General features: G+C 34.9%; 4 protein-coding genes across 4 annotated transcripts in view; 2 read left to right on the top strand and 2 right to left on the bottom strand.

Annotated features, from left to right (window-relative positions):
* LOC134245288 (vesicle transport protein SFT2B-like) overlaps positions 1 to 11,568 on the top strand; it is a 13,305-nt gene extending 1,737 nt beyond the window's left edge. Inside the window, exons 2-7 of the mRNA XM_062727596.1 lie at positions 4,933 to 5,019; positions 8,726 to 8,808; positions 8,977 to 9,058; positions 9,290 to 9,325; positions 9,467 to 9,555; positions 10,439 to 11,568. Coding sequence (XP_062583580.1) covers positions 4,933 to 5,019; positions 8,726 to 8,808; positions 8,977 to 9,058; positions 9,290 to 9,325; positions 9,467 to 9,555; positions 10,439 to 10,478 — 417 coding nt within the window. The 3' untranslated portion in view covers positions 10,479 to 11,568. The remainder of the gene's footprint in view (positions 1 to 4,932; positions 5,020 to 8,725; positions 8,809 to 8,976; positions 9,059 to 9,289; positions 9,326 to 9,466; positions 9,556 to 10,438) is intronic.
* Positions 11,569 to 15,729: 4,161 nt separating this feature from the next.
* On the bottom strand, positions 15,730 to 25,540 carry LOC134245286 (eukaryotic translation initiation factor 2 subunit 3-like). Its single transcript, XM_062727593.1, has 13 exons — positions 25,437 to 25,540; positions 22,653 to 22,716; positions 22,503 to 22,564; positions 22,349 to 22,414; positions 21,127 to 21,248; positions 19,897 to 19,991; positions 19,449 to 19,607; positions 18,613 to 18,747; positions 18,283 to 18,377; positions 17,940 to 18,084; positions 17,463 to 17,632; positions 16,901 to 17,073; positions 15,730 to 15,809 (listed from the first exon to the last, which is right to left on the bottom strand). Exons 1-13 carry the CDS (start codon positions 25,506 to 25,508, stop codon positions 15,746 to 15,748), a joined length of 1,422 nt encoding a protein of 473 aa, XP_062583577.1. The 5' UTR covers positions 25,509 to 25,540; the 3' UTR covers positions 15,730 to 15,745.
* Positions 25,541 to 33,217: 7,677 nt separating this feature from the next.
* Positions 33,218 to 42,379, top strand: LOC134245285 (membrane-bound transcription factor site-2 protease-like). The gene is made up of 9 exons (XM_062727592.1): positions 33,218 to 33,550; positions 35,682 to 35,951; positions 36,237 to 36,340; positions 36,492 to 36,738; positions 37,056 to 37,236; positions 37,562 to 37,656; positions 38,322 to 38,517; positions 39,442 to 39,517; positions 39,729 to 42,379. The coding sequence occupies exons 1-9, from the start codon at positions 33,476 to 33,478 to the stop codon at positions 39,946 to 39,948; spliced, it is 1,464 nt and encodes a 487-aa protein (XP_062583576.1). The 5' UTR covers positions 33,218 to 33,475; the 3' UTR covers positions 39,949 to 42,379.
* A 4,286-nt stretch (positions 42,380 to 46,665) lies between these two features.
* On the bottom strand, positions 46,666 to 71,558 carry LOC134245284 (uncharacterized). Its single transcript, XM_062727591.1, has 5 exons — positions 70,920 to 71,558; positions 56,528 to 56,793; positions 54,026 to 55,076; positions 52,519 to 52,660; positions 46,666 to 51,095 (listed from the first exon to the last, which is right to left on the bottom strand). Exons 1-5 carry the CDS (start codon positions 71,197 to 71,199, stop codon positions 47,963 to 47,965), a joined length of 4,872 nt encoding a protein of 1,623 aa, XP_062583575.1. The 5' UTR covers positions 71,200 to 71,558; the 3' UTR covers positions 46,666 to 47,962.
* Positions 71,559 to 72,089: the final 531 nt, after the last annotated feature.

Below are 72,089 nucleotides of genomic sequence, written 5' to 3'. Positions count from 1 at the left end.
ATTTTAATAAAAAAAGAACATTTTCCCTAACTACATAACAAGGTATAGGGAATGTAATTTCATAAAAAGAAAAAAAAAGAATAAGAATTACAAGTGCCTGTATGCTTTGAGCTACAGTAAGTTATTAAAACTTCTATTTAGGCAGTGGGTTCAAGATCAAACAGTTTAATCATAATGGCAGTAGAACTTGTATATATATAAAATAATTATTTACCAGTGTTTGTTCTTTAAAGATGCTGATAAGATTGAACATGATGCTCAGCGATTAATATTTTGTACTTTGCAGTTGTGATTGATTACACTGAAAATAATTATTTTAAAAAGACATTAAATATGCCATACATGTACATCTAAAGCAGTGCTCACCAATATAAACTCACTATAGAAAAGGATGACTTTTTAAACTGTAAATCATCTTAAAAAATTTAAAGAAGTAACTATCATATACAATTTTAAACCATGCACAATTAATGTTAATTAGCAGTGCTTTAAGTTGAAAAAATTTTTTAATAAATAAAAAAGTGGAAACGTCTAAAATATAACAATGATTTTAATAATATTTCATTACAGTCATACTAAATAATTTAATATTTATATTGATGCAGTTTGTCTTTGAGTTATAATATACAAAAGTTAATAATAATCACATTCTGGATATACACAGTATAAATGTAGTTGAAAAAAATGGAGTTCTAAACATGATAATTAAATCATTGAAATCCAGTCATATGCAACTCATCCGTGCATACATGGGACACACCACTTGGCACTTTTGCTGATTTAATCCTGTGCAGGTTTGTAACCAAGCATTGTTCTGTCACATTTGACTTATCATACCAGATGGTACATGGCATAGTACATGTTCTCAAACATTTTCCATAGAGTTTGGTATGCAAGGCAGACCCCTATTCTCATTTGAGAAGTGGACAGGCTATCTACAAAACCTGTGGGAAAAAAATATAAAAAATCTCTTAGAAAATGTTTTGATCACTGACAATGCTGTAATCCTAAATTAACACGATTAAATAAATATTTTAAGAGTTATAACCAACTTTTTAAAAAATACATGTTTATGTAGATCATTACCGGGAACATCTCAATTTATTAATAAGTTGTTGATCTAAACCTGTAAACGGCACTTCACGATGCATTTATTATTTATTCTTTATACAGCATAGATCTGAAATTCGTTGTTGTTTTAATATTAGTAGATAAATTGTGTCCTTATTTTGTAAAATAAATAAGATTATAATCATGTACTACCGTAAAATATAATCGACAGCATTCAGGAGATGTCATGTCATAGTCAGCTGATGTCTGCAGTTAAAACGTTTCCATCGACTCCATAGGGTAAAGTTATAACTTTCGAAGTAGTCAGCCGAGATCATTTCGTCGAAGAAAACTTGGATACGTGATTAATTTTTCTAATTTGTTGTTATTTCCTTAAAGAATGCAAAAAATCACGATGCGACAACATTGATTTCATATCAGGAAGTCTGTTTCTATACATCCCGGTGAGGGCGCTGCAAGCGCAAGAAGATAGTGATTGTGACGTCATCAGTCGGCAGTCCCTTCGATTTAGGTCTATGATCAGAGTATACATTCTCAGGTTGATTTTTTAGAACTTGCAAACCAAATTAAATGTCAAACTCACAACATATCATTGCATGTACAATACTTTTAGTACTCACCATTGAACATCTTTTTTTTTGGTTCCTTTTTAGCTCACCTGAGCCGAAGGCTCAAGTGAGCTTTTTGATTTTTGTCCTTTTTAAACTTTTCACAACATCTCTGGGCCAATTTTGACCAAACTTGGTACAAAGCATCCTTGGGTGAAGGGGAATTTAAATTGTTAAAATGAAGGGACATATCCCCTCGTAATCAAGAAAAGACAAAAATAGGGTTGGGTCATTAAAAAATCTTCTTCTCAAGAACCACTGTGCCAGTAAAGCTGAAACTTATGTGGAAGCATCCTGGGGTAGTGTAGATTCTTTGTTCAAATCATGACCCCCGGGGGAAGGGCAATTCAAAGTTTTATATAGAAATATATAGGAAAAATCTTTGAAAATCTTCTTCTCAAGAACCACTGAACCAGAAAAGCTGAAACTTATGTGGAAGCATCTTGGTATAATGTAGATTCTAAATTGTTCACATCATGACCCCCGGGGGAAGGGCGGGGGGCCACAATGGGGAATGTTTTACATAGAAATATATAGGAAAAATCTTTGAAAATCTTCTTCTCAAAATGGGCCAGAAAAGCTGATTATGTGGATGTAGATTCTAAATTGTTTTCATGACCCCTGGGAGAAGGGCGGGGCCACAATGGGGTATCAAAGTTTTATATAGAAATATATAGGAAAAATCTTTGAAAATCTTCTCTCAAGAACCACTAAAAGCTGAAACTTATGATTTGGTATAATGTAATTCCATTGTTCACATCATGACCCCCGGGTGAATGGCGGGGCCACAATGGGGAATAAAATTTTTTAATAGAAATATATATTGGAAAAATCGTTGAAAATCTTCCTCTCAAAACCACTGGGCCAGAAAAGCTGAAACTTTTCATCCTGGTATAATGTAGCTTCTAAATTGTTAAAATAATGACCCCTGGGGGAAGGGTGGGGCTACAATGGGGAATCAAAGTTTTTTATAGAAATATATAGGAAAAATCTTTGAAAATCTTCTTCTCAAGAACCACTGGGCCAGTAAAGCTGAAACTTATGTGGAAGCACCCTGGGGTAGTGTAGATTCGAAATTGTTCAAATCATGACCCCCGGGGGAAGGGCGGGGCCACAATGGGGTATCAAAGTTTTACATAGAAATATATAGGAAAAATCTTTGAAAATCTTCTTCTTAAGAACCACTGGGCCAGAAAAGCTGAAACTTATGTGGAAGCATCTTGGTATAATGTAGATTCTAAATTGTTCAAATAATGACCCCCGGGCGAAGGGCACAATTTGGAATCAAAGTTTTATATAGAAATATATAGGAAAAATCTTTGAAAATCTTCTTCTCAAGAACCACTGGGCGTGAAGCTTATATATATAGAAGCATTCTAGGGTAGTGTAAATTCTAAATTTTAGGAATCATGACCCCCGGGGGAAGGGCGTTGCATTATAGGGAATCAAAGTTTTACATAGAAATATATAGGAAAAATCTTTGAAAATCTTCTTCTCAGGAACCACTGGGCCAAAAAAGCTGAAACATATGTGCCCATGGAAGGATCATGTGTTAGTGTAGATTTCAAAATGTCTAAATTATGATCAGTGGGGTAGGGTGGGGATGCATTATGTATAACAAGGGGGAAATCTGGTAAAGAACAGAATGGTCAAAGCTTCTCAGGTGAGCGATGTGGCCCATGGGCCTCTTGTTAAATTATACAAGTCTATGAAAACATTTTGTCAGACTGTCAAGATTTTTTTTCTTTTGGGCATTTTAAATTCCTTTATCAAAATGTAGAGTGATGTTTTCATACCCGAAAATGAAAACATTATCATTGATATTGGTGAGAATATGAAGAAGCGTTGTACATGTACTAAAATTGATTAATTGTGATTTTGGCATTTAATTCCATTCACAAGTATTGAAAATCAATTCCAGTTAGAGACGATGAAATTTCCAGTTTTCCTAACCATGATCTGGACAGGAAGACCATTAATTCTGGGTTTCCGAGTATTACAAAAATTGGGGAGTTGATGCAATCCACAGGCACCTTATAATGGCAACGGTTCTGATGTTGTCTTAGCACAAGAAATATCAAAATCATTAAAAAAGCCTGGAAAACATCAGATATTTTGGACTTATTTGATAGTGAGATTCATTGTTTTGCAAATAAAATGTTCATTTTGGTGACAGAGTTATGAGATGACTGCTGAAAACAAACTGCTGTTGAAGGTTTAGAGTATATTTTTCGCAGTATAGTAAAAGCGTTTCACATCCTGTAGATGCTATCTTTGCCGTACAAATCACTTCCTCCAGTATGAGTGCCTTCTTAATCTATATTTTATCCAGAAAAAACCCTAAATATATCATGTTTTACTTTTATAAAATTTCTAATGGTAAATTTGGTTCTAATTTTTAAAAATTTTCATTGACAACTAATTTAGAAAAAATTATACTTTTATCATATAGGTATTGTATGTTCTTGTATTTCTTAGCTAGTGTATTACTTTACTAAAAAGTTGCCTCTATTCCCCATGTTTTTGTTGGTTCAGTTGTTGAAAATGAAAACACTCAGACTGGAAAATATCAGGGCAAAAATGGTATTACAGGAACAAACAATACACATTTACACATAGTCTAATACACACATTGCATGTAATAAGTATCAATTAATAGTACATGATATGTATTTTCAATAGGATTGAATGTTTTTAAAGACAGAAATATCTTTCTTTTTAATGATTCTAGCCTGTATTCCTTTTTTTTAACTGTGATATTTAATATGTAAAAACAATGTGACAGGGCAAACGTTGAATGTAACATAGTCCTAAGGGAGATAACTGGAGTTTGTAAACTTCATCAAATTTCCAAGGCGTACCCTCTTTTCCTGCCAAGTCATTCTTGATTGTACCAAATAGTGAATGTTCTTCAATTTACTAAATTTATGTAAAGTATAGATTACTTGCAGTATTCATGTTATTATTCATGGTAAGGATGTGAAACTAAAAACTGTAATTTAAAAAGTAGATTTCTGAAAGTACGTGTATTTCATCTTTGCTGTAAATTGTATTTTATATTTCAAATAATTCTGTTAACCAATATATTTCCAATGGCAATTAAATATATACATGTAACTGCATTTATTAAAAAAAAGATTGAAATATTTGTTCTGAAGACAGCTACAGCAAAAAGCAACTGATATTTCATTATTTTCAGCATTTTATCTTTTTTTCCTTACTTTATGAAATTTCCTATTTTTCATTTAAACAGGTATCAAACTCCACCACATTAAGCTGGTCCACAAGACTGAAAGCATTCGCCGTTTGTTTTGTGTTGGGGATAACCCTCTCCATTTTGGCAAGTATTAATTACATGTATTACATTAGTTTTGTATAAAAAAAATTTTAATTTGTTTTTTAGCTCACCTGAGCCGAAGGCTCAAGTGAGCTTTTCTGATCACATTTTGTCCGTCGTCCGTCCGTCTGTCTGTCCGTCTGTAAACTTTTCACATTTTCGACTTCTTCTCAAGAACCACTCGGCCAATTTTGACCAAACTTGGTACAAAGCATTCTTGGGTGAAGGGGAATCTAAATTGTTAAAATGAAGGGACATATCCCCTCGCAAGGGGAGATAATCAAGAAAAGACAAAAATAGGGTTGGGTCATTAAAAAATCTTCTTCTCAAGAACCACTGGGCCAGTAAAGCTGAAATTTATGTGGAAGCATCCTGGGGTAGTGTAGATTTTAAATTGTTCAAATCATGACCCCCGGGGGAAGGGCGGGGCCACAATGGGGAATCAAAGTTTTACATAGAAATATATAGGAAAAATCTTTGAAAATCTTCTTCTCAAGAACCACTGAACCAGAAAAGCTGAAACTTATGTGGAAGCATCCTGGTATAATGTAGATTCTAAATTGTTCAAATCATGACCCCCCGGGGAAGGGCGGGGCCACAATGGGGAATCAAAGTTTTACATAAAAATATATAGGAAAAATCTTTGAAAATCTTCTTCTCAAGAACTACTGGGCCAGAAAAGCTGAAACTTATGTGGAAGCATCCTGGTATAGTGTAGATTCTAAATTGTTCAAATCATGACCCCCGGGGGAAGGGCGGGGCCACAATGGGGTATCAAAGTTTTACATAGAAAGATATAGGAAAAATCTTTGAAAATCTTCTTCTCAAGAACCACTGGGCCAGAAAAGCTGAAACTTATGTGGAAGCATCCTGGTATAGTGTAGATTCTAAATTGTTCAAATCAAGACCCCCAGGGGAAGGGCGGGGCCACAATGGGGTATCAAAGTTTTACATAGAAAGATATAGGAAAAATCTTTGAAAATCTTCTTCTCAAGAACCACTGGGCCAGAAAAGCTGAAACTTATGTGGAAGCATCCTGGTATAGTGTGGATTCTAAATTGTTCAAATAATGACCCCCGGGGGAAGGGCGGGGCCACAATGGGGAATCAAAGTTTTATATAGAAATATATAGGAAAAATCTTTGTAAATCTTCTTCTCAAGAACCACTGGGCCAGAAAAAGTGAAGCTTATGTGGAAGCAGTCTTGGATAGTGTAAATTCTAAATTGTAGGAATCATGATCCCCGGAGGAAGGGTGGGGCCATTATAGGGAATCAAAGATTTACATAGAAATATATAGGAAAAATCTTTGAAAATCTTCTTCTCAGGAACCACTGGGCCAGAAAAGCTGAAACATTTGTGCCCATGGAAAGTTCATGGGGTAGTGTAGTTTTCAAAATGTCTAAATTATGATCAGTGGGGTAGGGTGGGGATAACAAGGGGGAAATCTGGTAAAGAACAGAATGGTCAAAGCCCATGGGCCTCTTGTTTGATATTTTACAAGTATTGACTAGGGTTGAGGGCAGCATTAATTAAGTTAAAGCCCCAAGGGACAGAAATATTGCACAACATGGAGTGGAGGAAAATATTTTCATTCTGAGGGGGCTTACATAATCAATGTTGCACCATAACACAAGCAATAATATTGTGTTGTTATATGAAATACAAAACAAATCAATATCAAAATATTATTTTGATTTCATTCACTTAGATTTAACCACTTATTTCAACGCGGGTATGTTAAGGAAGCATATAAATCATTTCTTGGGAAATTTAGACTTTTTAAAGAAAATTAAGTTTGATAATTTACCAAAACCACTGGCAAACGTAAACTTTTATTAACTATTGCATAAAGATAAAAGAGCGTCTAATGCAATGAGGTGCGCCACCACCACTGCATCACGTGACTTCTATTAATAGCGAAATGTTCCTTCATAAAAAAGCTAACAGAACAACAATATCTATTTTGCTTAAAAAGTGCTGCTAGAATCCCATTGTCCTGTCAGTAAAATAATTATAACACACATTAGAACGAAACCTTGCCCTACGTTTTGTATTTTACACATATGCGCTGAGAATTTTCGTAAAACCATGCTTAACTCGGGATTCTAGCAGCACTTTCCAAGTATTTTAGAAGGCGAGCTTTCCATCTGTACAAATCTTATGTTTTGAAATATTCAGCTTATTGTTGTTCTATGGCATTATTTTTGTCACGAATGACTGAGGAAAGGCCGACTGGGATACGGATATAGCTGACTATCTTCGAAAGAGAATATAATTGATAAAAATAAATTACCATACCTGTTTATTTAACTGAACTCCATATGAATTTCACATAATATTCCCGACATTTGCTTTTAAACTCCATTTTACGTATCTTTGTACATGCCGTCTTAGCCAAATTCTCTTTACACGACATGATCCATTCCCAAATTACTCGATGTACACATATGACGTCATCATTGTTAGATTTTAATCAAATTGACAGATACAGCATAACGAAATAAAAACATCTTATTTTTGTTAATCTTTACACGTTTTACTTTATTTCCTAGAGTTAAATTACATCTCTAAATACCAATATTACGAAAAACTTTTGTTCTAAGATTGACGTCATCTCGCCTACTATGACGTCATAATGTTTCACTGACTTAGTCAAGGTAGAATGTTCTGTATGCTTCCTTATCACCCCTGCGAAGTACTTTGTATAACTTGCATTATTTGCACGTTGATAGTAGTGTTAGCGTTCAATGATGAATATGAATCTTTAAGTTGCCATGATTGCCTTACTTGGTGTTTCTGTTGTTATGTAGGTAAATAAATTTTATGAGATCATTAAAACGAGAGTCAGTAAACTGAGTTTTTAGCTCACCTGAGCTGAAGGCTCAAGTGAGCTTTTCTGATCACATTTTGTGCGGTGTCCGTCTGTCCGTCCGTCTGTCAGTAAACTTTTCACATTTTTGACTTCTTCTCAAGAACCAATGGACCAAATTTAACCAAACTTGGTACAAAGCATTCTTAGGTGAGGGGGAGTTTAAATTATTAAAATGAAGGGCCAGATCCCCTTCCAAAGGGAGATAATCAAGAAAAGACAAAAATAGGGTGGGGTCATTAAAAAATCTTCTTCTCAAGAACCACTGGGCCAGGAAAGTTGAAACTTATGTGGAAGCATCTTTGGGTAGTGTACATATTAAATTGTCAAAATCATGACCCCCCGGGGTAGGGCGGGGCCACAATAGGGAATGCAAGTTTTACATAGAAATATATAGAACAAATCTTCTCAAGAACCACTGGGCCAGGAAAGCTGAAACTTATGTGGAAGCATCCTTGGGTAGTGTAGATATTAAATTGATAATATCATGACCCCCGGGGTTGGGCATCGCTGCAATAGGGAATGCAAGTTTTACATAGAAATGTATAGAACAAATCTTTAAAAATCTTCTTCTCAAGAACCACTGGGCCAGGAAAGCTGAACCTTGTGTGGAAGCATCCTTGGGTACTGTAGATTCTAAAATCATTTGGGGGGGGGGGGGGGGGGGGTAGGGTGGGCACGATAGGTATAGCAAAAGGGGAAATCTGCTAAAGAACTGCATCACCCAAGTTACTCAGGTGAGCGATGTGGCCCATGGGCCTCTTGTACTAGATTAACTTTGATAAGTTTAAAATGCTGTATGTATAAATTAGTTCCAAGTATGTTCTTTATATACACAGGGAAGCGTCCTTCTATGGTTTAAGAACGGACTTGTTCTGTTTGCTGTTTTCTACACATTTGGAAATATTTTGTCACTAGCAAGGTAAATATTTCGTGGAGTACACTATTTTTCATCCCCTTTGGCCCTACTTCCAGGTGGGTGAATTAAAAATGGGGATATTCTCTATCATAACATGTTGTTTATGTTTTATTTTCTGATTCAATGTTAAGAATTATCAAAGTTTTATTATTTGCTGTCTGTATATTTCAGTACATGTTTCTTAATGGGACCATTTAAACAACTGAAGAAAATGTTTGCAAAGACAAGAGTAATAGCAACAATTTTAGTCCTGGTAGGTTTTTGACTTTAACCATTCTGATAGTTACTTGACTTCATATTTATTTCTTTCAAAAATAAAAGTATGTCTCGTATTAATGTTCTTGTATATTAGAAGAATAAATCAGACAAAGCTTTTAATATTCACCTTAGACTTCTTGACATCATTTGATAAAACTATAAATCAAGTTAATTAATTTAAGTTAATTGTCATACTGACAATATCATTTTTTTTTTTGCCATTTAGGTGATGTTTGTCCTGACTTTAGTCTGTGCTTTTGCAGTAAGTGTATTCTCAGTCTTGAATATAAAAGAGGAAAAAAACAGTTTGGTTTGCAAATAACAAAAACAGTTAGTTCACTTTTGGTAACTAGTTATTTTAATGTAGAAAGAAAGGGGTAACAATTTGTCCTTGACCTTTCAGCTGAAGAACCCTGCCCTTACGTTGGTGTGTTGTGTTCTACAATTCCTAGCCCTAACCTGGTATTCTCTGTCATATATTCCATTTGCAAGGTGAGTTATCTTTCCTGTTATATACATGTACCGGTAATCTCTTCCCAGGTGAGTCAATGAGAAAAGATCAGATTATTTACTATTTTACTCTGGCAATCAGTCTGGTTCGACTGAGATAGCTCAGTCGATAGAGCACCTGACCGGGTCCGAATCCCAGTCTGGTCCACTGCATTTTTCCCCTCTCCAGTTACATGACTATGACAATGTTCTGATTTAAAACTATTGCACTACACCTGATGTACTACTATTGTTCTATACTGATTATTATTATTATCCTTCAGAATTATACAGTCAATCTGATTGGTTTAGAGCATGTCACGTGAGGTGAGACAATTCGTGATGTCTCCCTCACACGCAGGGTGACAACAGTTGTCACCTTTCAGATGACAATGAAATAACGCAAGTGAGCATGCAGGGTTACAACTGTGTTGTTGCCCCTTGAATAAAAATGCAGTGGATTAAGCGAGATAACTCTTATTTTTTATAATACAGTCATGTACAATTGCTAAATATGCAGGATCGGGAAGCAGTAAATTCTAACGATGACGTCAAAGTTGTCTGTTTGACAAGTATAGAATCAGAGCAGAGTAGGAAAATACAAGAAATTTGATTACTATTTTTTACTAATACTGATGATTTAGATTCTTCAGGATAATAATACTATTATGGACTATTTAGAAGGGAGACATCACCAGTTATCAGGCCTGAGTAGGGTTGTCACCCTCGGGTGCCTGTGTCCTCGGGTGACAACCCTACACAGACCTGATAATTGTTGATGTCTCCCTTCTAAACAGTCCGTAATTGTATACTATACTATAGTTAGGAAGGAAAATCATGAGCAATGCTTTATATATTTAATGAACATTTTATTTTCTATTTTTAGGGATGCAGCCAAAAAATGTTTTGCATCTTGTTTAGAATGATATCCTATCAACATTCATGAGGCTTGAACTCCTTGTTTGACTATCTACATACTGATGATATTTATTGTTTATTTCTCATCCTATCCATTTGACCAAGTGCTATAAAGAGAAAGTACTTGTATTTTCATGTATATTTTTGTGAATTGTTTACAGTTATGCTATTTTTAGAGGAATCGATGTAATTTTTGGAGACATATTTGTAGGTGTTAGTTTTAGTAAGGGATGAGTACAGAAAGTGAAGTTTCATAATAAAGCCATTAAGATCATTTTAACGCTCTCAGACTCGAAAAGTATGGCAGCCATTGACGTTATGAAGAATGGACTGTAAAGATGAGGTATTTGTATTTTTTAGTTATTGATCAATGTCATATGTTCATCCATTCATAAAGAATTTTGAAGTAAACAAGTGCTAAAGTGTGTGTGATTTTACAGCAGTTTTCATTCACATTTCGAGGCCTTCCTGTGCCCCCACTTGTTTAGGTGCTAATGTTCATTTATTTTACAATCAAAATGATGTTGTTTGAATTTTTAGTATAAATATAACATCCAACATACCGGGTACATATTTTAAAATGTATTTTTGTGTACAAAGAATTTAGCACTAGGAAGACAGGCTATTTTTTGCAGTAGGTGTACGTACATTTGTAGTAAAAACATTTAATTTTATTGACAATATTGATGCAATGCTGTAAAAAGAGACAGCTTTAATACATCCAGTGTATATGATCAATGAACAAACTCGCTGTTTAGATAACACTGAGATTACTTTCAAGCAAATTGTTGTTTTCCCCCAACCATCCATTACATGTGACTCAATGTAATTGTGAAGCTGTCCATAAATTTGTTGTCTGTAAAATAATTTACCACACAGTGCCTGCTCAGTTTTGAGGGTATAACAGATTGAAATTCATTTGTATGTATTTTTATCCAATTCTTGAAGAAAGTATGGTAATGGAAATTAAAAATGGTCCATTTTACTTTGCAGTTTCATTTGTGGTGTATTTATTTTTGTTAAGATTCTGCCATAAACTGTCCATGATTTATGTTTGATTCACTGCTCATCATAATAAAGAATCAATCATTTTACAAATTGTTCTTGAATGTATTTTTGGGGTCATGATTGAAAATGACAAGAAGTCTGTAAGCCAATCCTTACTCTCAATACCCCTGCTCTGATGTGAATATGACTTCTGATGTGAATATACAACAAGAGGCCCATTGATCACATCGCTCACCTGAGAAGCTTTGACCATTCCGTACTTTACCAGATTTCCCCCTTGTAATACATATTGTGACCCCACCCTACCCCACTGATCATAATTTAGACAATTTGAAATCTACACTACCATAGGATGCTTTGATTCCCCATTGTAAAACTTTGATTCCCCATTGTGGTCCCGCCCAACCTCCGGGTCATGATTTGAACAATTTAGAATCTACACTACCCCAGGATGCTTCCACATAAGTTTCAGCTTTTCTGGCCCAGTGGTTCTTGAGAAGATTTTTAAAGATTTTTCCTATACATTTCAATGTAAAACATTGATTCCCCATTGTGGCCCCACCCAACCCCTGGGGGTCATGATTTGAACAATTTAGAATCTACACTACCCCAGGATGCTTCCACATAAGTTTCAGCTTTTCTGGCCCAGTGGTTCTTGAGAAGAAGATTTTTCCTATATATTTCTATGTAAAACATTGATTCCCCATTGTGTCCCCGCCCAACCCCCGGGGTCATGATTTGAACAATTTAGAATCTACACTACCCCAGGATGCTTCCACATAAGTTTCAGCTTTTCTGGCCCAGTGGTTCTTGAGAAGATTTTTAAAGATTTTTCCTATACATTTCAATGTAAAACATTGATTCCCCATTGTGGCCCCACCCAACCCCTGGGGGTCATGATTTGAACAATTTAGAATCTACACTACCCCAGGATGCTTCCACATAAGTTTCAGCTTTTCTGGCCCAGTGGTTCTTGAGAAGAAGATTTTTCCTATATATTTCTATGTAAAACATTGATTCCCCATTGTGTCCCCGCCCAACCCCCGGGGTCATGATTTGAACAATTTAGAATCTACACTACCCCAGGATGCTTCCACATAAGTTTCAGCTTTTCTGGCCCAGTGGTTCTTGAGAAGAAGATTTTTTAATGACCCCAACCTATTTTTGTCTTTTCTTGATTATCTTCCCTTGCGAGGAGACTTGGCCCTTCATTTTAACAATTTTAATTCCCCTTTACCCAAGGATGCTTTGTAACAAGTTTGGTCAAAATTGGCCCAGTGGTTCTTGAGAAGAAGTCGAAAATGTGAAAAGTTTACAGACGGACAGCTAGACAGACGGACGGACGACGGACAAAATGTGATTAGAAAATCTCACTTGAGCCTTCGGCTCAGGTGAGCTAAAAATTCATTTACAGATAGCAACATGATTAATAGGAAGTTAACATCAGATTCTCAGAGCAGATGCTGAGAAAACCGCGACAAAAATTGTTATATATGGTACAGATAGATGCACAGATAAACAGGAAGTTGACATCCAATTCAACAAAAAAGAAACCCCACCAAATGGATGTCTCAACAAAAATTGTGCTAAAAATTTATGCATCTGCAATGAGCAGCTGCTGAGAATATTGCTGCACAAATTTGGTATGGAGACACAAACAGACAAGGGTAAAACAGTATAGCCCCCTCTCCTTTGGAGCAAGGATATATTGATATAAAGCAATGTATATACTAGTACCATGTACATTTAAAGGGGCCTGGACACAGTTTCAGCTGATTTTTTAAAACCAATTTTAATGTTTACAATTCCTACCTAAGGCATCATCTATTGATTAGCAAAAATTTGAAACCATTCGTTGATTAACAAATAAGACACAGTACTTAAAGTTCTTCATAATGTAAACAAGGCTCGTGCCTTGTCTTTGTTTACATATAGAAAATATTATATTTATAACAAAATGAAGTTCAGCAAATCAATAGTAACTGTCGAATCATATCTAAAATTAACTTTTATCTGAAATTATCTACTTTGAACGAACATATATTAGTATATTAACCTGTGTAAACAAAAACATGACACTAGCCTTGTTTACATAACAAAGGTTTGGAGCTCTAAATATGTCTTGTATCTGGACAACTGGCGTTCAATTTTTTGATGATCATTAGAAAGACCCTAGTTAAATATTTGTAAAAATGGAAAAATAATTTTTGAAATTTTAGCTGAAACTGTGTCCATGCCCCTTTAACAAGATAGAAAATGAAATTTTGAAGAGAAATGAAAATCATGTCACAGATATAGTATTTCCCTTTTTATTTTGTGATATTTTACAACAGCTATATTGTACGTCCATGTGAATAATTTAACAATGCACCATGCAGAAGGCTTCCAGTCTGTCTGTTTGAGTCGAGTCATTGCAGAGACACAGTTCTCACAAATCATTCTTAAGATGTTAGAATAAGTTGAAACAAGAGGCCCACGGGCCTTATAGGTCACCTGAGCATTACGCAACAATTTTCCAGTTATTGAATTTGATTCATGTTTTAAGCCAGATGCTATATGACATTCACAATTTTAAAAGAGGCACCATTGATCATCATAACAATACACTTAGCAGTTGCTTAGCTTGGTTACTGAATACCCATATGCAGGGTAGGGGAACAAAAATGCATTCCAACTAACCAGTAGTGCCCCTAACACTGTGACATAAACCTTTGACCCTAGGTCCACACATTGCACAAATTTCAAAAAGGCACCCTTAATATCAAAAAATAAATAAATGTTTTATAAATACAAAAGAGCAGATTTCAAACAATAAATCCATTTTCAGTATATAAGTAGAGCCCCCACCCCACCCCTGACCCTGGGGCTTTGAAATTCACAATTCTGCAAGATTAGGGCCCTTTCTCATCATAACTATAAAGGTAGTTCATCTGCTTTATACCCAGAGACAAAGAAAAATTTTTTCAAAGATTTAATGTATTTTCATTATATAATCAATTGAGCCCCACCCCCCTAACACCAGAACCCCTGACCCTGGGGCCATAAAATTCATAATTTTAAAAGAGGCATTCTTGCTCATCATAACTCATATGTACTTAGTTTATTTAATTCCTAGGAGCAGAGAAGAAGATTTTCAAAGAATTCATGTATTTTCAATGTATAATCAATAGAGCCCTGCCCTAACACCAGAACCCCTGACCCTGGGGCCATAAAATTCACAATTTTGGTAAAAACACTCTTGCTCATCATAACTATGCACTTAGTTAGTTTATTTAATACCTAGGAGCAGAGAAGAAGATTTTCAAAGAATTCATGTATTTTTACTATATGTAATCTATAGAGCCCCGCCCTAACACCAGAACCCTTGACCCTGGGGCCATAAAATTCATAATTTTTAGAGGCACTCATGCTCATCATAACTATGCACTTAAGTTAGTATATTTAATACCCAGGGGCAGAGAAGAAGATTTTCAAAGAAATCATGTATTTTCACTATATATAATCAATAGAGCCCCGCCCTAACACCAGAACCCTTGACCCTGGGGCCATAAAATTCACAATTTTGGTAGAGGCACTCATGCTCATCATAACTATGCACTTAGTTAGTATATTTAATACCCAGGGGCAGAGAAGAAGATTTTCAAAGAAATCATGTATTTTCACTATATATAATCAATAGAGCCCCGCCCTAACACCAGAACCCCTGAACCTGGGGCCATAAAATTCACAATTTTGGTAGAGGCACTCTTGCTCATCATAACTATGTACTTAGTTGGTTTATTTAATACGCAAGAGTAGAGAAGAAGATTTCCAAAGAAATAATGCATTTTCACTATATACTTATTTAGCCCCGCCCTAGCACTAGAACCCCTGACCCCAGGGCCATGAATTTCACAATTTTGGTAAAGGACTCAATGCTGATTACAATCATGCAAACAGTTTGACTGCTTGATGTCCAGGAGTAAAGAAGAAGATTTTTAAAGATTGCATTAATTTTAGTGGTTTTGGCCCCACCCCTCGGGCCCCAGGGGGGCAGGGATCATGAAATTCACAATTTTTGTTCCCCTTCACCCATAGATGCTTTGTGCCAAATTTGGTTGAAATTGGTTCAGTGGTTGCAGAGAAGAAGCTGAAAATGTTCAAATGTTAACACACGACGGACGACGAACGACGGACGACGGACGACGAACGACGGACGACGACGGACGAAAACGGATAGCAATAGGTCACCTGAGTTTACTCAGGTGACCTAAAAAAGAGTTCCATTTCAATCGTCCTGTCCAATAGGATTAACTTTAATTCCTTGACGAATCTGCCCCCAGCCAATCAATCTGTAAGAATTGATATAATATATCAGGTATACTGTAAAGTCACAACGACGGCAAATTAATGTGCTGTTTATTGGCAACTGAAATATATGAATAGAGAAAATAGGTTCCTTTCTTTGTTACTTTATTAGAAAATTATGTGGGGGCGAATAGGGCTCAACTGGCCTTTGACCCTTTCTGGTACAGAGCCCTGCATACTCACAATTAAGAATCTAAAATTGAGAAAAGGGCAATATTGACAGTAAATCAAAAGTTGTCATCAATACTGCCCCATCTAAGCAGGCTTGGGGTCAATTACTTTGAAATGTAATTAATTACTTTCAAATACATTGATTATTTTGTCGATTACTTGCAATTACAATTACATTGATTTTTTCAAATGTAATTAATTACTTTCAATTACTTTGACAAATGTAATCAAATACATTTCAATTACTTCGTTTTATTTTTTAAAAAAAAAAAAAATAAAGATTTTTTTTTAAAGTAAGATTTTTTCTATAGCAATCAAATTCGAACTTTCATTCAGTGTTTTTGTTCTTGGGTATGATAGGGGTTCACACCTGGTCAAAATTAGACCTTTACCTTATAATGAGTGTGACACACTGTATCAACAAATTAAACATGAGACAATTAATTATTGTACAAACACAAGCCTAATTGCTGTAAAACAAATTGACTATCAAACAACCATTGTTATTTGCAAGTGGGAATAGGGAGATCTGAGATTTATAAAATGTGGGAATAAGAAGTAGAAACCCACCAGTATAAAACTATGTATCAGTATAAGACACCTTTTTAAATATAAACTTTCATTTTGAAAAAAAGTAATGAAAATGTAATTGAAAAGTAATTGAAAATACATGACCATTTTTGAAATGTATTTAAATACATCCAATTACTTGTAATTGAAGGCTCGCTCAAATACAAATTACTTCCAATTACTTTGAAAAATGTAATTAATTACACTCAATTACAATTACTTTATTCAATTACCCCATCCCTGACTGAAAGGGTATAAGACTTTGTCTAAAACTGCTTTAACTGAATCAGTCATCTTCCACACAAATAACCATAGACATCGTATCATTACAAACCTCCAATGCTTCTCCACACGTCTGCTGAGTGCGATTTTCTCTCCGATCTCCGTACACACAGGGTTAGTTAATCCAACCTTGGCCAAATCAGCCTTCACTGCGATGACACGCCCCCCAGTAGACAGGGAACCAATGTTCACCATCAACACCTCATTCTTTGACAGCTTTTGTACCTGAAAAATAAAACAACATATTTTTGAAAAGAAAGCTCTGTAAATGCACAATATCAGCAAAGCACAAAATTAGACATGTTAGATATTTCTGTTAACTTCTTAGATGACCTAGCATTCTCAAGATGTAACTTATTTTTTCATATATGATATCAGCTGTCAACAATCATTTGGCAATGAAAAATTTCTTACAATTTAGTTTTAAATTTGATCTTTTTTGTACATCTTTATATGGAGCTCTTCTTCTAAATCAATATAGTCTGAAAATGGCCATAACCACCCATCTTAACACACTGTCTTTTGTGTAAATTTCATGGCCATAATTGACCATGACATCAAAGTAAAATTTAATGCTCAGAGCTGACAGAAGATCAATATAGAGTCATACTGACCTTTGCTCCCTTCTTGTCCCCCTCAGTTTTGACCCCCAGGAGTCGCCTCAGTAAGAAGAAGGAGATGGTTATTTCTGTGTAGATGTCAGGGAGGGCATTCACGGCTCCCAGGACCTGACCCACCATTCTGTCCGCCCTACATAACATCGGGTCAATCTTAGTACCAACACCTGTAAAAAGAAGATTAGTATTTAAGATATGTCATTGTATTGAAATATGTAAAACGTTCAGTGTTTTGCCACTGATTTCAATATAAAAAGTGTTGAGATCATTCTCTTTTTTCAAAAGTTCAAATCTTATTCATTGATGATACTGTCCTACTGCACATTAAACAAGGTATCTATGAGAGCACTAGGACAATATACTTTTGGATATTTTTTTACTTTTCTTGCAAAAGGACAAAACTCTGTGACTGGTTCCAACAATAAAGATCTCCTAAAATGAGTTTTTAAGAACAGTATAAGAATCTGGACTGACCAATAAGACCCCCTGGCACTGCGTATTGTAGATCATTCTGTTCTGCTAGTAGGGAGAGGATCCGAGATCTGATGGGCTTACACGCCCACTTCCCGTCCTGATCCTTAGCCACGATGCCCGGCCTCACTTCTATCTCTTGTCCAACCTGTAATTCAACAGCAGCTTTATATACCATTTCTGCATGTTTTTTTTCCTTTTCTTCTCTCTTCTTTGGTGTCAAACTGAATTTGTCAGTTTTTGTCAGCAAAAATAAACTTACTTTCCAGAATGAAAAAATTCATTGAATATTTGTTGTAGCCATTTTTTTTTTATGATGTTTTAAAGATACTTTGTGGAGACTTACTTTTAGAACACCCTTTAGAATACTTCCTCCTGCCACGCCCCCTTTTAGGTCATCAACCTCACTTCCTGGTTTGTTGACATCAAAAGATCTAATTACTGAAAAAAAAACCAAAATCTGTGTTAGTAATTGACAAACAGTGCTTCCCAAGAAATACACAAAGTTATAAAGATGGTCATGTGACAAAAGTTACAATGAAAGCAATAAGTACTCATGCATAACTTTTAATGGAAAACTGGCAGAAAATTCCCAAATTAACATCGAGTAAAAGTGCTTTTGGAAAAAATCTGTGTCTACTCCTCATTACATTGTATATATTGTAGCTAAACTCACCAATAAGTCTGGGTTCTGATGTGAAATCCCTGAGAGGCACTGGGATCTTTTTAATGATGTATTCACAAATGACATCTATGTTGTACTTAAGCTGGGCTGAGATTGGGATGATAGGGGCACCTTCAGCAATCGTTCCTAAACAGACAAATTAAGTGTCTTAATCTCCTTAAAAATAGAAAATTTATCAAAATGAAAAATTTACAAAGCTCATTCAGAATTGGTCACAAACTACCCACACCTGAAATCACAAAACATTTCCTGTATAATGAAAGATAATTCTGTCTTCATAATGACAATTAGCAACATTGGAATTTGGACAGGACATAGCAAAACATGTTCTTCATAACTCTTAATTTGCTTTTTTTCCAGACAGAATTGATTTTAGGACATCTTCCATTAGGCAGTCTTGAGTATTGACATTAAACCGACCTTTGACAAAAGCGAGGATCTGTTTGTAGTATCAACATTAAACCGACCTTTGACAAATGCGAGGATCTGTTCATATTATCAACATTGACATTAAACCGACCTTTGACAAAAGCAGGATCTGTTCATATTATCAACATTGACATTAAACTGACCTTTGACAAAAGCAGGATCTGTTCATATTATCAACACTGACATTAAACCGACCTTTGACAAAAGCAGGATCTGTTCATATTATCAACATTGACATTAAACAGACCTTTGACAAAAGCAGGATCTGTTCATATTATCAACATTGACATTAAACCGACCTTTGACAAAAGCAGGATCTGTTCATATTATCAACATTGACATTAAACTGACCTTTGACAAATGCGAGGATCTGTTCGTAGTATAGACATTAAACTGACCTTTGACAAATGCGAGGATCTGTTCATACTGCTCCTTGGCCTGGCTTTCCTTGACCAGGTCGATCTTGTTCTGTAGGATCAGGATGTGTTTCAGCTTCATAATCTCCACGGCAGCCAGGTGTTCAGAGGTCTGGGGCTGAGGACAAGATTCATTGCCAGCTAAAGACAGAATCAACATTTCAGTGACCTATATAAACCTAGCAAAGCAATGATGCAGCATTTTGTCACTAAATACTGAATTTTTGTACTACCATTGAAAAAGAAATATCTGACATTGTGCTTTAAATATGACAAGTACTATTATTTTCTGTGTCTCAACAATATATATATATATATAGAACTCTATTTCTTCCTTAACAATATATCACCTATTAATAGTAACACCATTACCCCCCTAAAGTACCTCACCTATTAATAGTATCACCATTACCCCCCTAAAGTATCTCACCTATTAATAGTAATGCTGCATCCATCACAGCTGCTCCGTTTAACATGGTAGCCATAAGAATGTCGTGTCCAGGACAGTCCACAAATGATACATGTCTACAACAAAAATACGGCATTTGTAAGGACAATCCTCAAACGATATGTCTACAACAAAAATACAGCAAATATAAGAGAGAAACAGTTAACTGTTTAATCTTGCAAGTATTGAATATAAGGTAATAATTTTTTGGTAAAGACAGTTTCATTCAACAATAAAGAAACAAGATATGTTTGTAAAACACATGCCCCCCTCCCCAAATAATTAGAAATTTTGCTAAGTCCAAGAGGCATAATTCTGTCCAAAATGGCTTGTTCGTACACAAGACATAACTTCATCTAGATATTCTTATGATAAATCTGTATAGGCTATCTAAATTTAATTCCCTGGTTCTCAGGCCAATTTTCTCCAAAACAGATGCGGGAGGGCGGCATTTTATTTTTCATTTTATTGGCAATAAAGTAGATGAGGGAGGTATTTTTTTTATTTTAATTTCCGAATTTTCTTTAAAATAAAGATAATTTTTTTAATCACAGATACACTTTCCATTTCTGGTCAAAATTTCTGCTTTATCCATTGCTTAACAGCGTGTAAACATCGTAGGTAATGTCCTTGAATGTATTTTCAAACGAAGTAGCCAAAATCTCATTGTAAATTGCTACCGGAAGTGATATTTGAATACTAAACTACGAAACAAATGAGGTCGGAATTTTTTTTCCCGGATTGGTCTCCGCATTACTAACTTTTTATTTTATCAAAAATACAATAAAATCGGCAATGCGGCTACCTCAAAACGGATGCGCGCGGGCCTGAGAACCAAGATTTCAATTTTATTTGGCCATACCGAATTTCGTTTCAATATGTGCAACCTCTGCAAAGAAAATAAAGGGAACTTGAAAATAATTGGATTTTTTCTACTTCCAAGGGGCATAACTCTGTCCAAAATGGCTCGATCATACTTCAATCAGAATGTGACCTAGATATTCTTATGATAAATCTGTATAGCAGAATTCATCTCAATATGTGCAACCTCTGCTAAGGAAATGAACAGAAACTGGTGGTGGACCTATAGACAGACTGACCGTCCGACAGACAGCAGCAAAGCAATATGCCCTCCCTTCTTTGAAGGGGGAAATAATAATAAGAAATTTTCAGCGTTATAAGACAATGGGTGTTATCAGACAATTCTCCCACCTCTGGACCTGGAATCTTCCTGTACATCCTGCTCTGTCACACGGGAAATTGTCCTCTTTAGAGCTTCCACAGGATCTATAGCAGCCGGGACGGGGGCAGGCATCGTTATTACATTTATATATCTGTCAAACACACAAAAGAGTAATCGTTATTACATTTATATATCTGTCAATCAAACAAAAAGTCACTCACACACACTGTATAATACACAATTACTAACAATGGGGACAGGCATCATTATTACATTAATTTATCTGTCAAACAGACAAAAATGTCACATTACACACAGTACTACTGTTAGTATTACTATTGCCTGAGACAGGCATAATTGTTAAATTCATATAATCTGTCAAGAGAACAAAGTCATGGTCAGTTAAAATTTACACATACTACTTCTCCACAATACATACACACATAAATATTACAGGCCAAGATAGGCATTATTGTGCTTTAGGGATGGCAATTTGTAACCGGTTAATTGATTAATCGGTTGGAACTATGCTAATTGGTTTGAAAATTCGTAATCGGTTAGTCGGAAAAAATAAAATATATGTCAATTTGAGCGCGGTTTCCTTAAAATCCCTTCTGATTTTTTTTTTAGAAAGGAAAGCGCTGCATAGATTTTTATTTAGTGCTTTTACACATCTTATAATTAAGAATATTTGGAGGTAATTAGCTCTCAAGATTGAGATCGCGGGGGTGATTGGTCAATTCGTAAAGTGTTAATTACTGTTTTTATAACATAATGCTGTTACCCAGATACATGTGGTCCTGTGGGTTTTTTAATGATATTAAAAAAACATCATCGTTAAGCCCTTTTAATTATTAGTGTGTCTATATTTTGCCGTTATCTATCGAATTATATTATAACGTTGTAAACTGTAAATAAAGTGAGAGTTCAGAAATAGACTAGTTCTGATTATGGTGACAACGCAGAATTAACTTTTTTAACATCTGCGTTGGAAAATTATTCCTGTCTGATTTCGCAAGCAAGATTCCTGGTTTTCTCAATTTTTTCTTGTCTATTGAAATTGTACATAAAATTCTCCGATCAAAATAGTAAACAGAATGTAACTTCTAAGTCTTTTTAGCCTTTTTGTGTGTATGAAAAGAAAATGTCAAAATGGATATCTTGATATGACTAACCGGTTAATCAGTCGGAACATTTTGCGGTTAATCGATTAGCAATTCTGCAATCGATTGCCATCCCTATTGTGTTTACCTTTGCATTGGCATATCCTAATTTGATGGTGATGTTTCTAACAAGTTCGTTCTTAAATCTGACAGTCTGAAAATGTAAGCGTACATAAAGATAATCAGTGAACAAGTCTGAAGTCACACAGAGCTAATTTGTATGTAAGTTATGGGGAACCCACCTGAACCCCTGAGATAGCTTTGACCACTGTAGATTTTCCATGAGCTACATGGCCAATTGTACCTACAAAAAATTAATTATAAAGTTTAATCTTAATGTTAATCCTTTTATACAAGAAAACAGAAAGAAGTGAAATATAAGCCTAACATACCAATGTTGATAGTTGCCTGTCTGCTAATGACTTCTGGGGTGAGGGGGGTCAATCTGTCTATATTCTGAAATTAATATTTATAAATAAAATTAATTATTTTGAGATATTTAACAAGTTCTTGTAACTTTAAAATGACAGACTTACACATTAAAATGTACCTGACTTATTCATAACAAGGAATTTACATAATGTTATGGTGACAGCGCCATTAACTGTTACTATTATACATATCCTGATTTTTCCCTACAAGAAGACTGTTAAACTGATGTGAATAATTCCCTACAATTCCCAGTCAACAGACCAATATCCATTTTGTTGTGCATTATTTAAGTAATCTTGTCCCTGTTTCAAAATTTTATTGGTTTAATAAGAACACCTTTATTATATCATTGAGGGATTAGCAGTAAGGTTCCCAATCCCTCTGACTGACTTGGGAAATAGTCCTGTCCTTAGTGAGCTGGAATCTTTCCAACTCCTCAATTAAGGAATGTTTTTAAAGTCTTGTGTGAGTTATTGGTGTGTAAATCACATAGACTTGTGACATACTGATAGGCATATTTCATGAAGTGCACTAGCCCTTCATGAAAAATATACCTACGTGCAAGTCTGTGATTTACACACCAATAATTCACGCTAAACTTAAAAACATTCCTTATACAGTTAATTCTCGATAAACCGCCACCTTTTGTAATTTAGAAATCATGGCGGTATAACGAATTTGGCGATGAATTGAATTTTCCATCTTTTAGGGAATAAGATAGAGTTATCGTTCTTAGATACACCATTTAGCGTTTCTATTCCTATTATTACATGTACATGTATATATAAACATGTTTCTAAATTTGAAATTACTTTAAGTAATTTTTTTATGTACAATTTTGCTAAAACAAAATATTCAGTTATGAAATAAAGACAAGTACATGTGTATGCATTTAAATCTGCACGTCTAATTTTGAAAAAAAATGATGCTGGGTCGATCGTCGCGATATACTGCCTATAGTATGTGAAATGAATTCTTGAATAAATTCATTGTTTACATCATTGTTAATGAAACGTTCACAATTTCTGACATAATTATTTTTTAAGCAAACTTTGAATTGTTTTTAAAAGCAGAGATCATCAAAATAATATCGTTATTGGCGTACTTTACAACGACCGCTTTCGTGGCGAAGCCTTGACTAAATGATTTTATTAAACAGAATACAAAATTATTCTAACAGTTCATGTTAAAATTATTGTTTACTTAATTGCATGTACCTTGACTGGCTTTGCATGCTTTACAACAGGGATAGCGTCTACCAATTAGCCGCGCTTCACTGACCACATGCACCTGTGGCGGTATTATCGAGATAATTGACACTTAAAAATGGACGTTTGTTGTGAAAACAGGGTGGCGGATGGCGGTATGCGAATTTGGCGTTATAAAGAGAATTTTATATAGCAGGAAAAACGTTCTTGGGAAATCATGGCGGTATTGCGAAAATGGCGATGAATCGAATGGCGATAATTCGAGAATTGACTGTACTGTATTTACATTTTATATGTTTGGAAGCACCAAAATATACTCAATATTTGAATTTCTCAGCGCAATATATCATTGCATTTTTCTAAAGTCGCTGTAGCCTCATTGTGACGTAATGTTAGCGCAAGTTTCTCCATGTATATTTCTATGCACAAGTATCCATGAAAATGGTATTCAAATTGATTTCACAGTTGGCTTAGTAGAAAAACTTGAATGTAAATATTCTATATTAACTGTATATAACCTACCACTTCTACTTCTCACTTATTGGACATACTGTCAGTTTCTACCTGAAGTCTTTTTCATTAAAATATATTAAATATATTGATGAAAGATTACATAGGTGGTGTTTCATAAGATTTAAAAATAAATCAAGATTATTGCAATAACCCAGAACTTGTTGCATCATACACTAAACTTTAAGTACCAAGAACCAATACACAAGAAAATATATTTACATTCGATGTGTTTTTCTACTAAGCCAACTGTGAAATTGATTTGAATACCATTTTCCTGTATACAAGTGCCTAGAAATATACAGAGAATTTTGCACTAAAGTGACGTCACAAGGAAGCTACGATGAAAAGAAAATATCACTTCACATTTTGACACAGATCTTGCAAGATTTTAAAATGCACGAAATGAAAACAAAACTTGACAGTATGATAAAATATTTTCACCACTGACCAGATAGTATATTTTATAAAATAACAATATAAATAAATGTTGACAAGTACGAAATGCATTGTATCATTGATAAGTTTTGAAGTTACCATTTAATTTGGTGCGTAAGTATCAAAAATCAACCTGAGAATGCCAGCTGTAGGCAGCAGAATTTTCCTGGCACATTAAATAATATAATAATGAAAAAGCCTGGAAAACGTCAGAAATATCGGACAACTGACAACATAAACCTAAGGTATATATTTTTTAAAAGAAATACAATAGCTTTTCAACATAAAAGCTTTTTCATACAAATGAAAAAGGATAGTTAAGTCTGCATGCTTTCAATTTTAAAATCTTTAATCTTTCTAGCTTATCATATTTAGAAACAATAATGATCATCTACTAAATCTTTCTACGAAGATTAACATTTAGGGAAAAAAAATCAGCATAGAGGAAATTCGAGATGACAATAAGCACCGGTTTACATCACTACATATGCCAGAGTAAAACACCTATTTGAGATAAAGAAGAATAGCAATCGGTTAAAACTCTTTGCAGTAGCAAAGATGAATATATACAGCATTACATTTACACACCAGAGTTTTTATATCCTGTTTCGATAAGTGGGGCTGAAGGGATTTTGTCGGTTCCTCTTCTTCTCCTGCCATGCTGTCTGACGCAAGTTGGAGCAACTAAATTTGGGACATACTAAAGACCTGACCTACTAAAGACCTGACTGACCTGACCAACATAAAATTCGTTATAAATAAACATATTAAGGTTAAATATGAAACTATTAAGATAAATTCGTGTTTATATGATGGAATACTATGTATTAGATGCTTTTTGAAACAATTCTGGCGAACAAATAATTTATTATCCATATTTTTCTGAAAATGAATTGACCTGACCAAATATGTAATGACCTGACCAGACCTGACCGATCTTATATTCGGGCAATATGTAAAAGATTAGCTTCTAAAATCATTTTTTTTAAATTTAGCTATACACAAATATGTAATTAATATTACTTATATCAACTTTTAATCATTATATTAATAAAATTGACCTGACCGGCGTAATGACCTGACCGGTGTGACATGACTACTAAAGACCTGACCAAATATTAACATACTAAAGACCTGACCGAAACGAAGATTTATTATTAGAAGACTTGACCGATCTTACTTTAGGTAAAATATATAAAAGATTCTTCATAAATATATATCTTATTTTATTTATACACATATATACGTCCTAAATTGATTTATTTCAACTTTATAAATCAATTGACCTGACCGGCGTAATGACCTGACCGGTGTGACATAAATACTAAAGACCTGACCAAATATTAACATACTAAAGATATTTTCAAATCGCAGTTTAATGATAATATATAATTATAAATAATAAATGTTCTTCAACTTGAAAATGAAATTAATTGGCTAGTCCATTAGAATTACCGGGGTATAATTTTTTCAATTTAATGAAAGTGATAATTATGAAGAACTCTTAGCCATACTTGAGATACAATGAATTACTGTTATAATTGTAAATCAAGTATGTTTCCAGACCCTACGACGTGGACGTGGTTCTTCTCAGGGTCCATATTTATTTATGATTATTGTTTTTAATTCTTTTATTTACTTTTCTCTTTTTCTTTATTTATATTTTACTTATATCTTTTTCTTTAGTTATTATTGACTTATATCATTTTCTTTTTTAGTTTTTTTTTTTTTTTTTTTTTTGTTGTTTTTTTTTTTTTTTGTTTTTGTTTTTTTTTTCTTTCTTTATTTTTTTTATATTATTTTTATTTCTTTATTTTTATTCTGATTATTGTTTTGAATTTGTTTTCTTTTTGTAATTTCTATCTGTTTATTTATTCTGAATTTTATAAACGCACGAACAGACAAAAATCTTCACAGCCGTCATGCGGAGGAGATATATTTACTGTCCGTTTGTTATAATTATTCCTCGTTTATTTCAATTTCTGTGTGGTGTACAGAACCAGTCCTCGCTATCTTCTACTCCAGCACAACTGCGATGCCTCCAGACCGAGCAGCTCTTGTAAGGGGCATCACAACCGATCATCTCCTGCATGAGATTGGGAAGACGGCATTTACAGTCACATGGGACATCCACGTAAGTCACCTTCTTTTTGTTCAGTTTTGCTTTAGTTTCTATGCGCGGGAAAGGACTGAAGGACCCTCTCTCCAAGCAATGTACCAAGTGCTGCCTAACGAATGGTGCATCAAACTTCAAGAGATCATTGCCCTGATAGTAACTATAGCAGAACTGAACTGCATTTGCAATTGCAAAAAGACCACAATCAACGCTGTTAGTTTGTTGTTGAATTTGCGGGATGCGGACTGTCATTTGGTGATACTCGCTGCCGTACATACTAGCTAGCTGTATTTGCAGGGATGGGCTGATTTTTCCGTTGCACAGACTGTCAAGGACATATATTTGCCCATCCAATTTCATGGAGGCTACCCAATGAAATTTCCCGTTGTGGTGAATCTGGACGGCAGGAGACATAACACTTTGGAATCTGATTCCATATTTCCATGTGCTTTCTTCGTCATTCCAAACCGGAGTTCGTTCTGTCTGTTGGAAACCATTAATGTCGCCAAACTGCTGTTTTAAAATTTGTTGAACGGCATTTATTATGTCCGAACAAAGTGGCTGGCCAGTTTCAATCTTCTCTTTGTGGTCCATTGTCAAGTTGCTGACCCATTTTTGGGTCTCTGGTTTGGAAAGCTCACTCTCGACGTTGATGTTGACTTTTCTTTTCTTGGCTGGCAGTTTATTTTCCACTGGTGGTTTTGGCAGGATTTTTCGTTTTTTGACAGGCAACGGGATATGTGGAAGTGATGGAGACTGGTGGAGTGTGACTTCTGGTGATGGAGACTGGTGGAGTGTGACTTCTGGTGATGGTAACTGAGGTGAAACGTCACATGGGGATGTCGGAGACTCTTTGGATACAGCAACTGGTGACTGGAAGCGAAGTTTCTTTTTTGATTTTGGCGTCTTTTGTTGCTGCATCAATGAATCTGGTGCTGGTGTTACATTAACGTCGACATCATTTTTTCTAGGACGTTTTCTGCCTGACTTCTTGTCACTTCGTTTGAGACTTCGTTTGGACAAACTCCGTAAGCTGACCTCGGTGTTATGGTTGTCAACGGGTAGTCCAACAAACATCTTGACTGCTATAATGTGATAACAACGAGACATTGATGGACATTGACAAGCTTCCGGATGAAGGGTTACACAATATTGTTTTTCATTGTGCCCTTTAACAATGTAGGCTTTACACTCTGGCACATGTGTAACCCCGTTGTTGTCCAAAACGAACTTCGCGAGACTTCTGGCTTATATTATTGTCGCGGACTTTCGGTTGGCAATCTTCGTCGTCTGATTCTGATTCGGGCAAGTCTTGAAATTTGAACGAGCATGGTGTTGATTTGGTCATAGACTCCGGAGTTTCGCAAGGACTTTTTAATTCTCTGTTTATTGTTGGGCTGGTGTCCTTGGTTTCCAATGGGACAGACGTTTTTTTGTCATCGCCATGGTCGTCATTTAGTTTTACGAAGTCAGTCTTTTTCTGGACTTTGCTGGGTCGGACAACATCAGATATAACAGATTTGACGTAGCTGATTATATCTGATGGTTCTACAACTTTGTTCGGAATAATCAATTCATCTTTTTCAAGCCTTGCCTCCTTATACTTTGACTTAAGTTTGTAATTTCCTAGACCTGCACGACCTCTCTGGATTTCTAAGAAGTAGAAATTTTGTAGATGGTACAAACTGAGCATCATACAATCTACAGGTAGCTCCTGCCATCCAGTCATCCTCTTTAGAACAGCGTTGATGCTTTCTGAGGGGTTGTTTGTTATTCCAGAGAAAGGGTCATACAGGCCAGGGAATTGCTCTATCAGCCAACGTCCAGAGTACTTTATTAGGTCTTCTTTCATATGTCGGTCAAAGTAAGATTTTACGTTGGCCGACCATTTTAATGTCAAACTCTCATAGCTGGATTGAAAATCGTCTTCTGTCTCACTTTGGGCCATTTGACGCCAGTCTGACAGGTATACGGAGGCTTCTGATTGATCTGCTCCAAGTTTTCTGAGTTCCTCTTTAAAGTCTCGCTTCAGATGATTCCAGCAGTGGAAAACCTGCATCTGTGGAAAATATCTCAGCACTGCCTTAGTTAGTGCTGGCTCTCTGTCAGTGATGAAGGGAATTTTCTTAGACTTTAAAAGAGGAACTCTGTCTGCCAAAAATTCAAATAGTCTGTTATGACACTTCTGAAGTTTTCTGTCATGTATTAAGAAGGCCAGCGGTATCCAAGGTGTACCTTCAAAAAGCACATGCCGGAAAATCAACGGAGAGACGTAAAAATCTCCCAAGTTGAAAGTAGTGTCATACACTAGACTTACTGGGGTACTGGCGTTGCTTTGCAGCAATTCTACAAATGTGTTGATTATGTCCGGGAGAGCAAAGATGGTTATCAAATCTGGAAAGACCGTAATTTCAGAAACAAAGCCTTCGAGGTGGTAAGCGAGCTGTATCATGTTGTATATATCATCTTTACTCAATTTCTGCTTCGATTTTGAAATGGCCTGGTGGTTTTGAACTTGTTTAAGGTTTCTTGGATTTAGAACACCTTGGTACTCCCCAGCAACATTTCCTTTGGTGGACAATTTCCGATAAATGGACATCGGCTTGCCTTGCATATTTTTCAGTTCATTTATAACTGATTTCGTTGACCTGACATACTCTGGTGGGTTATTTTCCTTTGCGTTGCCGTGGGGATTTGGAACGTAGATTTTTTCATCGCCAGCATAGGTGACAAGCATTCGTCCTGGACGCTCATCAATATAATAAGCTGTCCTGGTAAACTTGTTAGAAGTATTTGGTCTTGCTCGTCCTTTGCCAGGCTTGGAACCAGGTAAACGTATGTGATAGTAGTTCTTTAAAAGAACTATCCCGCACTCATCTTTCATTTGCTTTTTGCCTATGAATTGCCATTGGTATTGATCGCATGACCAGTCTTCATAAGTTTTACACTGAATCACATACGTTTCACCGGCTCGTGGCTTGACAGGAGGCTCTTCTGTCACCAATTGCTGATCTGGATTCAGTAAAATCTGAATCATTTCAGATTTACTGAGGTTGTCTGTTGAATATGGAATGCAGCCACCTCCAAACAATGTGCTGCCTTTGGAAACTGGATGGACATCTGGGTGGACATCAGGGTGGGCATCTGGGTGGGCATCTGGGTGGACATCAGGGTGGACATCTGGGTGGGCATCTGGGTGGACATCTGGGTGGACATCAGGGTGGGCATCTGGGTGGACATCATCGTTGTACCAAATCCTGAAATGAAGGATAAGAATTAGTTTTTCATCATTATGATACATAATTATTTCTGAAAAATAAAACCGTGTGAAGATTCTCCTTCAATCAATATGAATGGAAATAGATCGGAGAAAAAATCTATTCCATTCTTACAAACAATTCCTATACGAACTATACAACAAGTAATCGTCGAAATGTGATCTGTCTTAGGTTGTACACATTCCTCGATTTCCTAACAGAGTCATCTACCGCCTGCTTAACGACAAAGTCGTAACACAGACACCCTAAGAGGTTGGGCCATTCCGGGGTAGTACACTCTCTAACACTAATATGATACAATAATTCATCCTATGCTACAGGAGCCTATCATTAACAAAAAAACACATCCACATACTGTGATCTGTCTTAGGTTGTACACAGTACACGATGTCCTATACTATACCACAGTGATTTACTAGCGATCTGTCTCAGGTTGTACGCTTTTACACATGTGGTTTTACCCTCCCAAAACACTCAAGGACTTACCTATGATGTAAATCTACATTCAATCTCTAATTTTATTAAAATGGACTTTGCATAATTTTTACATTGCAACACTAATAATTCACATTCTGTTGCTGTTGTTTATTTACTGTCCACTATTATTACGTAAGTATAGTGTACACAACCCTGACCACAGTAGGTAGGTAGTGTTAGTTACCCCGCAATGTTTACACAAACACGGTGCCTCCTTTGACACTTCAATTACAACCAATTAACGGTACTGCACACAGGGAATTATGTTGTAAAGAAACTTCATTCTATGAATTGAATATTGAATGGACTGTATCAAGTCATATTTTAAAATTGCATTTGAAACATTTTTTGATCTAAACATAATTACCGATTATACACTTAGGTTTTTCGAATTTATTCTATTAAACTTAATATTTCTCCGAACTTGAACCCATGATCGAACAATCTTTAAATATACAACCACATTAACATAATACCACATATAATATGTACAATAAATACAACATGGTTAGCTCCCCGGGGGCCTAACAGGTTAGTCTCCTTTCTTTGTAATACCTGGCTGGGAGTTAGGACGTGCAATGGGTGAAAACTTCATATAACATATACAGTTATATTGCAGTAAACCCCGTGTCCAGCATTATCTCCTCCCAGAAGCTCCCGAAGGAACTCAAGACACAGATATGAAAGGAGGTGTATTTACATGTAAAAATAAATAAAGACATGTACTTAGTTGTCACCGTTAGGTATCCGTACATGTTATACTATACCTGTGCAATCAAAAGCTGTTCGAGTTTTAGAAAAAAATAAAGTATAAATTATTAACAGAATTACATTTTTAAATTGCCAAAATTGTCAAATATGACCCCAAACAGCTTAACAGATTGCTTGTTCCAGACGATGATATTACAAGTACAAAAATATTTTATTGAAAATGTTTATTACCTAAGAAAAAAGGATTTGAACGACGACGCGATTGAAGCGAAAAAACGACAGAAACGCGCTTTACTCATCGTGATAAGTAAGCAAAATATAAGGAAAAGTTCAAAAAACTGCCATTAAAAGGACTTTCTTTTAATTTTGAGACGATAATTGGAATGAAGACCGCCTATCGACAATTGAATATACCAATGGTTTATGATTTTCGCATGTTAATTTACATATATCCAATAGAAATAAATGTGTAATATACACAACCAATCCATGACGATAAACTCGCGCAACTTAATTTCTTTTTAATTAATATCTAGTGTTTGATGGATCCAATGGAAATCGGTTGTGATAGTGTATTTAATATCGAGACGTTAATGATTTCAAATGATATTCTTTGTTATTTTAAGTTGGAAAAAAAGCTGGATTGTCGCGTAATTATAGTAATATGGGACTTACATCTAACATTTACCGACATTTAATGATCCAAAACTATCCCCAAATCAGAAATTGTAATTAAAAGTCGGTACTTCTTTCTTTGAGCAGATTCTAGATATTTTATTAAAATGAGAAATACGTTTATTTATGTATTTTTTTTTATTTATTTATTTCTTAAATCTGACTTATTTTTAAAATAGATTTATATGTTTTCCTTAACAAATATATTGTGTGCATTTAAATAGTAATCAACATGTATAATGTAATATTTCTAATAATTATATTTTTCTTGCTTTCTTTTTTTCTTCGTAAATCTATCTGTGAAGTTTGTCGGTCAGGTCTTTAGTGCGTAAGGTCGGTCAGGTCTTTATTATGCATAGTCGGTCAGGTCTTTAGTATGTATAGTCGGTCAGGTCAGGTCACGTATTATTTATCAATGGCTGATGCCAGGCCAAAACTTCTTATATTACTAACAAAAGCATAGCATATACTATAATATATTATTTCAGTATGTATTTATATTTTAAATACTGATTCAATAAAGTATACACAAATTCTTCTATTTTGGTTTACACGTTCAAGCGGTTTTCTACGGTCAGGTCAATGCATATATCATATATAAGTCCAAAATGTTATTCGTATCGATCTAAAATCCTTTATTACTAAGTATTTTACTTAAATATTCATAATATATCGTGAGCTTAATCTAATTTTTAGTCTAAATATGACGGACTATGAGGAATTTCATTTGGTCAGGTCAATACCTATTTGGTCAGGTCATTCAATTATCACAAAAATGTTGCATAATTAACAATTATTTCGGTAAAAGTGTACCACAAATACTTTTGTACAAATATCTTTATATGTCAAACAAGAATATAGCTTAAAACTTTTCATTATTAATACTTAAATTATCATTTATAACGAATTTTATGTTGGTCAGGTCAGTCAGGTCTTTAGTAGGTCAGGTCTTTAGTATCTTCCACTAAATTTAGTAGTTCCGGTTTAGAAATATAAATTACCCAATGAGAATGCGATACGTAGTTTTCTGCTTAACTTTCATTTAAGACCATTTGGATCTTCAAACACGAAAGAGTGTGTTCAGCAAAAAACAATATCTTTCTTTGCAAATTTTGTATGGTGTGTTTATTCATATTTGTACTATTGTTTCTTCTTAATTACCAAAAGTAAATGAATCAAAATATCTATGTATCTGTGGTAGGTGCCAAAAGTGGTGACATGTCATGAATCATATTTATTTTCTGTGGTAAAGCTATCATTGAAAAATTGCTATTGATTTTGGGAGCACATGTTGCATGGGGACTATCGAATTTTGACAAAAGTTGAAAAAAATGGCAAAGAAAATTCTTCGGTGACATTGGAGCATAATAATGCTACAGACAACATGGATAGCGTTAATTTTGGGATTCTGGTCTTCTCTCTATCTCTTGGATGCTTATTTAAAGGTAAAAAATCTGAAAACTTTATACATTATTACATGTTCATATACATATATATATATATATATATATATATATATATATATATATATATATATATATATACATATATATATATATATATCAACTAAGTGTACCTTTATTATAATTGCATTGTAATCCATTGTAATGTAATTAAAATGTAGTGAAATAAAAAAAATAATAGAGTTGCATATATTTAATGTGTATTCGATATTTATATTGTTAAATTCCCTTTTTTTTTAACATGGTGTTAATTAAAGTCATCCATCTTTGAGAGAGTTAAAGATTACTGATTAAAACGTGCATAAAATATTATATGAAATTCATTTTTTTCCCTAATATAGTGTTTGCTAAGAATTGTTCCTGTAAGTCCATTACTTTATTGGTCATGAAATCAATGATGATTTATAATAATTGCTATATTTATATACATTCCAACATTGAACATGTTGAATATGTAAAGAACTATAATAAAATTAACAAATTTTATTTCTAATTTTATTCTATATAATCTGATAATACTGAATGTTGTAAACATTTTCCATGGGGTCATAATTCCTCCTATCACAATATTTGTTATGCCCCGCCATGAATATGGCCGGGGCATATAGTGTTTGTCATGTCCGTCTTCCGTCCTTCCGTCTTTCCGTCCTTCCGTCTTCTGTCACACGTTGCGTTTAGCTCTGTTCAAAGCTAAGTTTCAAAGAAACTATCCAAGATATTTTCATCACACTTCATATGCTGATAGATATTGATGAGAGCTATGCAACTGCATCAACATTTTTTGACCCTGACCTTTCCTTTGACCTTGACCTCACTTTTCTTAAATTGGTGTTTAGCTCAGATTTGAACATACCATTCAAGTTGGTGTTATCAAACTTCACATGTTGATACAAACTTGCACAGATGATGCATCTAGGGATGAACACTACCAGACTTGCTTCAGATGCTGGATCTGACCTACATTTTCCAGATAAGTGACCAGGTTAAAGTTTTTGGAGCAGGTCCATTTCCAAGGAACTATAAGCCCTACCCAATCCAAACTTTCATGGACGATGCATCTAGGGATGAACACTACCAGACTTGCTTCGGATGCTGGATCTGACCTACATTTTCCTGATGAGTGACCATGTTAAAGTTTTTGGAGCAGGTCCATTCCTAAGGAACTATAAGCCCTACCCAAACCAAACTTACATGGATGATGCATATAGAGATGGACACTACCAGACTTGCTTCGGATGCTGAATCTGACCTACATTTTCATTCCCAAGTAACTATAAGCCCTACCTGAACCAAACTTGCATGGATGATGCATCTAGGGATGGACACTACCAGACTTGCTTCGGATGCTGGATCTGACCTATATTTTAATTCCCTAATAAATATTATAAGCCCTTCCTGAACCAAACTTGCATGGATGATGCATCTAGGGATGGACACTACCAGACTTGCTTCGGATGCTGGATCTGACCTATATTTTCATTTCCAAGTAACTATAAGCCCTGCTTGAACCAAACTTGCATGGATGATGCATCTAGGGATGGACACAACCGGACTTGCTTCGGATGCTGAATCTGACCTATATTTTCATTCCCAAGTAACTATAAGCCCTGCCTGAACCAAACTTGCATGGATGATGCATCTAGGGATGGACACTACCAGACTTGCTTCGGATGCTGAATCTGACCTATATTTTCATTCCCAAGTAACTATAAGCCCTGCCTGAACCAAACTTGCATGGATGATGCATCTAGGGATGGACACTACCAGGCTTGCTTTGGATGCTGGATCTGACCTACATTTTTATTCCTTAGTAACTATAACCCCTACCTGAACCAAACTGATCAAATTTTATACACATACGAATTTTCATGTTGTTTTACTAAATATCCTCGGCGGGGCATTCATGTCCTATGGACATATTTCTAGTTTTTACTACAGAAAGAAAGTTACACAGCTTTATTGGGTCGTCTTTGTATTTCCTTAATGCTTTATGGAAAATCTGTGACTGGGAAACATAAAATATACTCCCATGCAGAAAAAAAGTATGTCTACAGTATTTAAAACTTAAATTGCCTTTAGTGATAATTTTAATTGGATGAATTATTATCTTCAGAGTCACAAGACACAAGGTAGACAGTACATCAAGTTCCTAGACAGGACGGGATGTTCAGTGTCCATTTGTCAGTTCCGCTGGTACTCCACCCTCTTCAATCGGAGTTTTGTCCGGCTGGGTCAGTGGAGGCCTCGTTTGCTGCGACTGTGGTTCACTGTTGGCGTCCTCTTTGGACTCGTGGCCATGTTGCTGTCTGTCTGCCTCCTGACTCTCCTCGTTATCAACACGTTACGTAAGCAGCCGGTGGAACAACAAGTACTCACACCAGTGGTGCGTGACTCAGCTTCTTAACTCAGAAAATTCCTAGTCTTAATACTGAAGAGTTTAGGCAATTTATTCTTCTATATTTATCATATACTTCTACAGAATAATGAAAATTTTTATGATCAGAGTAAGAATAAAAAATGTACAATTGTACTGAGTTTACCAGTATATAAAAATGAAATGTATAGTGCCACATTTTTCTGATGCAGCAGGATCACTATATAATTTATAGGTATCGTTATAGCAAGAAATTTATATATGTACAGTACATGTAGATTTTGTGTGCTGTAGATGCCAGGGGTGAACCTACCGGCCAGTCAGCTGTCCTATTACCTGCTCACCCTCCTTGTGTGTGGAATCCTTCATGAGATGGGGCACGCCGTCGCTGCAGTCAGGTGAGGGAGGAGGGGTTTACTTGTGTTCCCTGTAATTTAAAACATCTTTAATGAATGTGAGTAAAAATCACATTCATTTTGCTCACAGTGGTTGGTTTTGAATCAATGATTGAAATTTATGACCTTTTTTTCTGTTACCTCTTGTGTACAGAGAGAATGTGAGAGTGAATGGTTTTGGCCTGTTCCTGCTGATTGTGTACCCCGGGGCATATGTTGATCTGTCGACGGAGCACCTGCAGATTGTCTCACCTTTAAGACAACTAAGGATTTACTGCGCTGGTGTCTGGCACAACTTCATCATCGTCATCTTCGCATTGATCGTTATTTTTCTTCTGCCTATCCTCCTTGTGCCATTCTATTCTGTAGGGAGTGCAGTAGTCATCACACAAGTGTCTGAGGTAGGAAGTTCAGTAATGATGTCTGAGTGTCTGAGGTAGGAAGTTCAGTAATGATGTCTGAGTGTCTGAGGTATCACGAATTAGACAGCAAAATGTATATCAAAGAATTTTCAGACTCACCAGAAATGTTGTCTGAATGAAAAAAAATCTATAAATGTTCTTGCAGTTCTTACTGAATATTGTTGAATAAAATAAGTTTTACCTGTCATAGTATATCATCATAATTTGTCTGTATATATTGATCCGAGCCAGAAGCAGTTCTGTTTTATATGTTTTATAGTTGCTGTTAAGGTTTGTATCTCCTGTATTGATTGTAGAATTCTGCAGTGTCTGGCCCCCGAGGGTTGGCGGTGGGGGACCCTGTGACCAGTATCAGTGGCTGTAGGGTGACGGACATAGATGACTGGCATGCCTGTGTATCCCACAGCATCAAGGAACAGTCCATGGGCCACTGTCTATCCAGGGAAAAAATCGCAGAGCTGGACACAACTCCGAAAAGTAAGATCTAAATATAGAAGTCATGTGATCTGTTCAAATTATGTGTGATTATTGTAGAACTGGACACTACTCCTTAAAGTAATGTTCTGAATATTTTACTAATAAGATGTATGATACTGCTATTTAACACCATAATTTAAAAAAAAGCAACAAGTTAAGCTCTTTGATTAAGTCATGATCTGATTGATTTATATGTGATAATTGATACAATTTTCTTAAGAAACATATACCTTGCTGCTTGTTCTCTATTGTAAACATGGTAAAAATGATATCTGTGATGCAGTGACTGGATACAATATAAATGATGTCCCTTTTTATTGGATAGATCTGTCTGAAGCTGCCATGGCCATAGACTGTTGTAATAGTACCAGCAGTACACACCTCTGTTTTAAGTATCACATCAAAAGCAAATCCAAAGATGTAAGTCATATATGTAAAGTAATATAGTAGTAATGATAATGTTAAATTTTAAACGGGGGGAGGAATGGTGATCATAAACTCCAAGTTTTGATTAATTTTCAGTGATAAAAATAACAAAATAAAATAAACTTTTTTTCATAAAATCAAGAAAAATTGTATTTTAAAATCAAATTTCACAAGTGGTTTACACTAGTTTTATAACTTTAGGTATAAACTTTTGACTATTTTTGATTTCTGCTGCCAGATGAATGTGTCTTATTCCAAGGACACGTTCTCATGTTGGAGGGAGATGGCTTACAATGGGGTATAAACAGAGGGCTAGTCATTTGTATAGAAAAGTGGGGCCTACATGTAGCTATAGTCATAGAACTATGTTTATAAGATGGGGTAGTGTTTGTGGTTGCCGTGGTCAGATATTACTAGATAATGATAAATTATCTAGCGGGGACTTGTACCTTTATATTGTATTTTTTAAAACTCTGAGTTCTGAAGACCAGATATATAATATACATATATTTATGATTTTGTTTGCTAGTTATGTAATCATTACGGCTTGAGTTTTGTAGTTTTCATTTTGTAAACATTTCCTTATTCAGAGGAAATACAAAGTAATGGAAAACAGTATGTGAAGCATGGTTTATTTTACAGTAACTTGAACATTGCAGAAATATGCCTGTCTACCTGCCAGGCTGACTACAGACCGCCCAATGTGTAAGTACCAGAGTGACTGCTACATTCCAAAGGCTGACATGGCTTGTGTGTACCCTGCCCTAGACAATGTGACCAAACTTCTACAGGTGTTCCATGGCAGAAAACCTCCTCTGTTGTTCCTAGGGCATCCTCTGGACTTACATTACTCAGGTACGGTATCCCCTGGATGTACATTACTCAGGTAGGGTATCCTCTGGATGTACATTACTCAGGTAGGGTATCCTCTGGATGTACATCACTCAGGTAGGGTATCCTCTGGATGTACATCACTCAGGTAGGGTATCCCCTAGATGTACATCACTCAGGTAGGGTATCCTCTGGATGTACATCACTCAGGTAGGGTATCCCCTAGATGTACATCACTCATAGGGTATCCTCTGGATGTACATCACTCAGGTAGGGTATCCTCTGGATGTACATTACTCAGATAGGGTATCCTCTGGATGTACATCACTCAGATAGGGTATCCTCTGGATGTACATCACTCAGATAGGGTATCCTCTGGATTTACATCACTCAGGTAGGGTATCCTCTGGATGTACATCACTCAGGTAGGGTATCCTCTGGATGTACATCACTCAGGTAGGGCATTCCTGGATATACATCACTCAGGCATGGTATTCCCTGGATTTACATTTCTCAAGTAGGGTATCCTGGATTTACATTTCTCAAGTAGTTCTTTCTTTATTAATCTGAAAGTGAACAATTTTAATTTCGATTTTCATCATGAAGGTTAGATATCCCTTCAGTTCAATCACAAAATAAGGGATTCCCTTTGATCTATATCTTAGGATTTGATATCTCTCGACTTGCCAAAGGTCTTTTTCAGTACGGTTCTTTATTAATCTGAAAGTGAACAATTTCAATTTTCTGTTTCCTTTTATTTTCATTTACATGTAGTCAAAATGTAAATAATAGAATTATGTAGTCAGAATTCTACTTCCCAGGAACCATAAAGATTCCAGAATTCCATTTTTGAAATTTTTCAAAAACTCCAAAAATCCTATAATTATGTGTACTTTTTTCTGCAGGGTTTCTTTTGCTTCAGTATTATAAGTATTTACTTGTTTTCAGTGATGCTGAGTAACTATGTTCCCAAATCTTCCATTATTCCACTCAACCTGCCCTATGTGTTGGAGACATTCAGCAAGTATCCTTTGTTCAGAATATAATGACATTGAATCACAGGCTCTTTCTGGAACTTTTCAAAGATTTCTAAGCATTTACATGTATTATCCTGATATTGAATTTGAGTGTCTTTCTTGAAATCAGAAGTTGCAGATTATAACTTCCAAAGGTAAATACCATGAAATTTATATAAGCATTCTTTTTACTCCATTACTGACCTTAACTGGTGACAGATATTTAATTTCTCTGTCGGGGGCACTGGTCATACTGAACGTGGTGCCGTGCTACGCCCTGGATGGTCAGTGGATATGCCACGCCTTTATTGAGCTGTCCCTGGCGTCCGTCATACCTGACCGTGAGATTCGGGGACTGATCTATTCTGTGATAATCCTGTATGGGACTGCATTACTCTTAGTCAATGTCTTCATAGCCATGTGGATGTTATTTATGTGAGAGTCAGATTAAGGGGGGTAAATGTGGCAAAGTTCATTAAATTTGTTGATTGAAATACTGATAAGAAAACCAACCATGTTAACATTGATACATGATGGATTTTTATTGATAGTCTGATATTAGTCTCATTTTATTTTGTCAAACACTTCTAAAACAACTATGATTTACTGCCGTTTTGTTGAATGGTGGGTGACTGAGTGTTCTGTATTCATCTGATGAGGTATGAGAGACTTGAGAAATTGAGATTTGTACTAGTGTTGATGTATGACTGTATGATAGTATACCAGTATGGTGACAGTATCTGAGTATAAGGTTCTTGGTTAGAAAGGTTGACTTGTGTATCTTTACAAGAAGTTAAGATAAGTATGGTACTAGGGTAGAATGTGTGACATATCACCTTTTTCTATGCTTGGTGAGTTATTACACCATTTGATTGATGTCTTCTTTATCTTTTTTTAAAATTCATCGATCTCCTCTGAGTGCAATGTACCGGGTACCGGTAGGTCAAAGTAAATCATAACTGTATATTCTGTACATGACATCAAATGATTCTGAAGAAATTTATTATCATGATTTTAGTTGAATGAGAATGACATAAATGATTGTATGCATACAGTAAAACTCATTTAGTACGAACACAGATATAGCGAATTCAGATATAGCGAAGTTTTTCTGGGTCCCCGGCAAAATTCTTAACAAATCTTTGTAAAACTTTACGGTTATTATGAACTCTGATATAACGAATTTACAGATATAGCGAACTGATTTTGAGTCCCGTTGAGGTTAAATATAATGAAATCTACATCTTTTATAACGAACCTTCAAAGATCTCAATAAATTTGATAAATTGAACTGACTTTATTTCCTTTTAGCATTTGTATATAAATTCAATTCATAATAAAACCTTAGTTATCGAAGGTATGTTTTGTAATATTTGCTTCCCCAACATATTTGGTAGTAATACTTCAAGGAAAATATGCATATTGTGAATTCGCTATACATGTATATGGTTATACGAATTCGTTATATGGATATAACGAATTTCGGATATAGTGAATAAAATTCACAGGTCCCCAGGACTTTGCTATAACCAAGTTTTACTGTATATGTATATGTATTTAATCATCAAACAAACTCCATCAATTTTCATTCACAAAATGACATCACCAGTGTTGCAATGTTTTATATATTTATGTATGTATTTTTTCCATGTTCATTTGTGATATATGTAACAACATAAGATAATTTTTGTACGAAACAAATCATGTATGCTGGACCAAGGAGAATCTCCTATATTCCATTAAATAATCAATATGAATGGTCTGCTATGTTTTAAAAATTCAACAAGTATATATTTTAAAAAGATTATTTTAAGTTAAATTGGTCTGTGTTTGAAAAATGCAAAAAATAAATATCTTTGTATTAAGTTCACTGCATATTACTTTTTCATCAATTACACCATTAAGATAAAGAATCAGAAGCTGTGGTGGTATATCACCCTTTTAAAGATGTTTTGGAAATACATGTAACACTTTTTGAATGTGTTTTTTCATATCAGAGAGAATTTTTAAAAAAATATTAATTTAAATCTATACAAAGCAGCAGTAGAACAAAGTCAAAATTTTGCAATACTGAATTTGAATTTGACAGATCGAAATCTGACTTCTTTTGTAACCCTGTGTTTTTTTTTCCCAACCAGTTTAAGTTGTATTATTTTGAGATATATGATGTAAAATTTGACAATCATTGCCAATTGCAGCAATGTAGAATTCTGTTCACTTGCAAAAATTTGTCTTTTTGTCTGACTATAGCAAGAAAGAGTTCTCCCCCTTGTAGAGACTGAATACATCTTACAACAACTATAAAATGATTACTTGTTGAATGTGCATTTTGTGTAAATAAAAAAATATCATCATTGCAATTTTTCCTCATGGTCCAACATTTTAAATGTTTAATTTGAAGTTAACACTTTATTTTTATCTAAAGTGGGCAGTGAAAAGCAAAATATGGACAGTAGTATATTACCAGAACGAATGCAAGTAATATAACATTATTACAAAGCTGATTAGATTTATTTAGTGGGATTCAATAATTTTCTCAGGGAATAAATGTCTTTGGCATAGCAAATCATTTGTTTCTCTTTCAAAACATTTCAATGATAAAATATACCTCAAAGGCGAAACAATTTACATACTGGTAATTGTCTTTTCAGAACTCCAACGTTAAACCATCACTTTTTGAATTACTCTGTTTATATGATATGATGATAAGTAATGTATTCATTCTGAATGAAATTAAATGTACTCTCTTAATTAAGTACTATTATACATGTACTAATCATGGTATCGTTTACTTCTATGCTTTCATCATGAATTGTGAGTGAATACAGCAAATAACGTCTATTGATGAATTAAAATTTTGCTATTACTGATCTGAATTTTTGTAATTTTTAGCTCATCTGAGAAGGCTCAAGTGAGCTTTTCTGATCACATTTTGTCCGGCGTCCATCTGTTTCCATCTGTCAGTATTTTGACCATCATAGTAAACTTTTCACATTTTCGATTGTTTTAATGCAACCGTTTTTCGCAATTATTAAAATTGCAAAATTAAGAAATTATAGGTAAAAAATGAATTACAATTTGATATAACTGATTTTTTAACTGATTTTGCAATTGGTAGGAATGTTGAAAATTTGATGGCAGTGTGTTAAAAATCTTCTTCTCAAGAACCACTGTGCCAGGAAATGTGAAGCTTTAAACAAAGGTAGTAATAACAATTTTGTTACAAAAAAGTAATGAACATATGCCCAAATTTAAAACATAGAAATTTTACGAAAATATATAGGAAAATTCTTTTAAAATTTCTTCTGAGAATTACATGTCTTATATTGATCATATTTATTTGAATAAAAATTTGCTAGTTTTTTTGAAGTTTGTTCATATCATGACCCCTCTCTTAGGGCGGGGCCAATTTTGTGTTTTACATATATTGAAATATATAGTAAAATTCTTAAAAATCTTCTTCTCAAGAATAACAAAGCCATAATTGATCATATTTATATGGAATTTGCTTTAAAGTGCTAAAAATTAGTTTTTCCTATATAATTCCCAGGGGTAGGGCGGGGCCAAAATGGCCGACCTGTAGTTTTACATAGAATTAAATTGGAAAATTCTTTAAAAATCTTCTTCTCAAGAATAACAAAGCCATAATTGATCATATTTATATGGAAGCATTCTCAGGTAGTTAATGTAAGTTATATATCTATAAAATCGTGACCCCAGGGGGTAGGGTAGTTTTCACAATAAAACTAAAGATTTACATAGAAATACTAGTTGTAAATTCTTTAAAAATCTTCTTCTGAATTTTCAAAGCCATAATTGATCATATTTATTTAACTCTTGTAAAAAATTAAAATATATTTGTAAAAAAATAAAAGAAAAGACTGGGCAGAAAAAAATGAACACTTCCACAAGTTTTCATGTAGCAAATATATAGGAAAATTCTTTTAATATATCTTTGCATGTCAAAGCCATAATTGATCTATTAATGCATGGAATGCATCCTCAATATATCTTTGTGTGTCATGTTATGCCTATTTGTGCATGGAATGCCCACAATATTGCTTTGAACATTTTTAATGCATTAAATATATAGGAAAATTCTTTAAATTTTGCTTTGCACATATATAAAGCCATATTTAACACCTCATATTATGCCTCACATGTTGATGGTTGTAGACAATATGTTTGCAATCATGACCCCTTGGGTTAGGGCAATGGCCAACCATAAGTTTTACATAGAAATATATACCTCATAAATTCATTGGTTGTCCACAATATAGCTCCTTGATTTGTCATGTAATGCAACTTCTCAATAATAAACCAATTTTTACTTTTGGGGAGCCACATTTGTCAGGTGAGTGATGTGGTCATAAACTTTGTTACATTTTCATCTTCTTCCAAACAAAAGCTTGCAAGATTTAAACTGGTGTTAAATCTAGTTGTATGTAGTTTTAGAGGAGTTCTTTTGAATTTTCAGGATTTAAGACTTCCTTAACTCTTTTAAAAAATTAAAATATATTTATGTAAAAAAAAGAAAAGACTGGCAGAAAAAAATGTCTTGTTTTCATGTAGCAAATACTTTTGTGCATGGAATGCATTCAATATATCTTTGCATGTCATGTAATGCCTATTAATGCATGGAATGCCCACAATATATCTTTGTGTGTCATGTTATGCCTATTTGTGCATGGAATGCCCACAATATTGCTTTGAACATTATGTAATGCATTATATGTGTGGGAAATGCCAATAATTTTGCTTTGCACATATATAAACCTCAATACAGCTTTGCACACCTCGTATTATGCCTCACATGTTGATGGATTGCCTAAAATATAGCTTTATGCATCATATATAAAGCCTTATAATTACATGGGTTGTCCACAACATAGCTTTACCTGTCATGTAATGCCTTTTTAGCTCACCTGAGCCGAAGGCTCAAGTGAGCTTTTCTGATCAAAATTTGTCTGTTGTGTAATCGCAAAATTTAGTCAAATGTCACTTTTCGTTTCTCAGAACCACTGGGCTATTTTTGACCAAAATTGCTACAAAAATTTTGTTAATCATCAAAATGTGCAAATGACACTTTGCCATTATGTCAAATGGGATATAATTATGAATTTGTGAAAAATTAATGGCATTTTTAAAAAATCTTCTCAAGAACCACTGTGCCAGGAAAGATGAAACTCATGTGAAATCATCTTCAGGTAGTGTACTTCAATTAGCTGTCGTGTGAACGCAAGGTTTAATTCGCATTAAAGTTTTACATAGGAGTATATAGGAAAAATCTTTAAAAATCTTCTTTTCAAGAACCACTTGGCCAGGAAAGATGAAACTCACATAGAATCATCTTCAGGTAGTGTAGATTCAAGTTTGAACAAATCATGACCCCTGGGGGTAGGGTAGGGCCACAATGGCTGATCAAAGTTTTACATAGGAATATAGAGGAAAAATCTTTAAAAATCTTCCTAAGTACTTTAAAGCCATGATCAGTGATATTTATATGGAATCATCCTCCTTAGTGTAGATTTTAGTTTGTTTTTCAAATCATAACCCCCAGGGATAGGGTGGGGCCACAAAGGTCGATCAAAGTTTTACATAGAAAAATAAAGGAAAAATAAGATGAAGAAAAGCTATGTTTAGTCAGATTGACATGTAAGCATCTTCATGTATTGAAGATTTAAATTTGTTCAAATCATGGCCTTTTGGGGTAAGGAGGGTAGGACCCCCCCTCCCTCAGGAAACTTTTCAGTTCTGATCTGCTTTTTCCTAGCCGATGTGCTCAGGTGAGCAATGTGGCCCCTGGGCCTCTTGTTTGTGCATGGAATGTCTGGCACTTCATGTAATGCTATATTTTTTTTGTGAATAGTATGCCTACAATATGGCTTTGCCTGTCATGTAATGCCTCATTTGAGCATGGAATGCCTACAATATAGCTTTGCGTGTCATGTAATGCCTTATTTGTGCATGGAATGCCTACAATATAGCTAAATTGCACATCTTGACCAAATTCTCTCCATAACAATATACATGTATTTAAGTCAGCCATCCAGCTCCATGGCGGTGCTAGTAAAGCTTTGTTTTGCACATCTTCATATACATGTAGCACCAGATAACATGGTCTCCACACATGTGGTAGTTATTATATCACAGGCAAAAGTGGCTCACATAAATTTTATATGAAATTCACATGAATTTTATGTGAATTCTTAGAATGAGAAAGAGACAGAAAAAAAGATATTTGAAATTTGTATGAAAACTTCCAGAAATTTTGACATAACAGTCTAATGAATTTCACATGAAGAGCATATCGCATAAATATTGTGCAAAGAAAACTTCACATTAAAGTTCTGAAAATATTATGTGAATATTATATAAATTTTTTCACATGAAATTCATATGAAACAAGATGTATTTTTGAAACACTATGCGCCCGGCGGCAACAAAGTTAAAAAAAAATGCATATTTTTAGCATATAGGTCACAGTCAAGGTTACAAGGTCATTGATCTTGGTGTCATTTGAAAGAACTTGATTAGTGAAGTACGCATACCAAATATGAAGTCTCTATCTCTCATGGTTCAAAAGTTATGGTAGAGGTTCAAAAAAAGCTCTTTTTATCATATAGGACACAGTCAAGGTCATAAGGTCATTGACCTTAGAGTCCTGTGAAAGGGCTTAATTAGTGGAGTATGCATGCCAAATATTAAGTCTTTTTCTTTCTTCGTTCAAAAGTTATGGGGAAGGTCAAAGTTTGCCGACAAAAAAAGCTATAGTTAGTGTATAGGTCACAGTCAAGGTCACAAGGTCATTGATCATGGTGTCATTTAAAAGAGCTTAATCAGTGGTGTATGCATACCAAATACGAAGTCTCTATCTTTTATGGTTCAAAAGTTATGGCGACGGTTCAAGTTTGCAGATAAAAACTATTTTTAGCATATAGGTCACAGTGAAGGTCACAAGGTCATTGACCTTGGTGTCATTTGAAAGAGCTTATACAATGTATATAATTAGTTTCAATCTGGGCACATAAAAATATTTATATAATTTTCAAATAAAAAGATAATGACATCAATATCATGTGAGACACTTTTCCCAGTGTGTAGATATCGGTACACAATATACATTCTGCATCCTGTGAAACTAAAACTGAAGTCCTTTATAGTTACTAAAATACTTTATTTTTTTGCTACAGAGATCTGTAGGACAGAATTGCACTACACAATGTGATGGTTATATTGGTATAATAACAAGCACTTCAAACAACTCTTTTGGCTTACTGTGAAGGGTTCAAGTAAATTGAACAGCAATATATTGTGAAAAAAATATCAAACAATAAGGTTTTCTTTTTGATTTTGTAAAATGTTTTCAGTTAAATAATGTACAAAGTTATTTTTACATGCTTTCCACTGATTAAGTTTATTGCATAAAATGTTGGCATTAACTGAAATGGATAATCAGCCTAACCTATATACTGTAAACCAACTTTTATTCGCGTGCGAGAAATTTTCGCGAATTTTGCGAGAATCTCGTCATCGCGAATATTTCTCGTCGCGAACCAGTTCTTAAAGTCTATGGGTCTATTAACAAGAGAACCTTAATAGGCTTTGGTCGCGAAAATTAATCATGTGAAATACTTTACCCCTCGTTAAATAGTGAAATAAAGTAGTCGCGAATAAAAGTTGGTTTACAGTATATGATATAAACTGAAAGTAAACTGGATATGCTGGGCTGCATGAGATTTCGTTTGAATGGTTTAATCTTAAAAAACAGAATTTTAATCATTGTTCTGTACATTATAATTAACAGGCAGGAAAAGTAGTTTTGATGGAGGACATAAACATACATGTATATACAATCATGTATAATATTCACTAACAGACAAGACACACATATAATGCTGCCATTTTTGCATATCCAATAATTTAATGTAAAATATATAAAATGATGATAACTTTGGTACAAGATGAATGTTTAAAATTCATAAATATATTCAGAGCATTTATTAAAATTAGGTAAAAGAATGGTAAAATGAAAACATCAGAAATCTGAAATGAATGGCAAGCACTTTCAGTGTTCAAAAATAGCACACTATGCCTATATAAAATCTCATGCTACACTACAGAAAAGCTACAGTTACGTGCTAGCTAAAACAGAGTATACATGATTTTAATTTACATGTTCAAATAGTTTGATGTCTTTTTAGTTTTATAAAAATAGATATTTATTTACATGAAATATAGTCTAATGATCTTTTGAATATAAAACGACTTTCATACAAAATTTTAAAACAAAGAATAAACAGGGAAAAATAACTTGATTTAAAAAAATTAGAAATATTGCATATGGCACTTTTCAATGTAAATTGGAACAACTTTTGTCATGGAAACATTATTACATCACAGGGAGTTAAATGCTGGGTGAAATTTTTTCCCAATGAAATCAGAATTTTGATTTACACCATAGAGAACCTCCAATCGTCTTCGCTGTTAGAATTGTTCTGTTTGGAATTTCCAGACATTGATTTGAACGTACTTTTGATGGAGCCTATTAAAGAGGAACTACTCTTTTCACTGGGGAACTTCTGACCTCCTCCGCTGCCGACTTTCACGGCCTCCTTGTTGAATCCGTAACCATGGTCCACATAGTCTGAGGAGGACATTTTGAGAGAGGAGTTGGATCCTGTTTTTAGGGATTCCATAGACAACATCATATCCTCTCCGACCTCGAATATCGGATCAAACTTGATGTATGTGGATGATGTGCTGTGCCTCTTGCTGCTGCTCTTGTGACTTTTGTTGGCATTTTTGCTGGCATCACGACTTGAGATGACTGATATGGGATCCACATCCGTCTTTGGACGACGTCTCACAACTTTGCTGGTATCTATTTTTGAAACGTCAACCCCTCCAATAATCTTGGTCCCCTGATTACCACCAGAGATATCTTTCACTTGGTCGATATTAGTTATTCCCATCCGACGTGAATCCCTTCCACTGACCAGCTCACTTCCTGTGTCCAGTCCGTTCATCCTGGAGTCAGCCATAATGGGTTCCATGTCATTGACTGCCACTCTGTAGGATGAATTCCTCTGGACCAGTTCATTGTTCACCACTCCCTGAGTGTTACGTACCGCCACCCTGTACGAGTCTGTCCGCGTGCAGTCCATCAGGACGTCATCATCAGAGGTAAGTGGGGGGTATCCGTCAGTCAAACCACTGTAGGAATTTTGATTGCTTAGGGAAGGAGGTGGGTTACTAAGTCTTTGCTGGAAGGATGGACAGCTCAGACTTTCTTTCATGGCCACTCTGTATGATCCTGATCTATAGCTGTTACCTTCTCCCATTGCCACTCTGTAAGAATCTGTTCGATTGGATGGTTCAGCAGGGGTTCCTTTGTGACAGTTTCTGTCATTGGTGGAATCTGCCATGGCTACCCTGTAAGAATCTGTTCTACTGGATGATTCTTCTGCATAACTAGAGCCACTATTATAGCTAGAGGCCCCCTTACTCAAGTTCATGACATTCACAACTGCACCTCTCTTGCTGTTAGTAGGAGCTTGCTTTGTTGGTTTATAGTTTCTGGTCCTTTCTTGGTACTTGGTGCTGGTATAGTTCACCATGTGTTCAGGGAGCGAAGTTGTGGATTTCATTTTCCTCTCTGGTTCTGCTGCCTGAACAGGTGCTTGCTTTGTTCTTCTCCTACCCCTCTCGACTGGTTTATATGTTGGTTCTGAACTTTGGAACCTTTGAGAAGGAGTGTCCCAATTTCTGGAATGGTTTTCTAATCTGGAGACAGAAGAGTGAGGTGTAGATGTTGACATAGGTGGTCCAGAGAATGTTTGGAAAGATTGATTTTCAGGTTTAATGTCATCAAAAGAATCCAGACAGCTTGTTGTTATTGCTATTGTTTCAATTGTGGAACTAAAGTTGGAATTGTCACTAGTGTAAGTATACTGATTCTGAACAGAAGCAGAGAATGTGGACTGCTCTGAGAGAGATTCAAATGATCCTGTAGGGGTGGTCATCATAGGAACATCCAGGTTGGATAAATTTGGGGAGCTACATGTGCTCTCCATGGTGACATAGGTTAAGCTGTTGCTAAGAGACAAGGAGCCTGCAGATTCCAGCGAGTTGATGCTACCAAAGGAACAAGTGCTGTACATTCCAGAATAACTTGTGGATGAATTCGATGCAGTTTGATTTAAGACAGCACCATTATGAATGGGGACAATTGTACAAGGTGGATAATGACCCTCCTGGGTTTTTTCAGAGGAAGGTATTTTCATAGTGTCTTTTTCACTAGGCACTTTCTGAGACTCCTGAGATTTCCTTTCTGAAGACTGAGCGCGGGCGCCAGGTTTAACCACCAGAGTGGGGTGATACTTGAGTGGTATGTCTTTTCTTTCCTCCTGGACTGTCAGTTTATACACGCCTTCTTCTGCTAAATCAGCTACTTTGGTTTCTTTCTCTCCATCTTCAGAAGAAGTGGGAGAGGAGACAAGTGGAAGCTGTAGAGACAGGGGCATTCCGGGGTTGAACATATTGATGACAGGTGAAAAGTTCAGAGACTTTGGAGTCTTTGGGCCACTCATTGATCGGTCTGTACTTTTCAGAATTCCTGACTTTGGATGATCCTCCTTTGACTTTTTGTTCATGCACCTAGGCCAAGATTTTGTATAGTCATGTGGTTGTGCATCTTTTGAGTTGGAGTGAAATCCTTTTGGCAATGTCTGACAGTAAACACTTTCATCTGCCATGTTTGTGTTGTCTAAAGAACCCTTCCCCTCGAAATGAGAAAACGAGGAAGGATTTGTTGAATTTCCAAGAGAATTATTTTCACTAGCAACACTTTCAGTGGAATTTTTGTTCACTGTGGGATTGCCTTCTACTGAAGTCTGTCTACTGAGTGAGCTGTCTTCATCACTCATCACACACAGGGATGGAATGGAGGTTTTAGATATCTGAGTCTTTGAGATCAGTCTGGAAGACATAGCCTCCTGGTCTGTATCAGAGAAAGAAGAAAAATCGTATGGAGATTTCGGACCCACCCCTGAACAGGAACTGGTTCTCTTTGGTGGCGCTGGAGGGCTAACTTTGTTAATTATCTTCCCACTGCTTGTCTTGGCCCCAGCATACTTCTCTCCTCCCTCAGGATTATGGATCACACTGTCCACACTACACAGACTCTGGGAGTCCTTACTAATGGAGAGTTCCTCTTCCTCCTCTTCTTCATCCACTAGTGTGGCATTGCTCTTCCTTAATCCGCTGTCATTGTGGAAGGATGTGTAGAAGCCCTCCTGATCCACAGAATACACCGACGATTCCCCGTCGTCACATGGCGGGGGTCTCTTCTGGGGTGATGACATCATCAGGTCCAGGGCCATGATGTTTTTCTTGGTCAGCCTGGTGAGGGAGGACAGAGTCTCGGCACTACTGGACATCACCTCCTCCCGCCCCAGGGCTCGCACTGCCAGACTCTTCAGCCAGGTCTCGGTGTCCAGCTTGGCGTTTACGACAGAACTGACGTCCCCCGCTACCGTGCTGGCGTCATCTCCGGTATAACCTCCTGTGGATTCTGTCCCACACCTACAAGTACAAGCAGAAGAAGGATAATTTTATATTTCAATGAGACGTTAGTTATATACTAGTACTAGCATATCTTATCAAAGATTTTGCTTAAAATTTTCCTTGTTTACATACTACCTGGGTTTTTCTGAAGATTTATTTTAATGAGTAAAATACTCCTTTAGAGCTGATTAAAACTTTTGCAATATAACTACATCAAATTACTGCAATTGGGATATAGTAAAGGAAAATCCCTTGAATTGAAATTAAGTGCAGTTCAAAATTGATTCCTGATATTTTGCATTAATTATGGATAAAATATTTTTGAAAAATATTTTCTTTAAAAAATATATATACATTAGAATTCTCCCCTCTCTTAACCCTCTCTCTCTTTTTTTTTTGCATAGACAAATCAAAAGAATACAAGCAACACATTCATGTGCAAAAATCTGTTTAAAGGGAGAAAACTCTTCTTCACTTTATTTAGATCTTATCAAGGAAAAAGGAAAAACCTTGATGTTGTATTATAAATAAAAAAAATCCCCCTCTACTAAGAGCACTCAATCAAATAAGTCAAAAGCACAGAAATGGGGGAGCATTTTTTTTTAATAGAAAGAAAATGTCTCAATTACATGTAGCATCATGGATTCCAAAGTCAGCTATATAAGAATATGATATTCTTACACTGAAATTTTAGAAGCTTAGTATTTGTTATAAACCCCTATCTTGTAAGATCTACAAGCAGTTTCATATATCAGAGGTGTACAGGTAAATAAAACACAGTGAAATACTGAGAAAGCATACCAAGATGAAATAGGTAATAGTGAATCTGACACCTCAACACGTGCGCTAAAATGAAAAGCCTTTAACTGGTAGAATTAGGGAAAGCAAATCTATTACTCGTAATAATAAGGATAAAGAATTGTTCTTTACAATAGCCATGACATACGGAGGTGAGAGTTCTTTTACTCTTTTATTCTCTCCTGGCATTAATCATCAGATTATTACTTAAATAGCCCTCTTAACTATGGCCAATCAAATCAAGGCACCTACTTATTACATTTGTAGATGGCATTGCTTGATTGAAAAATCATAAGTGTTTTTCATACCTGTATAAGGGAAAAAATAGAAAAAATAACTTGCTGTATTCTCTCACTATAGTGGTACTCAATGATTTAACATTGAGAATCGGGAAAAAGTGAAAAAATTAACTTCAGAACTGTGCAAACACCCATGATTTAATTAGGGGGAAAAAATTGAAAATATAATATTTATTTGTAGCTTTAAACTCATTTTCAGCTGTAACTTATTATAAACTGTAGTATAGGTTTGGTATTCCTCAGACTATCTTACCAATCTTTTTTTTCTCTTTAAGATTGTATTACATTTCTATATTTTACAAGGCCAATTATAAAAGTACGCTACGATTTTATCCTTTGTTTACCTGCTTTCTGGAGGAATCGGCGAGTCTCGTCCTGAGTCGTTACCAAGGGAACACTGGGACGTGGAGTTAGGAATAGTCTCGGCTTTCACCACATGGTCACTGTCTAGAGAGTGTCGATTACTACTGCTACCACTCCAATGACCTACAAAACATGGGTCAAGGTCATAAGTACTAATGTTTGGTACCAAACTTAAAACTGTTTCTTTTTTTCCCCCAATATCTTAAATTAATTATTGATTAAATCTTAAATACTTTACTGATCATTTTTCTTACAAATTGAATATTATGTAGTTAAGGAGAATACAGAATTTTCACTAAATGCTTTTTAAGGGGGTAATGTAATGGAGGATTAATTTGAATCTAGTTGTCAGTAGCTTTGTCCAATGTTTTTGAGAACAACAATGCACTAAGAGTTTTGAATAATTATATTTCATAATAATTGTGTTTCTTTGAGTTTTATTGTCCCGTGATTAGAGGATGTTATAGCTAAATAAGTAGTCTATTGATCCTAGAGGAGCGATGTTGACTTTTAATATGAGCTGTTCAGGAAATGGCTGGCATGCTTGTGAGTATCAGATTAACGCGTTAACCCGATCCTAACGTCCGACTTAAGAACACCAAACACGGATATCTAGACAAGCTAACATTGATCTCAGGAGCAGGCTGGGTAAAACTATCACAGAATTCACAGTTTGTACAGAATAGAAATAAATATTGCATGTCAACGTCCAATTCATCAAAAAATACAAATCAAATAATGTCAATACAAATGCATGCAGTGGTTTTATTGCCTTATAAATGACACACATCCAAAGCGGAGGAAATGATTTGTGTTTTTAATTCAATTTATTGAAGAAAAACTATGAATAAAAGAATTAATGTCATGTCAGATCAGTACAATCCAAGGTGAACTAGGTGATTCTTGCTTTGTGCTTTTTCAAAGCTTAGATATTTGCAAAGAATGCATTTCTGAATATCTGGTCCTTTGATTAGTTTGCATAAATTGTAACATCATCAATAATTCTCAATATCAAGAAAACTTTAATGTACATGTTTATGCACTTTTCAAATATTACCTTTTACTCTGATGGATTTGAGAATACCTATGTATGCATTTCTATATACATCCTAGGAATAATGAATTGAAAAAAAAGTACTGCAGCAACATGTATATTTAATGAATGAGAAAACCAGTTTTTAAAGTGTTCCTTGAACATAAAAAGCATTAAGTACCTTTTACCTTCTGTGTTACTGGGAGAGAAATTTGTTATGTTATCTGAAAAAGACTTCCAATCTGTGTTACTTGGGGGGAATTAACGTTGAACTGAAGATGTGTAACTGGGGGAGAGGTATATGGGTAAATTTTTACATTACCTGAGAAAGACCGTGAATCTGTGCACTGGGGTGGACCGTGGGTGTATGGGTAAATTTTTACATTATCCTGAGAGAGACCATGAATCTATGTACTGGGGTGGACCGTGGGTGTATGGGTAAATTTTTACATTACCTGAGGAAGACTGCCGATCTGTGTAACTGGAATGCCTCTTGGAAATTTCCCTTAACTTGACAGAAGTCGTCCAGTCCTTCGGCATGGACTCCCAGGGAAACTCGTTTCTTTTGACATTGCGCCGAGGTAAAGTATTACACTCGGTCTCAAATCCATAGTATGTCCCCGGACCAACCCTCAAGTTCATTTCTTTTCTGGTCAGCATGTTATCTGGCATACTGGGCATTTTAGCCAAGTTTGAGGGACTAGAAACCTCAAAGTCTATGGCGTCCAGGTCTAGGGACTTTGGTCGCGATTTGTGGATTTTCTCGACAAGTCTGTTCCCGCTGTTGCTGCGTACCAGGGATTTGATTTTATTACTGATGATGCTGCCGCGTTTAGTGAGACGGGAATGTCGACTGTCATTAGAGTTATTACTATTCAGGCTTAGCTCACTTTCATTAAGTCCGGCAATCTGAGATTTTCGCTCAATTAGAGCCTTCGCAGAATTTAACTTGGCACACCTTGGAAGAGATTTTGATCTACGACATGGAAAAAATTTCATGATTTTAGGTTCCTTGAACAATCTCTCATCCTCTTTTCTCTCTTCAATTTTGGCATCGATTTCATCCAGATATTTTGCCATTTCCTCGTCCCTTGGAACCTCAACTTCTAGAACGTCCAAATCGTCAAAATTATAGTCCCTAACATGGTCCCGTCCACTAGTACTCACTCGCTTCTGTTCAAACATTTCAATTTCCTGCAGAATACTCTCCGACACACCAGATACAGTTCTCCTTCGTTTCTTCTTTTTGACATCCTCATATTCTATTTTTGCAAGGACTTTCCTGAAGGACTGCATGCGATGGAAGCCTGTCCCCGAGGTGTCTATTTTTATCACTTCGGACGGAGGCACCACAATTTCACTTGACTCATTCTCTTTTTCCTTCTCCTCTTTGGGGGGATCTTTCTTTTCCGTGGGGTAAAGTTCATCGGTGATGTGAATTGTTTTCCTCCTTTCTTTCAATTTCAACTTTTTATACTTCTTCTCAAAAGTAAACACATCTTGTGACTGAAAGAATAATAAAAGTCCATCAATAATTCTCTGATTTTTCTTTTTTTGAACTATCTTGACCTAAAAATACTTTCTTACATATTTACAGAAATGAAAAGTTCAGAACACCAAAAAATAAATTCTCTCAACCTAAGTATTTAGGAACAATTGATTAACTATACCTTTCTATCTTTCCTCATACTGAACAATGCTTGACTATCCTATAATGCATCTAAAATCTACATCCACTTTTCCAGTTGCTTCAAGGTGTCAAGAGGACTACTCAACTGACAAATACTTCCCATTTACAAGTTGTTTTTGTTTAATTAACTAATTAATATTTAATTATAAAACATCGCCTAATGATGTAAAAATGTTATCATTAGTGGTGCAATGAATTTAAAACTCATTGGATAAAATTTCGGATGTGCAATTAGGCAGTAGTTATGAACAAATGCCACAATGGAAGCAATTATGGTGAAAATTCTGAAATGACCATTAAAACTGTATCAACTTTCATAACTGTATGTACCCATATACTGTAAATCACTTTTTATTCGTGAGAACTTTATTTTCGCGTAATTACGCGAGACAGTGTTCTCGCGAAAATTTAATTCTCGCGTATAATAGTATCCCTTAAGATTATATAGAGCAATAACCACAATTCACGAAAAATTTGTCTCGCTAATCAAGAGTCAATGACTATCTAACGAAAATAAGGTGTCGTGAAAATTTAGTGATCTACAGTAGTCTATAATTACCAACTAAATATAATTTATACATTCCTATCCTTCTGTTATAACTTCAGAACTATTATAATGTAGCTCACTAGACATACATACCAGAAAGTTAAAGATTAATTGTTTAAAAAAAAAACAAAACTTCAAGCTCATATGTTTTAGGTATTATTTCTTGCATTATATGCATTATCCTGTCTAAAGCATTGTATTTTCACTCCTCTTTATTCACCTTTCAATATTTGAAAGTCTCTGTGGCCTTGGCATGTAACTGAGGCCTATATAAATAAATTGTGTGATTCTGGTTCCCCGACCAACGTTAAAATATATGAACTGACGATTTATCTACAAATTTTGTTCAAGAATTTAAAAAAAAATCTGGTTTTGCTATTAGAAATGACTGAAATCCCAATCTCAACCACTTCTGTTTATGAGAAAATGCATATCCGAAGCAAAAAAGTTTTTACAGTAATTTCCACAGTAAAAACTTTTGTGCTTCCTATGAAATGTTAATTCAAAATAAAATATTTTCCCTACCTACCCACCCAATTTTTTCTCAGGTTGGAATAGAAAACACACTATTTTTTTTTTTTATCTTGGCCTGATTCAGAAACTTTGCCTACTGACAGTCATGTTAGGATTGTCCTGTCTATTGTGAACAGAGTTATATATGTAACCTTGACATTCCAAGGCCACAGAAACTTACAATCAGAAAAGTCCTACAATTCTTACCCTTCTTGGCAGGTTGAAGTCGGGGGAGGAGATCTTGGGTTCATTGAGCGCGACTGGCCAGAGTTTGAACAGCCTGGACGTACAGAGTCCATCCTTCCTGTAGAGGTCCGCCCCGCGCATGATCTTCCCGGGAGACGTCTCGCCCAGCGCGTAGTGGTCCTGGATACAGTGGGGACGGTTATCAGAGGTGAAGAGGTCACAGTCAAAGCCGTGCTTGGCAACATGATGGTCATGACAATGGCTGAACTTAGTCAGGTCACCAACAGCTGTAAAACAAGGGCAAATTAATCAACTTAGACTTAATTACGTCTACGTTTTAGGAATTTTATTATCCATAACACAATTATTCTTAATACCAAAATTTCATTTAAGAAATGAAACCATCAGATTCAAGACATCTTTGGTCCATTTATTTCTCATTTGTTTTGTTTACGATTCACAATAAATACTTTTCTGTCATAAAAGCCTTCTCCAGACAATTAATCACTGCATGTTGGTATGTATAATATGTGCTGATGAGAGGACAGTTAAACTCAAACAAGACAGGTTAATATTGGAGAGTAGCAGTTGTACTGGTCCACCATCAGACAGGTATTAATGAGGCAGTGAAGACCGTTAGAGTAAATCTCTGACAACAGAAGGAATAACTGTCTGAGGGGGCCCACTGGTCACAATCATATCTAATCATTTGAAGTACTGTTTTAAAAAGAATATTTCCATAAAACAATTAATGATAGATGTCAGTGAAAACACAAAAAACTCTAGCTCAAGGAAATCACATGGTTGTTCAAGAAGTGAAATGTACATCATGACCCCAAAACTCCCTAGAAAACCCTGGGCAATTTTGGATGCAAGAATTAACTTTTTCCTTACCGGGTACATTATTTAACTGAACTGTTTATGATGTAGCATTTATATCAAAAGTCTTTATGCTCAGAAGAAATGTGTGGGTAAACAGGACATTAAATTTGTCTCTTTGGGGTAAGAAAAGACACTTCTATCACCTTTAATCAGTTTTTAAATATATATAAATTCTAAATACATAAAAAAGAAATTGTATTTCTGAACTGCATGTTACTGAGCATGCTCCAGGAGACCTGTATTAAATTTACTTTAACAAACAGCCTACCCGCACTCTAGGACCTCTACCTATAAATTTATGTTCATCTAAGTCTAAATGTAATACATTGTATTGTTATTACCATAATGTAATATGCCAACAGCATTCTTTAATTACAGTGAATTAAACATGAGATTTAAAAACATATTTAGTTATCTGCCCACTAATTTCTGATTCACACAAATAAAGTAGAAATTCTATGGCCTTGCATGTTAAGGGTAATGTATTTGGTCCCGAGGAATTCAATACAAACAGTTCTCCATTTTACACACAGGAGTATTTGTTTAAGAGTTAGGTTATTTTTTCCCGTTACCTTTCACTGGTGACAAAACTATGTGGATTTTATTTTGTGGGAGCCGTCTCGTTAGCAGTTTGTTCACTTTAACCTTACAATTCAGTAGCTGTGATTAATGCCACCTTTTAATCTTTTCTGCCTACAGTACGATTTTCACATTTGTACTACAAAGCTTACTTAAGAAATAATAATAAATTAGCTTTGTTAATTAGTGATGAGAGTGTACGGTTCCCCCCATCTGGGCCTCGTTGCTTCTATCGATTTGACCAGGAATTGGCCTGTGGGTTTTAGCGGGACTAAGGACCACTTTAGAGCCACATGTTCCCTCCATACAGGGTACGCGTGGTCCATAAATCAATAGACAGGCTCAAATAACCTCTGTCTACAGGTTTTAGTTCTATTAATTTAATTACGATACAATACGTGATCTGAAAGTTTTTTATTCTATTGTTTTTAGACATGGACTTAATATGATGAACACCATTATCATTTATATCATATACTAGCCAGCAACCATTCTGGAGTATATATGAGACTATATATTTCTTTAATGAGAAATTGAGAGATTGCTTAAAGTTTCTTCTTTTTCTTTATACACAAACAAATTATTAATTGAAAGCAAGATACAATTTTTTTTTCAAAACAAAATCTAAACATTTAATTATCAATAAAAATGTTGATCTTACTAAAAAAAATTTAAAATCTTCCATTAATCCCTTTCTCTTCCTTTTGAAACTTCTTTTACGTAATATTCAGTGCTCAAACAGACTGTATAAATTTTTAAAATTTGTTATTTTATAGAAATGAATACAGTAAAATTAATGACACTGTGCCACACAGTTTCTGTCATTATATAAAAATTGTGCATTATATACTCATGAAAATGTGACATGGTAGATATAGAAATCACACAGTTAGTTTCAACCGATAATATATCAGGGTACATTTTATCACACCATGACATACATGGAATGTCGTGTTCAGATGATGCGAGACATACACCATACAAAGCAGCCTCAGATACGCCACCTATAGAGCAGATTTAAATATTTGATATTTTCAAAAAAAAAAATTAATTTGGGAGATGCCCATGATGTGTATAGAAAAACAATATTTAAAATTATAATTATAATTATAAATATGAGACATAATTTATACAGATAACTTATAATCTAAATAGTTTTTAGCTCACCTGAGCCAAATGCTCAAGTGAGCTTTTCTGATCACATTTTGTCCGGCGTCCGTCTGTCTGTAAACTTATTAACAGTTCGACTTCTTCTCAAGAACCACTGGGCCATTTCAACCAAACTTGCCACAAAGCATTCTTGGGTGAAGGGGATTCAAGTTTGTTCAAATGAAGGGCCACGCCCTCATTCAAGGGGAGATAATTGGGAATTAATGAAAATTTGGTGGTATGTTTTAAAAATCTTCTTCTCCAGAACCACTGTGCCAGGAAAAATGAAACTTATGGGGAAACATCCTTGGTTTGTGTAGATTATAAATTGTTCAAATCATGACCCCCAGGGGTAGGGCGGGGCCACAATGGCCGACCAAAGTTTTACATAGAAATATATAGGAAAATTCTTTAAAAATCTTCTTCTCAAAAATAACAAAGCCATAATTGATCATATTTATTTGGAAGTATTCTCAGGTAGTATAGATTCAAGTTTGTTAAATCATGACCCCGGGGGTAGGGCGGGGCCACAATGGCCGACCGAACTTTTACACAGAAATGTATAGGAAAATTCTTTAAAAATCTTCTTCTCAAGAATAGCAAAGCCATAATTGATCATATTTATATGGAAGCATCCTTAGGTAGTGTAGATTCAAGTTTGTTCAAATCATGACCCCGGGGGTAGGGCGGGGCCACAATGGCCGACCAAAGTTTTACATAGAAATGTATAGGAAAATTCTTTAAAAATCTTCTTCTCAAGAATAGCAAAGCCATGATAGGTCATGGGACTACTATTTGATTTAAACTTTTCAATAATAAACCAATTTCTACTTTTTCCTAGCCACGGTGTTCAGGTGAGCGATGTGACCCATGGGCCTCTTGTTATACTTGTTACTAAATTTAAAGCATTGACTTTTTAAATAAGTATACAACTGCTGTTATAAATCTGTAGAAATTATCGATATAAAGAATTGTTTCTTATACCCGTACAGTCTCCTAACACAATGTATGTGTGACTTATGAATGTCAAAGATGCTTATATAATACTTACTTTTTGATTGAGAAATCTCTGTAAATTAAACCAATATTACAACAGTAACAGCAGAGTAACATAAAAAAATTATATTTATTAAGAATTCTTAATAACTGATACCTATAAATTACTGCCTTTCTCAAACAATTAAGCCAAATTCTGATCATAAAGTTGATTTAAAAGGCCTTAATGAATAATGAATGAAAATTGATTGATAAAAGATGAAACTAACTTAAGGAATCTTTTCTGTTTTTTATTGAAATTACTAAAACATGTAAATAATTTTACGGACTTGTGCAGCAGATTTGTTTTACCAATCATCTTTACGGTTTTAACACAATAAATCAATACACATTAGAATGCCCTGATTGAAAATTATACACCCTGCTACACTGAATGGCCGTCCCATTGATAATTGATGAGGCCGAACCTGTAACTCTGTCATTTAAGCTGTTTCAGCCATTTTTTGACAAAGCTTATTGAATTTCTGTTTTTTAATATTCGATCTGTGCTAAGTATGTTGCCATTTACATTTTTCCTATGCAAGAAATAAATTAATATAAATTCAGTCATCCTGATCAAAGATCAGGTCTCATTGAGGCAAAAGACTGATGCAATTTTATATACATTCTCTTTGATGAAATAAAATCTATACAAGGCACATTCAGATTCTTATTGTTGAAGTTTTGTTTCAAAGAGATTCAAAAATGTTCTACTTATTATTTGCATTAATTAGTTATTTTGCATATACTGGTTTTCATGCATTAATGACCTGTGTTTACCTATTTTTTCATAGTACAAGGTACGTACTTTCTATCTTTTCTATCTTAAATTTGTATCCACCTAGTCAGTGTACTCAAAGTTTATAAGGTACTAGTTATTTGTTACGTATACTCAATGAAAATTATAGTCTGAGCAAAATGCAGATATCATGATAAAACTTTGTGACATCCTAAAATAAGAAAATCAGATAAAATAAAATGGTCTTAAATGGACACACATATTTTCAAGGTTTTAGGTGTTCAAATAAGGGATTTATTTTTTGGTCAGAGGTAAAGGTCACAGTCCTCTTTATGTGGTAATATATTGTCACCTAGCATTAACAAGTCTTGATTGAGTGGACCACCTTGTATGATGCCTCCCTCATTTTTATGATATTTTACTCATTCTTCTGTTCTGGAGAAATGCTGAATATTCTGTCAGTTTTTACCTTAATTTTTCCTGACAAAATTTTGTTAAGGGAAGCAATTACTAAAACAAACTTATTATTCATTACTAAACTGACATTAAATCATAAACTTATAATCAAAGCTTTTTTTTTCAAGGTTTATAATTTATTGAAATTATTAATTTTACACTGTATGCATTTTAGTCTGATTATTGGGTGCTCTAATGCCCTTTTCTATACTAAGACTGATCGGTGATCAAGTTTGAATGAAGAATTTTAAACTGTGGGTCATGTTTCCCACTGTGTAAATAAATAAAATGGGGTTTCTTTAGGTCAATAGAACTCAAAGTTTAGTTCTTGATAGTATTATTTTCATACAAAGCTTTTTAAGAAAACAATCTGGTAACAGAGCTATACCATTATGACATTCGTCTGCTTACAAATTGTCTTCCGAATTTTACGGTTTGGTAGCTACGAAAGTAATTTATCCATTTACAGTGGGTCTTTAATCAAATAATTTTATTGCTCTCTACATATAAATTGTAGTACTTGGGTACATTAATGGTTAAAACTTCAGCCTTTAAAATTGGTGTCAGTCAAATAAATGGAGAAAAACCAGAATAACATTGCCGAATAATTCTATATAGTCTTCTTTATAGACTTAAAATGATCGGGTATACATCAAACACAACGGTCAAAGGTCTTAAAAATGGATATCCTAGTTATGCAAGATATGGGGACATTAATGCTGGCTACTTCAGCTAAAATAGAAGTACTTCAGGATCAAAGCCCAAATCACAGAATATATTTTTACGCATCATGACTATTGCTATATATATTTTTCTATTGACAAAGGTGTTGAAATATATTGACTTAAAATCTGGGCACTGTGTCAAGAATGTTTCTTAAAGAAGAGTCATGGTAAATAAAACTCCTGTCAAATCCTTCTGAAAAATTTAAATGTTTTACACACATTTCAATATGTTTAATATTAGGTACATTAGTCTTCCTCTAAACAGATAAACTTACGTGATACAATGACGTATCTTTGTCAGATTTTAATGTAGGAGTTGTAGAAGTAAGTAATGATAAAACTACGTTTTTATGTCGCTGTAATACTCCCTCACGCCATCAGGTTCGCTGTCTATGTTTGTGAAATTCAACACGTTATGCTTTGAAGATGATCCTCAGATAATTTATTGACATATTCAAATTTAGACAATATGAGATAACGACCCTCTGTAACTTCAAAGTTACTCCTGACCTCGGCCTGCTAAAAGGGCACCTAAGGCTCTGTGTTTTAGAAAAATATATCAAAGGGCCAATCTTTTAAAGTCCATATTCATATCCTTAAAGAGTCTAGAATTAAGACTCATTATTTTTAGTTGTTAAAATGTTCATAAATTGACAGACATTTTTAAAGATATAAGCCTAAAAATCTTTTTTAAATGTTTCAGTGCCTTAATTATTTAGGATTCATTTTTTAAAAAAACAATTTCAACTTAGATTCCTATAAAATCAAATCATTAAGTTTCCTGTTTTCATAATTAAATCTAGAGTCAGCGATTTTAATGAAATTAATGATGTAGACAAATTTAAACAAGTCCTACAGTCAGTTTGTTCTCAGTGAAACATTATTAAAACTGATTTCCCCCTCTGAATTACATTGGCAGTTTTGCTAATGACATTTTATCATTGTCCAACCCAGAGCCAATCGCTGACTTCCGTACAATATAGCTCCAAATATTGACATAAGATTCAGGCCTGATACCGGCCATCCAACACCTTCATCTGCCTCAAAGTCAACTGAAAAACATTGTTAAAATTCAATTCCGTATCACCATAGTAACCATTGGAGGTGAAAGGGACCAAGGGTCAGGTGGACAAGGCTTTTGTTGTTTGTAGAGGTGGCCCGAGATAATGAGATTTTGTGCTGTATGATTGGGAGGGATTATAACGACAGTATCTTTTAGCTCCGTAGCTCAGGTGAAACGGCAACAAATGAGGAATGTGCATGCAAATGTCAAACCATGCACCTGAACTCCCGACTGCTAATCAGATATCAGCAAATTTGGCATTTCCATAAGAAATTGTATTGGTTTCTAGATTTTGTGCTTATTGGTGACAAATGCTTTGAATTCAATCAGTGCAAAATCTGATTGTGGCCGAGACACATAATTTTATAAGGTTATTATAAGGACTCCCCTTTAAATGTGATATGCAATTTTAGAACCTGCTGGGGGAAACTTCAATCAAGAGAGAAATGAAATATCGGTACATTATTAACATTTGTATGAATTGATAGGCAATCATGAGTCTTAATAATGGAAAAGATTAAATCAGATTATGTTTAAATCCATTATTACAACACCTTTCACATGTATATACCAATCGAGTTTACATGATTCAAGTTCAAACATTGTAGGAGTGAATTTCTTGACTTTATTGTTGTTTCTTTATGTACAGTTACAGAAATTTAATCTCTTCAATAGGACTGCACTTAATCATAATCTGGTGCCATATAAATGGCTTAACCTTTTGCTTTAGTCATTCATTTGTTGCCAGAAAAAGCCCTTAACTTTCATTATATTGAAGAGATGGGAACTTAAGTCACAATGCAACTGCATTTTCTTTATTGCGTGGACCCTGAGGTCCACGCAGTAAATATATAAGCGAGGTTAAAACCAGATGACCTGGGCAAACGTCAGGCTACGCATGCGCAAGAATGCTAGAAAGTTTGCACCTTAGGTAACTTGCCCGTAGAATAATTCGCCCTATTCGAATTAAAATATACCATTCATTGGCAAATCGCGCTTTTAATTCTGCATATATCGCATTTATATATTCATTGGCAGATCCGATTTTCTCTCTTTTACATATACTTTTATATACAAACTAAACATTGATTCTATGGTACAAGCATTTTAAGAAGTTATATACAGTATATAGATACATGTAACTTAACAATCTGAATGAAAAACGTCATTCAGCGAATAGAGATAGCTGTTAAAAGATAGAGCAAGTTTTCGCCGGCATTAGTTTTGTGCATCAAGGCTCGCAAAATAATTTAGTGTTTCAGCAAACAAAATATCGTTTGATAAAGGTCTGTAGCAAAGGCTTTTAATGTGTGTGTGTGTGGGGGGGTCCGACAAAAAAATCTGCGTACTAAAGAGCTGTGCTTCTCGTATACCATCAGATCTCTCTTTTTCATGATAAATTCCTTCCGTATAAATCCAGAACAGATGTCAGGTCCAAGTCAGTATGAGTTACACGCAGCAAAATAACCCGGTTTTCAAACTGACAAAACTATAAAAGGTCGCTAATCGGAGATAAATTTCACAATTTTGCTTTGAGACTACAATCACTATAAGTAGGCAGATCATTGTAGAAGTGAACAAACCTACATGAATATTCCCTACACCAAGAAATTTTCTTAATTGAATTTCAGGTAGAAAAAAGCATGCATATGGTCCACGTATTGCAGTCCTTTTTTAAAGGACAGCAACTTGTAACCTAACTTTCTCATACCTCTGATATCTTGATTTTTTTCCTCCAACCCTATCAAATTCAAGAGAGCTAGGTTCAACTGTATGTTTTTGACAATTACCACAATGGATTCCCTTAAATTGATAAAAATTACAGCTGCCTTTGAACCAGTTAAGGAACAAGTTTGTTTTCTGCAATGTATGCAAAGCATAATATTGTCAGAGAGAAGGTGTATATGTGTCTAAGAAGTCACTTTTTAATAATGGTGTAGGGAAAGCACCTATAAGCTCATATGCTAAAACAAAGATTGTTTGTCTGTCAGACCTCAGAATCTAGATATCCTCCCTTCATGCAGCCATGCTTCAATGCCCTCATCAGGAATGTAGAGAGCCTCTTCCTTTAATGGACCCACGACAGACCAGAACTATAATAAATCCCTCTGTAACTAACCATGTGTAGACCGCCCTAATCCTTTGATTACAAACATGATGTAGTTCTGATTAGAGTGAATCAGAGAATGTCATACCTGGACAGGTACTTACAGGTGTATGTATCTTTATATCTACCTCTATATGTAGGTACAAGGTGATATTGTGTCTAACACAGCGGAAGACTGGGAAGATAAAAGAGAGAGGCCTCCTCAATCATAATGATGGGTCGTCGGACACAAAGTCGAGGGGCTGTCTCACCTGATACCACAACAAACGGCCAGAATCTCCCTAGTGTATTACCGGTATACAGAATCCATCTCTCCATACCCAACAAACCGCTAAAATATCCCTAGTGCATTGGTGTCAGAAGCAAACTGAAAGTGGGGGGGGGGCCTAAGTGTAAAAAAAAAAATTATACCTTCAAAAAAAAAACCTGACAAGCAAAAAAAAAAAAAAAAAGGAAAATGTCCATTTTCCCAAACAAGATATCCTATTTTTTGGGGGGGAGGGTTCAAACTTCAGTACCAATTTTTTTTTTCAAACACCACCACTTTCCCCTTTTTTTTAACCCGGTATACTACGACGTGTCTGTGGAAAGTGGGAGGGCTAAACCTACGAAGCAATGTTCAATGTCTATACTAAGTACATAGTCCCCCCCCCCCCGGGTCCGATGCCTATGTAGTGTATTATAAGGAATCCATTTTCATTAACCTAACATGAACTGGCTAAAATCTCCCTAGTGTATTTTTAAGAATCCATCTCTACATACCCAAATATAAAGAATCTGTCTTAATTTCTATTACCTCAAATTTAACAAACAGCAAAAATCTCCAGGCAAAAGTGAAGCTTATTATGAAGGTTTTTACAAGATGCCTTGAATCCGAGACACTGCAAATATTATAAAAATCAGGAGCATTGAAGAAAATGATTGTTCATTTATGATAGGCATGTAACTATATATATTACCAGTATATCTTTACACCTTGCACCAAATTATATGAAATTTTCCATTTAAGTTTATAGCCCAAATCTTACTTGATCAACATATTAGTACGTACTGAAACAATTGTATTAATCAGCCAATTGCAACCCCCCCCCCCCCCACCCCCCCAAAAAAGAGCGTTAGGACACACCTTGCTCGTGCTTAGCAAATAGCAATATACTTACAAAAAATCAATTAGCATTAGAATTAGACTGCTGCAAGATACAGATCTAAGTCGACAGGTAATATTACAGGTGCGATGGACAATAATTATAGAGACACCTGATCACAATAGGTGACAATGAGTGTATGACAGGTTCTGTCAGAGAGAGATGTGACACTGATAAAGTAGCCATCACTGACCACGAACAACAACTGACCAGGTACTTAATTAGATGGCAGAGTGGTGAATGATGATATTTATCACCTATATGGTATTAATTTTAATGTATTCATTTAAATCAAAAGATAAACAATAATAGAGTGTTGCATGTTTTGTTCAATCATCCAGATGTGAAGTCAAAAAGTAAAGCTAAAAAGCCGAAATTTTATCAAGATATAAACATATTGTTGCTCTTCACATATATTCTTTGAAATGAAATATTTCCTCCACACATTTTAGAACTCAATATTTTTATAATACTTATAGAACATCTCATCAAGACATTGTCAACATTTCATTTTATTTTAAGTTGATTTAAACATATTGAATTGAAATAAATATGCACTGCAATGGGATTGGAGAAGTTGTTCAATCTTAATTCTCTGTTTTCCTATTAATGTTCAAAATCACAGACAGGACCTATATCTGATTTATGGTGCACTTGAAGGATTAATGAAATATCTTTCATTTATGTTACACCTCAGAGGCGTAGTCACAAACTTAAAAGTGGGGGGGGGGCTCAAGTCCAGAAATTCTTTGACAAAAAAGCAAAAAAAAAAAAAAAAAAAAAAAAACATAAAAGTGGGGGGCTCAAGTCCAGAAATTCTTTGACAAGCAAAGCAAAAAAAAAAAAATTTCCCCAAACTCGAAAATCCTATTTCGTGGGGGGGGGGGGGGGGGGGTACCGGCCAACTTTTTTTTCAAAGGCAAATTATTTTCAATTTCAATTTTTCTACACAATTTTACTATATATATTAATTACTATTATTTCATATATTGATTTTGTTCTTCATTAAAAAGTGGGGGGGCACAGACATACTCTTGCCCCCCCAGATCTGAAAGTGGGGGGGCTTGTGCCCCCGCTGCCCCCCCTGTGACTACGCCTATGCACCTTCCCAGTCTCTGCTAATAAAGGACCAATAGAATTCCTTTCAATACAAGACATACATTTTTTTTTCGAAAGAAAATTTTAAATAGATCTTTTTACAACCCAAGAATCTACAAGTTCTTTATAACAAATACACAGAAACATATTGAATTTTCTTAGCTTTAACCTGTGCCTCCTTTGAGAATCATTGAAAGAAATCAATATGTTGGAGTAGTATTGAAAATATTTATGCACCATTCTTAAAAATGAATGTAATTTACAAGCCCTATATTGAAAAAAAAAGAACCTTTGATGATTCAAGTGTGTATTTTAAAATGGATTTTTTTTAAAGAAATTTTCCAATATGTTTAAGAAATGTTACATAAAGAATTCTCGACTTCAAACAAATTACCAAAATAAATTATGACAGAAAGTGTATTTACAGTATGATAAAATTGTAAAATGTAAATTATGAAAAGAACAAAACACTCAAGTTTAGTTCATCATAAGGGGTCTCCTTTGGTTTGATTTTTTTTGAGTAAAATATGTAGCTTATTTAAAAATCCTTTATCTTAAAAGATCAATATTTCAGTAATCTAAATGTTAGAAAGATAAATATAAAGAACTCCTTTGATTTTTACTAAAAGAACTATGTGTCAGTGTTTCATTATTGGTATGTAATTTATGGCAATCTTACAAGATTTAAGAGTGTTCCATGAAAATCCAATATATATAGGGCAAAATCTCTAAATATAATTCAGGGTAGCTTTGAATGATTGTTTCAATGGATCCCATTAGTACCAAAGTCATTGAACTTTTTTACCCTCGATCTGCATATAAATTTAACATACTAGTCCTTGCAGAGTTATAAGCATACACAATTTCTTCATTAAATTATTTTCAGCAAGGTTTCTCCAATAATAATAAAATTAAGTAAATACTAACGAATTTCAGGTACACGCAAGTACTACATCCGATGTAGAACTTAAGAAACCCTTCGACACGACCAAATATTTACACAGGGAATTTCTCATAGAGAGAAGAGTCCTCCTAATCTACGAATGTCTAAAACCAAATTTCAAAGCTTTTGAAAGGTTTGTTATAAAAAAGAGAAAACACTTGAATAGGTGAAAAGGAAATGTTAACATAGTTAACAAGTAAGAGTTCCTCTAGCCCAAAACGTGACTCATCTGGTCCGCGATCAAAATGTAGGTCAATCAAGGTAACAGATCGGACAATGAATCAAACAAGGAAATAGAAATTAACTTTTTGAAATGTTTTCTCTAAGTTGTTGCTAGGGTATTTGATCAAGGTTATAGGGTTACAGTGCAAATAATTGGTTGATTTTGTTCAATAGGGGGTGATGGCTACAAATTAACAAAGAGTGCCTTCTGAATTTTTTTCCTTCCAGGTGTATTATCATACGCACTACAGGATGTGTTTTATTACCCAAAGGAACAACTTCCCTCGACAGAAAATAAATTTATTTTTCCTTTTGGTGAGCCACAACTTCAAAGATAAACAGGAATTTTGTAGTTCTAATTCATCTTATTGACAAATCTGAAGCAATTTTCTGTAAACCACAGACTCTTAAATCATCACTATAAAGAAGATATTTAGAACATTCAAGAAATTGCACAATATCTGTATATATCATCTTAATATGGCAGAACACATTTATTATTCATAGGATTAATTAAAACACTCCTACTCTCGAAAACAGTTTCATTCATGATAGTAATAATAATTTAATTTAAGTAGCGCAGAAGTCAATCTAAATGTATTGTAAATGCTTTTTCTGCGGGATCATTCTGCAGATCGAATCACATGAATTTATCTTCAATCTAAGTGAGTAAGAAATTCTACAGATATCTTGGATTACCTCGGTTTAATTATCTTTAAAATATTCAATTATCTTAAGCTTTTACAATAGATTCTGACACAAATATATCTGCAAAGATTTTGTCAATATGTACATGTACAAGCATAAGTTATGGTAAAAACAGTTACCCATCGCTAGACTCAACAGTATTTAAAAGAATTGGGAATTCCTCTTAGACTCTCTAGATCTCTCTCTTACCATCTCAATTGTAACCTCATCCCACATTAAAATCCTATACTGTAATTTTATATATTGCTTGGATAGATGAAGCAGGTCAAATTAATAATTTACTTAGATTTATTTTTTTAAATCCAATTTAAACTATAAAAGAATTATTACAATTTGTATCTTTAAATTTTATAACATTACTTGGCTTCATAGAATACATTAGTCGTACCATCTCAGGGTTGTAAAAAAGAATTCTTGATTCAACTCGCAGTCTACTGATTGTAATCAATGCACACTTGGGAATAAACCTGATAACTTCTGGAGATCAAGGCCAACTTAGTCACCACTTCTTAAATATCTCAAAATCTAATGCTTCTCAAATCAGATCCAATCTTAAGTCTTCTCATAGTCATTAAATGTTTTGCTTCTTATTTTATTGAACAGAGGGCAACCTCTGCTACGAAATTTAAACTTTTGTCAGTACCATCTTATTTAAATGCTTTTTCATTATTTATTACAAATTACCAAAAATAACAATAAAAACTGGGTGGTCCTAATCCAATTGTTTCTGTAGTCCAGGAGAAAGGGTGGCAATGATTGGTGTAGGCCAATGTAACAGGGTCAGTGATTGGATATTTGACCCATACAACACCTGTCCTTAATGACCAGATCAAAGGAATAAAGTAATATCATAATCAGCAACTTTCTACATTATTACATATCAAAATAGCTCGAATGTCCGTAAACTAACTCTCAATGACTATAACTCTCAATGACAGCAAAATGTTGATATTTACAAAATAACCACAGGTGTGCAATTTTTAAAAGTCATTAATCGCAGGTGCTTATCGACAAAAGGAACTGTATTTTTTGTCTGGAAATAGTTTGTGGTAAGGCAATAGGGGCATAAGAAATCCACAGCAATATTTCCCTGCATCATCTTGAATTCAGGATAACCATAAATTACTAATAAACCCTGCTTTAAAACTCAAATCAATATTGACTCTGTTTTATCTTTTCTGATAAAACAGGAAAGTTATGACAGGCCGTTCAGAAGGACCAGTCATTGTTACCTGGACGTCAATGATTCATGTTTTATCATCAGACTGGATATTTTTCTCCTATATTTGGAGTGTGTATTCTGTCCTTGCCTATCACCTTATCTAAATCACTGATATACCGTTTTGTATGTTGGCCCCCTCTCTGACTTCTGATAATTCAGTAGGAAGTTAAATCAATCAGAGGCTAATTGTTTTCATAGCTATTCCCTAATGAGAAACCGATTTAATTCTACCCTCTAGTAAAATTTTTGGAATTTTGATCAACATAAAATTAATTCAGGAAACTAATACATTTCCTTCAGGAAATCCCATTTCAAAAAATAGTACTTCGTAGAAACTTACGTATGGTAACTGATTTAGCATCAAGGTCTTTGACAAACTGTTCTACAAATGTAATTTTTCTGCTAATACGTTCCGACTTTTCGAACACTTTTTGGCATTCCTCTGAAATGTCACAGAAGATGTCGTCTGCTAGGCGGACCACGCTGGCCAGCTGATGAAGAATTCCCACGAGGGCGTTCGATGTCACTGCATTTTGGAGATTTCGCTTGTCCCCATGGTCAATTTTTATGGGGGATCTCCCCAAATTCACAGGTGTAACAATTCGTTCGCCTAAAGGCATGATAAAACCATGGCAATCCAAGAGAAATCACATTTTTACACACACTAAAAATCCACAGAAATGACTGTCACACTACACCCCCTAAAACACGTACCTGGGCAGTTTCGCCATATTCAAATAAAATGTTTAGGAACTGTTCACCGCTGTTGTACGAACCGCCCTCGAGAGGGGAGTAAAATCAATGTTCGGTCGTGGAAATAATTTTCGCGCGCTGCTGATACGACCTAAAATATTGTATAACACACCCATGTGGTCAGGTAGCCGCTGTCCGTTAATTACACTGATGATCGATCATACAGGAAGCGAAACAATGATAACCGGAGTATTGTTTTTTGTGGGGCGTAAGATTTCTAGTGGGAACAGCCAGGTAAACATTTAAGGAGGCGGTCTACTTTGTTATGCGAGGAAGCATGCTGTGGGACTTATCAGATAAAAGATGAGGGTTTAACCTTTTTACTGCTACCTCTTACTTCAGTTAAAACCGTTGGTTTAAACAGTCTACGTTTGGATTATTTGTATAGTATCCATCAATTAAAGGAACCTTGTAACCTTGACCTTGGAGAGGACTTATATAGGCCATGCCTGATGTCCAATCCAATTATGTAAGCTTACTTTACATAATAAAATAATGTTTAAATTAAATTAAATTAAAGGAACAAAATAACAATATAATTATACAAAATGTGTAGATCTGAAGTCATGTTTATAGACTCTTGTGGTTTTGAACAGGATGGTGTATCCTGTGTATTATATCTTTTCTCTAGGTATGTTTAAATATACTCGTTAAGTAAAAAAAAATTTATAATCGCTGAAATGGACACGTTTTTAAATATTAAGAAATTAGAAATTAAAAAAAGCATATCTGTATTGAAATTATTTTATATTGTGCC

This window comes from Saccostrea cucullata, unplaced genomic scaffold, assembly GCF_032062105.1.
Source record: "Saccostrea cucullata isolate Sc308-1 unplaced genomic scaffold, CSIRO_AGI_Scuc_v1 ctg125, whole genome shotgun sequence".
NCBI classification, from domain to species: Eukaryota; Metazoa; Mollusca; class Bivalvia; order Ostreida; family Ostreidae; genus Saccostrea; species Saccostrea cuccullata.
The sequence above is the reverse complement of the archived record's forward strand: the minus strand, read 5'-3'. Positions and strand labels throughout refer to the sequence as shown.

Bases quoted from the DNA above. Each gene is read 5' to 3' on its own strand.
- LOC134245284 (XM_062727591.1), bottom strand. From the start codon at position 71,199: ATGCCTTTAGGCGAACGAATTGTTACACCTGTGAATTTGGGGAGATCC. The intron at 56,794-70,919 runs GTAAGTTTCTAC...CTTGTTTTACAG, and splicing joins TGCTAAATCAGTTACCATAC to CTGTTGGTGACCTGACTAAG. The intron at 51,096-52,518 runs GTAAACAAAGGA...TTGTACTTGTAG, and splicing joins CCGATTCCTCCAGAAAGCAG to GTGTGGGACAGAATCCACAG.
- LOC134245286 (XM_062727593.1), bottom strand. From the start codon at position 25,508: ATGGCAGGAGAAGAAGAGGAACCGACAAAATCCCTTCAGCCCCACTTA. The intron at 18,085-18,282 runs GTAAGTCTCCAC...GTTGAATTACAG, and splicing joins TTCTAAAGGGTGTTCTAAAA to GTTGGACAAGAGATAGAAGT. The intron at 15,810-16,900 runs GTTTGTAATGAT...CAATTCTTACAG, and splicing joins CGTGTGGAGAAGCATTGGAG to ATTGATTGGCTGGGGGCAGA.
- LOC134245285 (XM_062727592.1), top strand. From the start codon at position 33,476: ATGCTACAGACAACATGGATAGCGTTAATTTTGGGATTCTGGTCTTCT. The intron at 37,237-37,561 runs GTAAGATCTAAA...TTTATTGGATAG, and splicing joins GCTGGACACAACTCCGAAAA to ATCTGTCTGAAGCTGCCATG. The intron at 39,518-39,728 runs GTATCCTTTGTT...AACTGGTGACAG, and splicing joins GTGTTGGAGACATTCAGCAA to ATATTTAATTTCTCTGTCGG.